Source organism: Nicotiana sylvestris, chromosome 1, assembly GCF_000393655.2.
Source record: "Nicotiana sylvestris chromosome 1, ASM39365v2, whole genome shotgun sequence".
NCBI lineage: Eukaryota > Viridiplantae > Streptophyta > Magnoliopsida > Solanales > Solanaceae > Nicotiana > Nicotiana sylvestris.
In genome coordinates this window covers 157,604,014-157,675,786 of record NC_091057.1, presented here as the reverse complement: position 1 = coordinate 157,675,786, position 71,773 = coordinate 157,604,014, and the positions used below count along the sequence as shown (strand labels likewise).

Sequence of the window (71,773 nt, the reverse complement as noted above, 5' to 3'; positions counted from 1 at the left end):
CAGCTTTCTTGGTCACTGATTTGAATGTCTTGGCCTCAACCCATTTGGTAAAATAATCAATAGCTACCAGAATGAATCTGTGTCCATTGGATGCTGCCGGTTCAATTGGTCCAATCACATCCATGCCCCAAGCAACGAAAGGCCATGGTGCCGACATTGTGTGCAACTCGGATGGTGGAGAATGAATCAAATCTCCGTGTATTTGGCATTGATGACACTTGCGCACAAAATTGATACAATCTCTCTCCATGGTAAGCCAATAGTAACCAGCTCGGAGGATTTTCTTTGCCAACACATATCCACTCATGTGGGGTCCGCAAACTCCTGAATGTACTTCAGACATGACAGTTGTAGCTTGTCTGGCATCTATGCATCTTAATAATCCAAGATCTGGTGTTCTTTTATACAAAACTCCTCCGCTTAAGAAGAATCCATTTGCCAATCGCCTAATGGTCCTCTTTTGATCTCCTGTGGCTTGTGCGGGATATATCCCCATCCTGATATACTCCTTGATGTCGTGGAACCATGGTTCACCATCAAATTCTTCTTCAACCATATTGCAATAAGCGTGCTGATCGTGGACTTGAATATGTATTGGATCTACATAAGCTTTGTCTGGATGGTGCAACATTGATGCTAGGGTAGCCAATGCATCGGCAACCTCATTATGGATTCTTGGAATATATTGGAATTCCACTGATTGAAACCGCTGACAAAGATCATGGAAACATTGCCGGTATGGGATGAGCTTCAAGTCTCGGGTTTCCCATTCTCCTTGAATTTGGTGTACCAAAAGATCCGAATCTCCCATGACTAAGATTTCTCGGATACCCATATCGGCGGCTAGCCTTAACCCCAAAATGCAAGCTTCATATTCAGCCATATTATTGGTGCAATAAAATCGTAGTTGAGCCGTAACAGGATAGTGATGCCCTGTTTCAGAAATGATTACAGCTCCTATTCCGACTCCTTTCATGTTAGCAGCTCCATCAAAGAAAAGTTTCCAGCCAGGTTTTTCAATTTGCTCCACCTCGTCGATATGCATTGTTTCCTCATCAGGAAAATAAGTCTTCAGCGGCTCATATTCCTCATCGACCGGGTTTTCGGCTAAATGATCGGCCAGTGCTTGAGCCTTCATTGCAGTTCTAGTCACATAGATGATGTCGAATTCCGTGAGCAATATCTGCCACTTTGCAAGTCTTCCCGTTGGCATAGGCTTTTGAAAAATGTATTTCAAGGGATCCAAACGAGAAATGAGGTAAGTAGTGTAGGATGACAAATAGTGTTTCAATTTTTGAGCTACCCATGTTAGGGCGCAACATGTCTTTTCCAGATGAGTATACTTAACCTCATAAGCTGTGAACTTCTTGCTAAGGTAGTAGATGGCCTGTTCTTTTCTGCCAGTGAGGTCATGTTGCCCCAATACACAACCAAATGAATTTTCCAAAACCGTTAAGTAAAGAATCAAAGGTCTTCCTGGCTCTGGCGGGACTAACACGGGTGGTTTCGACAAGTAACCTTTTATCTTATCGAACGCTTTCTGACACTCATCAGTCCATTTGACCGCAGCATCCTTTTTCAACAATTTGAAAATTGGCTCACAAGTTGTTGTGAGCTGAGCAATAAACCTGCTGATATAATTTAACCTTCCCAACAAACTCATTACTTCAGTTTTGTTTCTTGGGGGTGGTAGTTCTTGGATGGCTTTGATCTTTGATGGGTCTAGCTCGATGCCTCGTCGACTGACTATGAATCCCAATAACTTTCCAGATGGAACTCCAAATGCACACTTGGCAGGGTTAAGCTTGAGGTTGTACCTGCGAAGTCTTAAGAAGAACTTCCTCAAATCTCCAGCGTGGTTGGCCTGATGCTTTGATTTTATGATCACATCGTCCACGTATACCTCAATCTCCTTGTGTATCATATCATGAAACACTGTGGTCATTGCTCTCATATAGGTTGCTCCGGCGTTCTTTAAACCGAATGGCATTACCCGGTAGCAATAAGTTCCCCATGGTGTGATGAATGCCGTCTTTTCTGCATCTTCTTCATCCATTAGAATTTGATGATATCCGGCATAACAATCCACGAAAGACCCTATATCATGCTTGGCACAATTGTCGATCAAAATATGGATATTGGGTAATGGGAAATTATCCTTTGGACTTGCTTTGTTGAGATTGCGATAGTCGACGCATACTCTAATTTTGCCGTCTTTCTTTGGTACAGGAACGATATTAGCTAACCAAACAGGATATCGAGTGACTCGAATGACCTTTGCTTCCAATTGTTTGGTGATTTCTTCTTTAATTCTCACACTCATATCAGGCTTGAATTTTCTCAGCCTCTGCTTGACAGGAGGCACCATTGGATCGGTGGGCAATTTGTGGACCACTAAATCAGTGCTCAAGCCCGGCATATCGTCATACGACCATGCAAAAACATCTTTGAATTCTATGAGTGCTTTAATTAAATCCTCTCGGATTTTTGGCTCGAGATGGACACTTATTTTAGTTTCCCGGACATTACTCGTGTCCCCTATATTGACGTCCTCGGTATCATTCAAGTTAGGTTTGATTTTTTCCTCAAAGTGAATTAACTCTTTACTAATCTCTTCAAAAACCTCATCTTCATCATATTCTGATTCATAATCACAATATGTTTCTTGAATTAATATTTCGGAACCAGATTGATTTTTAAGACTGGGCTGAAGATTCCTCATGCATGCCATATCACTAGAGCCAGCGTAAAAAGAACTGTACAGAAAAGAAGAAAAAGAAAAGAAAGCTATTAGGAATGATAATAAAAAGGAAACTGCTTTTTATTGGATAATGAAAGATAACAAGGTTTTGCACGCTTCAAACCAACTGTAAGATAAATTTTGGGATTACAACCTTGAAATATCCCAAACAAACTGAAAGAAAATCAAAATAAACTACCAAGACTCCTTTCGAATTGGGAGAGGAGTGGCTTTCCAATTATTGAGCTTTGTTTTTGATCCAACGAATTGAACTTCTGCGTTGCTACACCCTTCTCCGCCTTCCAGCATATTTACATCACTAAACAATTTCTCGAACCTTTCAATTAATTCCTCCTCAGGATTGACCTGGGATTTAGGAATTGTTGTTATCGGGCGATTTTTAGCACCGGTCTTGACAAAAGACTTCGACAGCTGTGGTACTGGTTTTGGAAGAACCCATGCTTGGTGTTTCGACTTCCTGGCTCTTATCACGTCATTGGCGGTAGGTATGAACCCTAAACCGAATGTTCCCCAGTTCTCGGGGAGAGATACTGGTTGTATAATTCCTTGCAGAGATAAGCCCAGACCTTTGCCGGGTATAAAGCCATTCTTCAGCATTTCATAAGCTATCATGACTGATGCAGAGGATATCTTTGGATTCGAAAGGTATTTTCCTTCTGGAATTTTCTCTACCGACACCGTGTCGGACACTTGGTATACCCATGGTCCTTGGTCAATTTCTGTTCCCTCGACCGGTACAATGGTGCTGTTGTGAGCATTCAAACTTTCTTCTCCATGCACGACTATTTCTTGGTGATCCCATTCAAACTTGACAGCCTGATGTAGTGTTGACGGGACTGCTTTAGCAGCATGGATCCATGGTCGACCCAACAACAAGTTGTAAGAAACAGTCATGTCCAACACTTGGAATTCCATTGTGAATTCAACTGGCCCTATAGTTAGTTCCAACACTATGTCGCCAAATGAATCTCTGCTTCCACCGTCAAATCCTCGTACGCAGATACTATTCTTTTGGATCCTCTCCTCTTTAATTTTTAATTTGTTTAAAGTGGAAAGAGGGCATATGTTTGCACTGGACCCATTGTCGACCAATACCCGGGTTACTACGGAGTTTTCACATTTCACGGTGAGGTAAAGAGCTCTGTTGTGCTCGGTACCTTCCACAGGTAATTCATCATCAGCAAATGTAATCCTGTTTGTCTCAAAGATTCTGTTGGCTATTTTGCCCAAATGATTTACAGAGATCTTTTCAGGAACATGAGCTTCATTCAGGATTTTCATCAACGCCAGACGGTGTTCCTCTGAATGGATCAGTAATGACAACAATGAAATTTGAGCGGGGGTCTTCTTTAATTGATCCACAACAGAATAATCATGGAGCTTCATTTTTCTTAAAAACTCCTCCGCCTCTTCTTCCGTCACAGCTTTCTTTGTTGGTATTGGATTGTTTTTAGTTTTTCTCAGCTCTTCGGGAGTAAAACATCTTCCCGAACGAGTCAAGCCTTGTACCTCACACACTTCTTCCTTGATTTCTTTGCCTTTGTACATTACGGTCACCCGTTCATAGTTCCATGGGATGGTTTTGTTGTTGATGATTGGCAGCTGGATTACAGGTGCAATAATAACCCGATCTGTACGTGCTCCTTCCACGAATACAACGGGTTTGTTAGCAACCCCTGGTACTATCACTTTTGGCCTTTCTTGTTTTGCTGCAACTTTATTCGATGACCCCTCATCGACTATCATAGACGGTTCATCACCACTTTTGTTCTGTTTAAACACCTGCCTCTCTTCCATTAGCTGCTTATCTGGCTTGGTTTCATGAGACTTGATCATCATGACAGTTTGTGACGGCTTCTTTGTCTCCCCATCAGCTTGTATGATTTCTATCATATTAGCCTCTTGATGGGCTGGCATTGGATTTCTATTGATATTTGGAGCTTCGGGGGTTTGAACCTCGATTTTATTAGTATCAATCAGCTCTTGTATTGCATTTTTCAAATGCCAACATTTCTCCGTATCATGGCCTGGTGTACCGGAGCAATATTCACAGCTAATGGTGTAATCCAGATTCTTTGGTGGAGGATTGGGTAGCTTGGATTGTATTGGTCTCAACATGTCTAACTGTCTCAGCCTGTGGAACAGACTAGTGTAAGACTCTCCCAATGGAGTGTAAGTTTTCTTTTTCTGTTCCCTTTCTCCCCTGAATGCTGGCCTAGGCCTGAAACCTGGTCCGGGATAAGCTCGGGGGTAGGTATTTGGTGTGACAGGAGCACGCCAATTGGTGTGAACAGGTGGCTGATTGTATGCTTGAGCGTGGTTAATGGCGAAATGAGGCTCTGAAGGGTGATAGTAATGTTGGGATGAATCATGGTGGTAAGCTGATTGGCGAGGTCGTTGCTGATTATAGTAAAGCGGTGAACCCCTGGGTCCTGGCCAAATTCCTGAATCAACTACGGTTGCTTCCTCCCTTTTCTTTCTTCCGATTCCTCCTACCCCGCCTTGAATAGCTTGAGTAGTTGCCTTAATTGCTGAATAGCTCATAATTTTATTTGTCTTGAGGCCTTCTTCCACCATACCTCCCATCTTCACTACCTCGTTGAATGATTTTCCAACCGCTGAAACCAAGTGGGCGTAGTAAGTTGGTTCCAAGGCTTGGAGGAAGTAGTCTACCATTTCGCTCTCCTTCATAGGAGGATCCACTCTTGCTGCCTGTTCTCTCCACCGAAAACCATACTCTCTGAAACTTTCATTGTGTTTCTTCTCAAATTTGGTCAAAGATAATCGATCTGGGATGATTTCCAGATTGTATTGGAAATGGTATGCGAATGCCTGTGCCAGGTCATCCCAGGTGTACCATCTTCCATGGTCCTGGCGTGTATACCACTCCAAAGCTGATCCGCTTAGACTTTGACTGAAGTAAGCCATCAATAATTCATCCTTTCCCCCAGCTCCTCGCATCTTGCTACAGAAACCCCTTAAGTGGGCTACTGGGTCGCCGTGCCCGCTGTATAGGTCAAATTTGGGCATCTTGAAGCCAAATGGCAATTGTACATTAGGGAATAAGCATAAATCTTTGTATGCTACACTGACTTGCCCACCTAATCCCCGCATGTCTCGGAACGATTGTTCTAGACTTTTGACCTTCCTGAACATCTCTTCTTGTTCAGCATTTTTGGCTGGCTTGTCAATTTCGGTTGGGAGATCAAACCGAGGAGCAGGTGAATTGATTTCGGAGGCTTTGAAGGTGGGCTCCGGGGGTAATATTGGTTGTCTTGGGCCTGAAATGTAGGCTCACTAGGAGATTTGTGAAATGTAGCAGGGGGAGGTGCTACAAAAACAGGAGTCATAGGTGGAGGAAGGTACGGAACTGGTTTTGGAGGTGGAGACTGTGGTGTCTGAGAGGTGGTGCCTCGGTAGTGCTGATAAATGGGGAAACTTGGGGATAATTCAGTGGTGATATTATCCTGAGTTTGGATCATTGATGGAGCAGGGTTATTTGGGTAAGATGGGGGTAACTGTCCTGTAGACCAAGCTTGGTACATTTCAGCCATTTGCTGCTTGAGCTTAAGCATTTCTTCTTTCATTTTCCCGACATCCATCTCTTCTATCTCCATACCTGTGTCAACATCTGGGATAGACATACTTTCGGGTATTGGTCCTTTTGATCTTGTGTGATAGTGATAATATGCCAGTATACTCTTTAGAGAAACTAACTGCTTGAATTCTGAAAATGAACAAACTTGTTAGTTTTGAGAGTTTAACACATATATAATCACACGTTGAGATGCAATGCTCCTAGACAAATAATCCCTTTCTGTTATGCATTCGCTCGGTTGCTTGTGTCGTCCCAGCTTTCTTGAAATTGAAAAATTGTCATCGCTTTTATTTACTATATATATCTTTATCGTGGTGGTCGAATCTTAGAGATTGCCTACGTATCATGTCAAACATGAATCAGACCTTGCGTAGTTCGGACCAAAGTCAATCATGTTTATTTATTACACAAAGATGGAATTATATTTGAAAACTTTAAGAAAATAGCTTGAAACACACACACTTAAATCAAAATAAAAGATACAATTCATAACATCTCACAAAATGCCCCACTTTCCACTTTTGTTCTCTAATATTGGATTATCTGCTCAATGTGGGGCTTGACCTGGATGGCCTCCCAGCGTACGATACATCCTTTCCAACTCCATTGCTAGATGACGAGCAAAAGTGGGCGCATGCTCTGTAAACCTTTCATAATCCATTCCTTGGCAGTTTACATAACTTTGAGATGTGAAGACTGCCAAGTCGTGGATTTGTGCCCTGAAACCTTGGAGACGTTGGTCTTGGTCTTGCAATTGCTGCTGACGAGTGGTGGCTATGTCTCTGACACGGTTTTCACGATCTAAAGCTGATTCTAATAGAGCTCGGAGTCTGGCCTGCTCTAATCTTGCTTGCGATCTTTCCATGTCGAGGTCTGCTTGTTGGTATTCTCTGTTGCATCTTCTTGCCTCTTCTAGTTGTGCACGAAGCTGGTCTTCTGATTGCATCCAATAGTCTTTTTCCTTCTTGAATTGAGCCTTGTCTTTTTCGGATTGCCTATCTTGGCGTTCCTTGTTAGATCTGGCTTCTTCGTTTAATTGTTGGATCCTTTCTTTTGCTTTGCTCAATGCCCTTTCGTTTTCCGCAAGAATGGAATCATAATCTTGCATTTTTTCGAAGAGATTGGCGATGATTTTTTGATCCTTCCAGCTTCTCTTTGGCGTTTCAGAAACTCTTTTCATTTTTTGGAATCGAGCATGAAGATTTTCATTCTCACAAGCTAGACTCTTCTTCTCACCTTCGGCTTCTTGTGCTTGTAAATCTTTCTCCAAACTGAGGCTTCTCAGATTTTCTTTTAGGGCATGGATAGTTGCTTTGTACCCGTTTTCTTTTTCTCCCCAGATTAACCGCTCTTGGATTTTATCATTGAAATTTTGAACATGGGGTCTTTTTGTTGGCCTTTTTAGCTCAGGTTCCGGTACATCATCCACGCGAGACCGCTTTTCGAACCACCTTGCATATCCAGGATTTATCTCACCCTTGGTAGCGTCTAGGACTTGAGTATCACTTTTCAAGTATCGGCACCCATTCCACATCTGCTGAAGTAGAGCTTCGGGAATAGTGGCTTCTGGGTGTAATTCGATTACTTGCATACTCAAATCTTCCTCATCAGGAACTATTTGATATCTCCCTAGTTGCCTTAGGACTCTTAGTGGTGCATATGGCTGAATGCTTCTCAATCCCAATAGTAGTAGATAACTATTTGAGGTTGACATATGTATTACTTCTCTCATCGGGAGCCATCCCAGAGTCCATTCAATTTGATTTGCCGTTAAAGCCTTTAGACGAGATACCCATGCTTCTATCCCTTCTGGAGCTTGATAATTTTTTGTTCTTTCCTCAAAGCTCTCGATGCAATTAGCTTTGTTTGACCCATACTGTATGATCTTGGGCTGTTGTTGGAGATGTTCGATCACCCATATTTGCAACAAAATTTTGCATCCTTCGAAGACTTTCGCTCCTGATTTGCATAAAGTCAAAGCCCGATAAATATCTGATAAAATGATGGGGACAAGGGTGTGATTTTCTTTAGTGGTGAGGATTTGCACAACTTTTGCGGTGCGAATATCAATTGTTCGCTCTTTATTTGGGAAGACCATGACTCCTAGAAAAGCCACCATGAAAGCAAATCGACGGTGCATCTGCCAAGTGTCTTTGTTTTGCTTATTAGTAAGGCCTTTCTCATGAATTTCGAACCCATCTGACTTTCCAAACCTGGAATACAAAAAATTGAAGGAACAACATCCATTGATGACATTGCTTTTCCTGATTTGACTGCTGATGTTCAGAAGACCGAAGAATCGATGTATTGAAGGAGCCTTTGTGAATATCAAGCTTTGATTTCTTAAACTTCCGTCAAAACCAACATAGCCAGCTATCTCCTCTAATGTAGGAGTAAGCTCGAAGTCAGAGAAACGAAAAACATTGTGAACAGGATCCCAGAAAGTTACTAATGCCGTAATCAGATCATCCCGAGGCTCAACTTTCATAATGTCCGTGAGATTTCCCAAATGCTTGACGACCCATTTTTGACCGTCTTCGCCTAAATCATACCACCACATTTGAAGCTGACATAGAAATTCCTCCGTACTTGTGGATGAGGGGCTTTGTGTAGTGCTCATTTTGTATCTGAAATTTAATTTTAATAAAGTCAAAATTTATTTTGGAAAAATTTATACTAAAAATCATTTTCGAAATTTTTCTTTTATTTATTAAATATCCTATTTCAAAATTTAAAACTATATTTTTTTTTCGAAATTTTTAAAGCAATCCATTTTCTTCCTTTCTTCTTACCAAGCTTTTATTTAAGCTGGTCAACAAGCATGTTTGAGGCGAATAAATGCACAAATAACAAGTAGGATGCATCATGATGGTCTTTTAATTTTGGGTTCACCTGTCCTAGACAGACCCAACCCCTGTGTTGAGTCTCCAAGGCCAAATGCATATGATGCAAATATTCGTTCCTACTAGGGATCCGGTACATGGCTGAGTTATTCTAAGTGTAAAACCTTAGGTTGATTGTTCTAAACCTGGCTTACCCAAACGGACAGTTTGAGCCGAAGCGGGGGCAACGTACCGGGAGCACGAAAGTCTGCCCGGCCTAGTTACTTGTCCCAACTCCGTCTTATTTGGTATGACTTTAACAGAAAGGTGGGTCACGCGCACGTGTACACCATAAATTCAGAAGACTCAGAAAGAAGGGGGTTTCGTAGCAATTGTATATATTCACAATTCAAATAATATTAAAGCGGTAAAATTTTTTTTAGCATATTAGCATATAAACAGTTGAAAATCATATAGTAAATAAAGCCAATTAACACAGATATTCAAGGTCGAATTCTTTAAACCCTGAACCAATGGTTCTGGGTTACAATAACACTTTTGTTCCCCAGCAGAGTCGCCAGAGCTGTCGCACCTCCTTTTTGCCGCGCCCGCGAGGGCGCGTAGGGAGTTTTCTCCAATTAAAGGACAGTCGAAACGGGATTTGTTTATTTGTTTCAGAGTCGCCACCTGGGAATTTTGAGGCGTCCCAAGTCACCAATTATAATCCCTGAATCGAGGAGAATATGACTCTGTTTATTTTTCTGCGAACCAGAAATCCTGAGTAAGGAATTCTGTTAATCCGGAAGAAGGTGTTAGGCATTTCCGAATTCCGTGGTTCTAGCACGGTCGCTTAACTGTTTTTATTATTGGCTTAATCAACTTGATTTTATTAAATATTGATGTTATCTGATTTTACTACCGCTTATACTTGTTATGATTAAGGACCCTTCTTGGAATCGAATTACGCGTACATATATTCGTGTTACAAATTTAAAAATGCGGAATTGTGTCACGCGTACGTGTACACAATAATTTTTGATAATATATTAAGCAATCATTTTTACGTGATTATGTTGAATCAAGAATATTTATTTTTCTTGAATAGTGAACCGTACATCTCGGGTTTTTATGAAATTGATTTAACGCCTTTGGATAAATCCTTTTATTAAATATTTGTTCGAAATTGCGCGTACGCATAATCCGAATTTTTTGCTTTTAAAAATATAATCAAGGTACGCGAACGTATCCCTAATTGCGCAAAAATATTTGCAATGATATTAAGGATTTTTCCACAAATTATTCATACATTTTTATGTGAAAATCATGATAAATTCCCATTTAAGGTTTCAAAGAATTTACAATATTAAAAGCTGACCGTTGATTATATTTTCGAATATAAATAATTTATTCCAACTGTTCAAATTCAAAGGACATAATAAGAATATGATTAATACTATCTTAAAAAAAACGAATATGACATATATATATACATGCCAAAGAATAAATGACATATGAAACTGAAAATAAATGATTCATAAAGGAAAGGAAATATTTTCCGAGAATTTTCATTGTTTACTTAATGCAAATTCTATTTCTAATTATCAATGATGTAAAATGTGGCAATTTATGCTTGTACACTCACTTTTAGTCTAATAGGCCTAATTATTTGGTCACTTTGTTTTATGAAAGTAGATAAGTATCGAATTTGTGGACAAGGAATTATTATGCAAGTTAATTCAACAAAGTTACATTACATGCAACCCAACTATTTGGCGTAAACATTCATAACGTTCTATCATCATGACGAGCTATACCAACTTACTTTACTCTTATGATTATACCTGTCATCATACCATATAATAACTTATACCAATCTAAACAAAATCATACTTATTACAAGATATTCCACTAATGTAACTTCTTTATCTTTTCATTTAGCTAATGGTATTATGGAATGTAATCAATGGTCCATTTTTATGCCTTACTCTCTGTCTTGACAATTTATTAAACTAATGAGATAATGAACTAATATTATTACAAACCTTTATACAAACTTTCAAAGTAAGACAATTTAGCTCATAGCTATCAAATTGAATTTACTACTAATTAACTAACATGAAACAAAAATGAAATTTAAATTGATGAACTTGGACAAATAAAAATAGACTTTCAGTTCAAACTTCATTGACGAGTCATGTTGAATCTCTTTCCAACTTAAAATTTAAAAGACATATACCTGAAAATGGAGGTAGAAGAAGTAAGTTTCAGCAGTTACAGCAGTAACACACTCAGCCAAATATCAGTATTCCCACAGATTTGAACAATAATAAGACCCGAAGAAAATAGATGCACAGTATAGTATTTTGAAAGACACTTCAGATTTTAACTGAACAGTGGAATCACACAAAGTTGAACAGATTCAACACAAGAACAACATTTCAGATTTCAGCTTTTCTTCAGTTACAAATTCAGTTTGTTTCTGATTTTCTGTTTCTGCTGCTATATCTGTGTGTGAGTGTATATGTGAGTGTTCTATTTTCTGTTTCCTTTCTTTAAAATCTCAGCCCTCAAAATCTCTTAAAGATTCTCTCTTAAAAATTCTCTCTGCCTTTCTTTTTCTTCTTAAAATCTTCCCTCTGAAAAAATTCTGCCCTTAGAAATTCTCTCTGAAAATTCTGTTTTTTCTTCAAAATTCTGTTTTTCTCTCTTAAAATTCTGTCCTCTTTAACTGTCTGTCCAGCTCCTGTATTTATACAGGGCTGGTCCTAGGCAATTTAAGTGCTTCTTGGACCCCCTTCTTCTTTTTAAAAACAGAAAATCCCATTATGCAAAACCTTCTCCCTGATTTTCAGCAGCCCATTATCCCTTGTTCCCCATTAGTATCATTAACTAATAGCCACTAACATTACATTATAATATACTAGCACTTCCACCCTCTTTTTTACTGCTCATTCCCAGAAGTGCCCCTGAAATCTTGATGTTATTACTGAAAAATCAGAACCTATAGCAAAACAGATTCTAAAATCTGTACAAACTTAGTTATCTCCCTGATTTACAGCTAAAACCAATCCTATTAACCTCCTAACACAATTGCATTTGACCAACTTTTGCAAACTTGAATTCAAACTGGACATTACAGCAATATTATACTGAATTCAGAACTAACATCATAACAACATTACTGAAGTTATCATAACAATTCAGACTGGATTTAACATTGAACCAAAATCAGACACATACAGGATCATTGCCAATACTGACAATGCCCTTGACACTTTAATGTTCAGACAACATATATACAACACTTATTGACAGATTCATATAAACCAGGATGATTTAACTGATGATTATCTACAATATCTGTCAACAAACAGTACATAATGATAGAAAACAGGTTGTTTCAATCAGTATTATTATGAATGAAAATTCATAATATAACTAATCGACGAACTAAATCGAGTCGATTACACACATTGTAACTAAGCACAATCAATCAGAAACAATTCACATTTAAAATTAGGTAGACGAGTAGGAGACAGTATGATAATAACAGATTGAAAAATTATACAGACTAAAACAAACACAAAAATACATATATAATACACAATATAAATAGAAAAAATACCTTTGAATCTTCAATTTTATTCCGACTCGAACTCAACTTGGATTTCGGATTTTTGTTTGAAATCAAACTGACCTTAGTCGAAGTATTTTCCACTGAAAATACTTCGACTAAGGTCGATTAAACCTCAATCTTCATTTAATATGCACAGAATCCGGAAGTTTGGTATTTTTAGGGTTCTTAAAAACTCGATTTGGGATTTAACCATTTCTGGTCAGATTCGAGAAGAACCAAACATGACACAATGGTGAGGGTAGCCTAGGGGTTATTTGGTGTTAATTTGAAACGGATCTGAGTTCGTCCTTGTTTGGTCCGAATCTTCAAAAGAAGATTCGAGAAGCTCGGGACTGATTCGAGCCAAACAACCAACAGATCCATACTCAGGATGACTAGGGGAAGCTATGGTGTTAACTAGGTGTTATTTGGTTTAGGTCTGAACTTGGCTCGAATCTTCAAATGAAGATTCGAGAACCTTCAGGAGGATTCGAGCCCAACGGCTAACATATTTGGATAGAGGAGGCTCAGGGGATTCTATGGTGTTATTTTGGTGACCGGCGGCGTTGATGCCGCCGGGTTTCAGGCGGTGGAATCCTAGGGCGGCTAGGATTAGGAGTGGGGGTTTGGGACGATGATGAACAGTGTAGGAAGGGGGGGTGTTTGGTTAGGGGCCGAGGTAAGGTTTGGGATTTATATAGGGGTGGGGTGGACTGGTATCGTCCGTTGGATCAAGTAGAATGGATGGCTGAGATCTACTCACTTAACCAAACGGTGTCGTTTGGTTTAAGTTAGGGGGACGGGTTGAACCGGGTATCGGATCGGGTAAGGGTCTTGGGTTAGGGTGATGAGATCTTGGTCGTTGGTTGGATTTAATCCAACGGCCCTTGATGAGAGGTGACCAAACGACGTCGTTTGGTCTTAGCTTGGGACTGGGTCAGACTTGGCTGTTTGGATTGGGCTGACAGGGGGGGGGTAAATTGATTTGGGCCTGGATTTTAATCCAGGTCCAATCTTTACACTTGTATATTTTTATTTTCTGATTTTATTATTAATAAAAAAAATCCTAATAAAATTATAAAATAATTTTTAACCTTACATAAAAATATTAATTAATTCATAACAACTATTTAACACATAGTCAAAACATTAATCACACAGTTAAAAAAAAATAGAACGAATGCATATTTTTTTGTGATTTTATTTAAATTATCTCTTAAATGCATAATTAAATCCTATATGCATGCAATATGTATCTTATTTTATTTTTATTTTATTACGACAAAAATAAACATTTACGGACATAACACAAATATTTAACACCACGCAAATTCACAAATTACACAGTAAAAGAAATTTATTTTGATTTATTTTGGAGCAATTTTTCGTAAGGCAAAAATCACGTGCTCACAAGGACGACCCTCTGATCCTGGTCTACCGCGTTTCCACCGCGACCGTGGTAGAACCACGACAGACGCAAACGGGGTCCAGGTCAGATTTTTTTTAATTTTTTTTTAATTTTTTCTTTCCCTTTTACCCAAAATACCCCCCCACCTACCACTAACCCCCCATTCTTTTCTCATTCTCTTCTTCTCCATCTTCTCTCTTCCATTCTTATCCTCCCAAAAACCCATTATCACACTCCCTTGCCTCCACCTTCATCACCCACTTCCACCCAACCACACAAGTATTCTATTTTTCTCTCTCTATTTAATCTTCTATTTTTGTGTAATCTATAATACTTTTATTTAGTTTAAACCTAGGTGTGCTTAGTGTAATTTGTTGTCACTTTTTGCTTCGTTCATGATTTTCGTTATTGTATGATACTGTTGTGAACTTGATTGGTGTTAAGGTGGTTGGGCCTTCATGGTATCCGTGATGTTTTGGTCTAAAAATAAAATTTTTTGGGAATAGTTGTTGTTAGGCACCATGTGGGCCGAAATTTTGGAGTTGTTGTAATATTGAGGGGCGGGTTATACCCACCCCTAATTGTGGGATGTTGTACTTGATAATTGGGGGTGGTGTTTATATTTGGAAAGATATGTACAGGAGTAAGTGTGGGGCGGTGTTGGCAGAATGTGGTAAGTAGTTCTGTTGTGAGGCCTCTATGGAGGTTATGACCTTCTCCACCCCGCTTGTGCGGCTAGTTGTCAAGAAGAATTAAATGGGGGTATTGTTTTGGTGCCATAGGGTGACGAAGTCTGAGTACCCATATGACTGACACTAATTAGGATGAAGTTGATTTTTTTTCTTTTTCTTCTGACTCCCTGCATGTACTATGGCCCGTAAAAGGCAAAGGAGAGGGGCGGGCACATCCCAACAGCCGACATATGACGAGTCCAGGTTTGAATTGGAACGAGCTGAGGACGATTTTAATGCCAAGGCTGGAAAGAACTTTATTCACGAGATTCAAATTGCCCGGGCAGCCCTCCGCGTGGAACAGAAGGACATGTATGAAGAAATTTGGAGGAGGGAAATGGAATTCCTCTTTGATGCTCCTGGCCCGGTGAACCGGATGATTGTTAGGGAGTTCTACGCGAACTGCCCTGCACATATGCTGCGGGAGGTGATTGTGCGAGGCATAGTGGTAGATGCCTCTATTGTAACTGTCCAACAGGTATTGCAGCTGCCCCGGTTCACGAGCGACGTTGACTTCTACCATGACAGATCAGGTGTCACGTGGGAGATTATGACTGATGTGCTTTGTGTCGGGGGCACCCCACCTGGATCAAAGACCAAATCACCCTGAACTCCAACTCTTTCACGCATTTGGCTAAGTGTTGGTTGACTGTCATCTACAGCCGGTTCATGCCTTCCAGCAACACCACTGATGTGAACTTCAACAGAGCATTATTGACATGGTGCTTCATGACGAAGAAGTAGTTTGATGCAGCCCGGGTAATTAGTGACGAAATGGTCATGCGGGGACCACTGCTGTCAAAGGGGTTTTACTTCCCTTCCTTGGTGACTGCACTGTGCTTGCGGAGGAGGGTCCCCACTAGTCCTACCGATGGAGAGTTGGCACCTGAGGCACCATTCCGAGCTTCACGCATCAGAGTGGGCAGGGGTACACGTGCAACAATTGTGATAGATGATGAGGATGATGACCCATTTCCGAGTGCACCGTCCAGGAGATCTACTGACAGTGCCGGACCCTCTCGGCGCCCCCATACTGGGCAGGCTTTGCCAGATCTCAGTCTACCAGGCCTATGCTGCGTTCCATGGAGGAAGAGGTCGCGGATCTCCGCGCCTCAGTGGATAGCCTACACATGCGAATGGATTCCATGTCTCAGAGGCAGGCCCGGTCTGAGAACAGGTTCATGGCCCAGTTCCGTGCTTTGGGGAGAGCTTGCCATGTGGACCCCAGTACAGTCTCCGACTCTGATTGAGTCTCAGGAAAGTCTTCTTACCCTTCTGCTCTTTACTTTCTTGATATGACATGAGGACATGCCATTATTTAAGTGTGGGGTGGGAGACTTGCTCTAGTGATATGTGTACTGTACATAGATATTGTGTGTGTTGTAGCATGAAATTGATGTTGTTGTATATAAGTAACTGTTCTTATATTAGGAGTCTGACTTGACCCAATGACGGACACTTGTCGACGGGTCTCTTGAGGATCCAAGTCGGATATATATATATATATAAAAGAGGACTCTTCCTGAGGACGGACCACTTGGACAGTACTCTTGAGGGAAGTAGTCCATGAAAAATTTGTTATTTATTTATTTTTCTTTTTCTTTTTAGGTAGTGTAGTAAGTCCCCCTTGATTTTTCTTTTGGCCACGGTTCTTTTTCAAGGGTTTTACTTGAACCGGGTTAGGTAGATTTTCCTTTTGTAGTTAGAACTAAGATAGGTAAAGGCTAGAATGCTACCCTTGATGTACACACCTGCAAACAACTAAAACGAACTTGAGAATGTGACGTCTAGGCTCAGTTGTGGACTTGTAAATCTAGGCCTTAATTTTGCACATCTTGTTTTGCTTGAATGCTCATATGAGTGTGTTGATAAACTGATTCCGAATGAGTTACATGCAGTGTGTGTGTGAGGTTTGTTGTATTTTGTGCATTGCATTTGATGCCTAGAACTTGCCCTGTGTGTTTGCAAAGCGAAATAGTAGTTTTGTTCAGTCTTGGAAGTGATATAGGCATTTCTTTGTTGAGCCAGATATGTATATTTTACCCGCCTAATTGTTATGTATCGTAGTTAACCCCTTTGAGCTTGTAATCCTGTTTCTTTGGCAACCACATTACAAGCCTTACCCATTTGTTTGAATTAACCATTTTTTTGAACCTTTTCACCTCTCATGAGCACTTGAATTGTTATGAACTTTATAAAAGTTAAAGTGTGGGGTGGTTAGTTTGGCTTTTGAGTGGAACTAATGAAATAAGGAGAAATGGTGCATTGATTTGCAAAGCAAGAGCCACTTGAATTGAAAAAAAAAAGAATGAAAAAAAATATAGTTGTATTGTTGTGAAATATATATATATATATGTATGTATGTATTCTTTGATAGTGGTGACTCTTGATATAATTGTGCTTAAATAATTTGGGAGTTGATGTATATTGATGTAAATGTGGAGTTTGGCTTGACATAAGTATGAGGTTTGAATGTTAAAAGTATATGTATTAAAGTGCTTAGGGAGGTGTAGTCACTCTTATATCTAAATGTATCCTACCCGTCCCGTAGCCTACATTACAACCAATTAAAGTCCTAATTGATCCAAAATTGAATGAGCTCGATTAGTGGAGTAGTACACTACGGGCAAGCTTATGATGCATCTTTTGTGGCATATGAATATTATTTCTGAGAGTGAGTGAATTCTTGATATCTTCGGTTCCTTGTGTTTAAATTTTTTGCGTGTGGAACTGCTCTCGGATTTTTGATGTGAGGGAATGTGACTCAGGAAGAAAAAGTAAGTCTTCACCTCTGTTAGAGTAACTAGAGTGAGCGCAAGTGTGTCATGGCAGTAGAGTCTACAACTGGGGTATGACCGGCACATTTCTTAGGCTGTTCTGTCAAAATGGCAGGTGTGACATACTTGGGGTAATGCATCAAACGGTTAGGCCTAGAAGTGTGGTTTAGCTTGCTCGAGGACGAGCAAAGGTTTAAGTGTGAGATGTTGATAATAGGTGAATTTAACTATATTCAGACCCTAAATAACCGCCTTCTTGCATAGTTTTGATAATAAAAGTGATAACAAAATGCTCTTATTAGTGCTTTTCATGATTTGCAGGTTATATATGACTAAGGAAGGCTAGAGAGCACTTTTGGAGTAAAAAAATAAAGAAAGAGAGGCCAACCATGAAATATCCCAAGCGAACCACGCAAAACAGGCTGAAGAATCAGAAAACTGAGTCTACCGCGGTAGAACCGCGGTGAAGGATGTTCGCGGACAGAAAGAGATTCATAGGAAAAGTTCAGGGACCAAAGTGCAAATACGGGATTTTTAGCCCTAAAACCTATTTTTAAACACTAGACTTCGCCCAAGAGAGGCATGTATTGAATTTTAGAGCTTCTTAGCAAGAAAACCATTGTGAGAGATCACCCAAAACATCTTTCTTCTTTTCTTTGATTTTTCTTGCAAGTTTTTATGATGAATATTATTTTAGCTTGTTTACCCATAGTCATGAGTAGCTAAATCCCTTGTCTAAGGTTTTGATGGAACCTATTGGGGGATGAACTTCTTGTTTATGTGAATACAAATTGCTAGTTTCAATCTTTATTTATTCAACTATGTTCTTGTTGTAGTTAATTGACAGGATCCTCAATTAGCTGTGCCTATTTAGTGTGCATAACTCGGGAGAGAGTGCATATTTAGGTTATTGTTGAATAACACCACTCCTAAAGTATAAGAGGGATATATAACTGCGGGTTTAAAGGCGAGATTAGGGATAACGAAGCCTTGTGTGCAATCTTAAGTGAACTGTGTTAATTAAAGCCAGCTGGTGTATCTCAGGAGAGTGCAATAGTATATTACTGTGATTACTCGGGAGAGATTTACGGTAAGACGAGCGTTTATGATTGATAGAGGCATGTTGGTAAATTTGTATGAAGCATAAACAGAAGGGATTCCATCAATAGGGGAAATCTTTACCTTAGCTTTTTCTCATCATTGTTTACAACCTTAGCATTTTAGTTTACAACTGTTTAATTTACTTGCAATCTTAGTTACTAAAGAAACCATCTCTTGTGATTCAAACGTTTGGGAAACTGGTTCTGAAGTGTTTAGTGGGTCTAAAGATTGTGATTGATAGGTTAACTCTCTGTGGATTCGACCCTGGGCGTAATACTCGTGTTATATTTGCAACGTCCGCAGAGTCCTTTTTAGAGGGCATAGTTGGGCGTGATCATTTTCTACTCATAATCGCTACAATACCTTGGGTTTTGCTAGTGAATATGTTGGAAATAATTTAGTTTCAATAGGAGTAGCATAATAGATTTGAAAATTAGGATTTTAAGTTTAATTACTTGTTGACTCGTAACTATTTCATAATTCCAAGGTCCCGATTTTTTTTAATGCTTTATCATTTTTAAACGTAATATATAAATATATTTTTCACATTGTAAATTTATTCGGTACGGTTCGGTATCTTTTTGGGTTTATTTTTATAAAATAAAACCTACCCTAATTATCAGTACGGTTATATATTTATATTAAACCCTACGGTTTTATTAAAAGAAACCTAAAAATCATTTCGGTACGGTACGGTACGATTCGGTCGGTTTACTCGATTTTCAAATATCCATTGATACCTCTAATGGCAACACATCTTTTAAAGAGGGTATATATATATATATATATATATATTTTTTTTTTTTACAGCAAATGCATTTATTTTTTTACTAAGTATGAACATGAGTCCAAGTTTTTTTTTAACCGAGGGAAAGGGAATTTAAAATCAATTTAGCACACGAAAACAGCGAGTACTCACTGGATCACATTCAAAATATAGACTTAATCATCAATACTTTTTCTTTGCTCATTTTTCAGAGGTTATTAATTTGTTGTAAATATAACTTCTTCTTTTTTAATTTCAATCTTAGACTGTAAATCCAACTTTTGGAAAGAGGCCGAGAACGTGCAACCTGTTTCAGTTGATTAATGTTGCAATTTTACTTATGGAGATTACAGTTGAAGGCTCTGCAATAAAAATATATTCCCTATCTACACGATATTTATGCTTGTCTATTGTTGATGATTGGATATATATCCTGCATATGCTCTTGTTGTTGCTATGTCATAGTATGTAAATCAACAAATTTATTGTGAGGTTTGGATCACTGATTGCAACCTTAAATTAAATGGATTGGTGCCTGTAGATTGTTATGTCATAGTATATTGACATCGTCGCCCTTACAGTACATGAACACTCACATTTTCCACTTAATCTTTGACTTGAATTTCAAAATTAATTAGCTTCCTGTCCTCTTAAAATTTGTTCACATTTACTTTTCTTCTAACTTTACCAACTAAATAAAGGTAAATTTTCAGCGCCTAAGGAACCAAATAGTATTGGATACATAGATGATAAAATTTGCTACGTGACCAACAACCGACCTTAGCTCAGTTGGTAGAGCGGAGGACTGTAGTATGTCTGCTGAAATCCTTAGGTCACTGGTTCGAATCCGGTAGGTCGGATTTTTTTTTCCTTGTTTATTTTTCACGCCCAAAAGAGTTAATACCAATTTTGTTACGTGTAATTTGTAAATCTTTGAAACGTTTGTCCTACACCTACTTTCCCATCTTGCAAATCGTGTCCGTTTTTTTAAATATTTCCAACAAATATAATAAAGGATGTTTTTCAATTTAATTTTTTTTGTACAAAATTGATTGTCCACATTGTTTCCTTTATAACGAAAAATTTACAAAAATATCGATGCGCTTCAATCAAAGTTTTAAAGACCTGCTTTTATTTACTACTCCATTACTTTTACTTTCTTTTTTGGTCATATAATTAATACTAAGTAGCAAAAGCCAATTAGGCAGCATTCAAATTCATGCATGAAGTCCCTTTTTTGGAGAGTTTTAGCCACTGAGACATTATTGCTTTATTATAAAGGGGTATAAGTGTTATTTACCTACTTTAGTTTTAGTGTTTGGCCTCCCATTTTTCCCTATTTATATCTTTTTCACAATTTTTGTTTTTGTAATCTTCGCTTCGCTTGCAAATAAAACATATTTCTCAATTCATGTGACATTTTTTTTGTTGATTTTTGTACTTTCTTAAAAATATTAACACCATTCAACTTAGGGGCGAGTATCGGTTGGTTCGGCCCGGTTGTAAATATTATCGGTTCGGTATATCGGTTGTCGGTTTATAAAACTAATAACCAGACCGATAAAAAATCGGTTATCGGGTATCGATTTGTCGGTTATCGATCCTTATCGGTTTACCCGATAAGAATAAAAAATATTCAAAAAAAAATATGTTTATTGTAGAAATCGTGATCATACTTCTAAGAGAAAGGAACTGAATTTTAGCTCATAAGAAAAGATGGATTAAATTTCAACTAAAAAGGAAAACTTTCTTTATTTACATTTGAAAATCCCAATATGATCTCAAATTTCAAAGTTATAAGTTAGCAGGAGTAAGAAATAAAATATTCAATAATCTAATCTTACTAACTATCTCACTGCGGGCGGACATAATGAATAGAAAAAAAAATCGTAATCTTGTAAATACTAAAGAACCAATGCAACAAAAGAAACAAATAGAAAAACTAAAAATCTAAACAATTAATTCTTTAAAGTATAAAACTAAAAATCTTAACTGAAGAATTAAGATAGAGAAATTCAGAAAAGTTTAAAACTTATTCTAAGGATTAAGGTTTGAAGATGAAAAGTAACAGCCTAGAGAATTGAGAAAATGAAACCATAAAATGGCTTTATATACTTAGTGAGTAGAATAATAATTTTGTTAAAATTTATTGGGCTATCGGTTAAACCGTTAATAAAATTGGACAACCTGAGACCCGAATCGATAACCCAGTAGTCAAATAACATTAAACTGTTATCGAACCATTTACCCAATAGCCCGATATCGATAACTCAATAACATATTATCGGTTCGGGCTATCGGTTATACCCGATATATGACCGGCCTTAATTCAACTCATTAGACTATTCTATACAATTTTCACATCTTTTTAAAAAACATCATTTAACTATTTAAATTATAAGCATCATGATGAGATATTCCTCCAGAAAAACTAAACATTTAATACTCTTTTTCCAATGCAATTGAATTTAATACATAAGTCAAAATTAATATTTCTTAAATGTGTAATGTATAACATGAGACGGAAGAATGCATTTTTTTGGCAAATAAATGTAAATGCAAAGCCAAATAGGAAATATCCGCCAGCACGTTATTACCCCTCCGCTCCTTAATTACGTAATCAGATTCCCAAAGATTACAAAGATCTGGGCATTCTCGTAAATATCACTTTTTCTGAGGTCAAATAATGCCATTCTTCTAATACCTTAACCCAAGTTGTTGTGGAAAAAGACAATAAATATCTATACGTACACATAATTGCTCTATAGCCTACACATACAGTAGTAATCATAGAAAATACAGTAATAGAATAGTTTAAGTTCTATGCATGAGCTATAATAATATTTACACAATTAGATCAATTATGAGTTATATACATATAAATTTATAATAAATATAACTGCATAAAAATAATGACTAACATGTTATAACAAATTAAGCACTAGACTTTTTTTGAGTTTAAGTTTTGTACGCTAACGATGCTCGACATAAAAATATTTATACAATCAAATAAAATATAAAAATATATTAGCGGATATCTATAATAAATAAATAATTGCGAAGCTAATATAATTAATAAATAGCTTGCAATAAACATATTAAAATATAATAATAGCATAAAACATCTTTATATTAATATATGGATGAAACTTAAATACAAAACTTTTTACATTTGACATTGTATATAACATGAATCTATAAGAAACACATTACAAAAAGTGTTAGATTCAAATTAAGTTGAGTTGCTTGATATATTGTTTCTGCAAAAGATAAGTACCTTTTGACGAATGTGTTCAAACTATAATTTTCAAATTTTGCAAATACACAAAACCCCAACATCAAACGAACTATATTTTTGCAAAGACTTAGAGTTTTTTTTTTCTCTTTCCAAAACTCAATTTTACAAAAAAACTGAAACAAATGTGAAATGTCACCTAATTTTTGTCATTTTTATTTGGGACAAGGAGCAAAAGCCAAACAAATAAACAGGAAAAAGGAAAAATAAAATAAAATAAAAAAAGCAAAAAGGAGAACCCCACATAGAAATAACAGCTGGTTAGGGCTTGAACTGAAAATGCACACTGCGTGAAAATTCACACACACACCACAGACAGCATATATATAAATAATAGATAGAGAGAGATTCCGGCAAGTTCGGAGGATCGCCGGCAACTTTTCCGATCTTATCATTGGCCCACAGATTCGCGCCAAAAATCCATTCACCATTCACCTCTGCAAAATTCTCGCTTCCTTTTTTTAAAATCAAGAAAATAGGGAATTTATATACATACAGAAAAAAGCCAAAATTATATAGATAAGTACAGTTATGTGGGACACAGAGGTACAGAGCTAAACGGGGTAGGTGGGTGGTTGATTTGAACGTTGGGATCGGAAAGCGGGTTTTAGGAAACTACAGGAGTTTCCACTGAAATTAGTCTTTCTTTACTCATTTTCTTGATGATGGGGTTTTGGAAAAAAAATTAAGTTTTTTGGTCTTTTAATCAAGAAAATTTCAGGTGGGTTTCATCAATTTTGTGAGAAAATAGTTTTTTTCTTGTGTGAATCTGCATGCAATCAGGGGGTGGAGCTCAGCAAGGTGGTGGTGTCGCCGGACATGGGCGGAACACGGCGGCATCAGCCTCAGCTTCTCCTTCATCATCTTCTTCTGCCTCTCATATGGGGTTGGATCAGCAGCAGCAGCAGCAGCTGCATCAACATCAACAGCAGCAACAACGCCAGGTTAGGGCTAACAACCTTTTTTTCCAAAATTTATTGCATTTTTGTTTTTTTGAAGTGGGATTGATCCTTATTTGTCTATTTGGGACGTATATTCTGGAAATGACCTCAAGTTTGTTTATTGGAACTGGGTTTTGTTGAATTTCAGCACTTGGTTTGAAGTGACATGATTTGCTTGCTATGTGAAAGACATTCTTTTTCTTGTTTCAAGTAGCATTGAGGTGACAGCTACTTAAGCTTTGAAAACTTTGGCATGATGGAGAAAAATCTTTTGTGCTGTAAAATGTAGTAGCACATGTTGATTTTATAGTTATCAACTTCACTTTTTGAGGAATCAACCCTGTATATTTGGTCTGCGCTCAATGGCTAAACTGTTAACCTTGAAATGGCAAGTGGAGGTGTTGAGTTCCAGCTAGTGAATGTTGTTTGCCAGGTCTTTAAGATTTTAACCTTGAACTGTTCAAAAGATTTATTTATTCCAACAGTATTGGAAGTCCATGTGATTCTTACTGCAATGATGTTCTCAACTCCTACCAGATTAACTGTCATTGCTTAGATTATGGAATGTAATCTTCTATTTCGTCCATACATATGATACTTTTTGTCCTCATTTGTTACCTTAATGATAACTCTAAGGAGTAGTAGTTGTCCTCATGTCTAAAGCTTTGTTTGAATTCATTATCCTTAATAGGAAACAAATTTATTACAAAGTGAACTGAAGAAGACGAATTACAGCACAGGACGAAATAAGATGTAGCTTAACCAACCTAGAAGAATTTTGTCCATTATGTGCTTAGGATGCTGCAAATGTCCCTATAAACTCTTTCATGCTTCTGAGTGGCAGGATTGATCAGCTTTGTCAGTTATACCAGTTTTCTCGAATGTCTTGTTTGCTTTCTAGCTAAAATATTTTCCATGTATTTTGGTGCTTTATTTGCTTCCTATTTCTGATATCTGGAGGATTGGTTTTTCCTTCTTTATTTCTGGAATATTTTACTATGTGTGTTTTCAAATAAATTGTTAAGACTTGCTTTCTTGAATCATGATAGCTGCTCTTTTCAAGGATAAATTGTTAAGACTTGTTTATCTTATATTGTCAAGGATAAGATCACTAGAATTTAGGTCTTATTTGAATCACTTACCTTATTTTACAAAATAACTTTGGCGTATCATTTTTTGGATATTCATTTTGCAGTCATTGCAACAACAGTTCCTTAGAAGGCCTGAAGGAAATGAAGCTATTCTTGCCTTCCAGACTGGCAATGCCCATGGAATATTAGGTGGGGGTAATTTTGTTGGACCTTCTGGACCCATGCAGCTGCCTCAACAGTCGAGGAGGTATATTGATTTGGGCCAACAACATGGTTCTTCCACCATTCGAGAAGATGGCCAGAACAGGAGCCAGGGCTTTGAGCAACAGATGTTGAATCCTGTCCAACAGGCATACTTGCAGTATGCTTACCAGGCAGCCCAACAAAAGTCAGCTCTTGGGATGCAACATCAGCAGCAAATGAAAATGGGAATGTTTGGCCCTCCTGCAAAGGACCAAGATCCTAGAATTGCTAATATGAAAGAACTTGTTGCCATGCAGGCATCAAACCAGGCCCAGGCATCATCATCAAAGATATCCTCAGAACATTTCTCTCGTGGTGAGAAACAATCTGATCAGGGCCAGCAGTTGATGGCCGATCAGAGAACAGATCCGAAGCTTCCTTCCCAGCCAACATTGCTTGGCCAAGCAGTAGCTACGAAGCCCATGCCGGCTCCACCATCTCAGCAAAGCATGGCGAACATGACAAGTAACTCTCTTGCTATGGCTGCGCAGATGCAAGCAATGCAGGCTCTGGCACTTGAACGCAATGTTGATCTGTCACTACCTGCAAATGCGAATATTATGGCACAGCTAATTCCGCTCATGCAGTCCAGAATGATGATGGCCCAGCAGAAAGTGCCTGATGGCAATGTGCCTGTTCAATCTTCATCAGGTCATACGCCAAAGCAGCAAGTTTCATCACCTCAAATTGCAAACGAAAACTCGCCCCATGCTCATTCTTCAAGTGATGTGTCGGGCTCAAGTTCTGCTAAAACTAGGCAGACTGTTACAACTGGTCCTCTCGGCGCGACACATAACATCGCTTCAATTAATAACTCAAATAATATAGTCCAGCAGCAGTTTTCTGCTCAAGGCAGAGAGAACAATTTGCCTTCTAGACAACCAATTATGGCTAGCAGTGGATTGCCTCCCATGCAATACCCACAGTCATCTATAAACCCGAACCAGGGTGTGGATAGCACCTTGCCACCTAAACCTACCTCAACTGCCCAAGAAACCTTGCAGACGCAGTATGGCAGGCAATTGAGTCGACCTTCACCACATTCTGCAGCTTCTTCTCCAGATGGGAATTTGGGGAATTCCCTTGCATCTCAGGGTGGAAATGTCCGTCAGGTGCAAAAACAACATCTGGGGTTCAGTAAGCAGCAACTGCATGTTCTTAAAGCCCAGATACTTGCATTTAGACGTCTAAAGGTTTGTTCATTAGTGTACTCTGCTCGGTTTTACATACTTTGCTTCCTTGCTCAAAATACTCAAATCTGTTATTAAATATATCTTGCTCTGCTTTTTCTTGCTTGTAGAAAGGAGATGGGACATTACCGCGTGAGTTACTCCAAGCTATTATTCCGCCACCTCTGGACGTGCAAACGCAGCAAACGTTTCCTCCTGGTGGTACAGCGAATCAGGAGAAGTCATCGGGAAAAAGCTCAGAAGATAACTCAAGACGCCCGGAACCAAGCGAGAAGGGTCCCCAGCTTGTAGTACCATCGTCTGATGGACTGAATGGTTCAAAGGAGGAGGTCACAGGAGATGAGAGTACAGCTGCCTCAACCATAGTTGTGCCACGTAGCGCAACTGAGACAAAGGAGACTGCATCAGTGGTTCTTCCTGGAAAAGAAGAGCAGCCAATCATGGGACATGCTAGTAAATCTGACCCGGATGCTGAACATATTCAGAATACTCCTAGTAGAGGTGATATTGCACCGGATAGGGGTAAATCTGTTGCGTCACAAGCTACTGGTTCTGATGCAACTCAGGCGAAAAAACCTATGCAGTCTAGTGTCACTCAACAAAAAGATACAGGTCCAGCTCGCAAGTATCATGGACCATTATTCGATTTTCCTGTCTTCACTCGAAAGCATGATGCTTTTGGACCATCCATGATGATGAACAACAATAATAATTTAACATTGGCTTATGAAATCAAGGATCTTCTAGTGGAGGAAGGCTCAGAAATCCTCAAGAGAAAAAGGGAGGAAAGTATAAAGAAGATTGGTGATATCCTAGCTGTTAATTTAGAGAGGAAAAGGATTAGACCAGATCTTGTTCTAAGATTGCAAATAGAAGAAAAGAAACTCCGACTTGCTGATATACAGACACGCTTGAGGGATGAGATTGAGCAACAGCAGCAGGAAATAATGGCAATGCCTGATAGGCCATACCGAAAATTTGTAAGGCTATGCGAACGTCAGCGGCAGGACCTTGCTAGGCAAGTGCAGGCCTCCCAGAGAGCTATCCGAGAAAAACAATTAAAATCTATTTTTCAATGGCGTAAGAAGCTTCTTGAGGCTCATTGGGCAATACGTGATGCTCGAACTGCACGCAATAGGGGAGTGGCTAAGTACCATGAGAGAATGTTGAGGGAGTTCTCAAAGAAAAAGGATGATAATCGGAATGAAAGAATGGAGGCATTGAAGAATAATGATGTTGAGAGATACAGGGAGATGTTGCTAGAGCAGCAGACCAACATTCCCGGTGATGCTTCAGAGAGATATGCTGTTCTCTCATCATTTTTGAGTCAGACAGAAGAGTATCTTCATAAATTGGGAAGTAAAATTACAGCGACAAAAAATCAACAGGAGGTTGAGGAGTCTGCAAATGCTGCTGCAGCTGCTGCACGAGCACAGGTACTTCTCTTGCCCTGCCTTGTGCACACAATATCTTAAGTTGCTATGCATGAGTTACAAATTGCTAAATTTAGGGAAAATGTCGTTGGTGCAATTTTATGGTTAATCATAGGGCAGGGCAGAAGTGACCAGATGCCTTTTCCACTTTTGGTATCTCACATACATATTTATACATATTATGAGCAAAAAAAATCATACCAAAGTGTGTCTTGCAACTATGCCCTCTTAATTGGAACAAATGGACCTCCCATTGTACTGGATTTGTTTGATAAACTTTTTCCGTCCCTAGTTGGTGGTTATATTTTATTTGCGTTCTTTCATTTTTTTCCCGTGATAACAGGGCCTTTCTGAAGAAGAAGTAAGAGCTGCGGCAGCCTGTGCTCGGGAGGAAGTCATGATAAGGAATCGTTTCTCTGAAATGAATGCACCCAGAGATGGTTCATCAGTTAACAAGTAATTCATTTTCTTTCCTTATTACACCTTGGCATTTTGGGACATTTCTACACGTGAGAAGTTCTGTTCGGCAGTCAATGATTTCTTGCTGATAAGTTCAGTTTGCTCTTGAATATTAACCAAGCAGTTCTAACTCATGTGGAAGACATTTGGTTACCTGGTCCATCCAGATTGTCATCGACATTGTGGTTGTTTACATCTAGGACAGCTGTCACTTATCTTAACTGACTACACCTGTCTTTAGCATGTTATGCGGTGTCATTGTTTAGCTGCCATTAGGTTATCTCAACTCTGTACTCCTTTTCATGTCTTCAGGTATTACCATCTTGCCCATGCTGTGAATGAAAGGGTTATAAGGCAGCCTTCTATGTTAAGAGCTGGAACTTTACGAGACTATCAGCTGGTACATTGCAAACTTCAATACATGCAGAAATGATTGACTTCATACATTTTCATTTTCTTAATTTCAGTATCTCATTTTGTGCTTTTGCGTGAGATAAATTTTTTGTATTCAAATGTTACAGGTGGGATTGCAGTGGATGCTTTCTTTGTATAATAATAAGCTAAATGGTATTTTGGCTGATGAGATGGGTCTGGGGAAGACTGTGCAGGTGAATGTCTTTACTCTTTCATCCAATTTAGTGTCCTGCTTTACTCTGAATATGTTTTGAGTGGGATCTTTCTTATTATAAGTGGGTCAAAAGTGTGAATAAAAAGATGAATGTTATCAAACAGCGTGCTAAATTTAAAGCAGAGGGAATTCATATGATTTAAACATCTTCAGGGTACTACATTTTTTACCAGATGATCATAACTTGTGCTTTAGTGATATGCTTCTTATTTGTGTTCTCTTTCTGTCTCAACAGGTTATGGCATTAATTGCTTACTTGATGGAATTCAAACAAAACTATGGACCACATCTTATAATTGTGCCAAATGCAGTTCTAGTTAATTGGAAGGTTGGTAATCAATTGCTGTTGATAGTGTGAGTGTCTTTCTGGTTTCCCTTTGTACTTACTCATTTTATATTTCCAGAGTGAGTTTCTCAATTGGCTTCCATCTGCGTCCTGCATCTTCTATGTTGGTGGGAAGGATCAAAGATCCAAGTTATTTTCACAGGTATGGTGCATTCATGCTGAAATTTAACTGACTTATGTTGTTGAACTTGGTATTGAAGGTTCTATATGCTTCAACATCTTGTAGGAAGTTTGTGCGATGAAATTTAATGTTCTCGTCACTACGTACGAGTTCATCATGTATGATCGTTCTAAACTTTCAAAAGTCGATTGGAAGTATATAATAATTGATGAAGCACAACGTATGAAGGACAGAGAATCAGTTCTTGCTCGTGATCTTGACAGATATCGATGCCAAAGGCGCTTGCTTCTCACAGGGACACCATTGCAGGTGTGTTGTGTCTATCATTGCTTATGTTCAGATCTACATTACTCTGCTTATGTTTGAATCTGCGTTATTGCGATAAGCTTATTGCGTATGTCCTACCTTTAACTAGGCTTATGCTAGTGTAGGATGCTACAAACAAAACTATTCAAGACTGAGTGCAGTTGCTCAATTGTCTTAAAACTTGCACATATAGAATGATATCTTTTGAATTCAGTTGCATGCTGATCCATTGAAATTTAATTGGTTTTAACAAGGAAAATTGTGGTTCAGCAAGATATTTTTGCTTACAGTCACAATCCATCATTGTGAACTTTGTACAGCTAAAGGGAAAATCCCTGCATGAGGTTTTAAGTGTCTTGTATTAGTAGTGCCTAAGCAGAGTTACATAGACAATTAAAAAAAAGTTACATAGACAATAAAAATGAATCTTCGCATTTCTGTCCTTGGCTTGAGTTTTTTTGCCAAATGCTCTTAAGCGTGGCTCACTGGTTGCAACTGGGTGTTTATTTTTCTTTTAACCACATTAACTCTTTCTTACTTATCCATTCTTGTCTGAACTTCCTAAGCGCATGAATTAGCATAAGAGAATTTGTTTAAATGTGTTTGATGCAGAATGATTTGAAGGAACTATGGTCACTTCTAAATCTACTACTTCCAGAAGTATTTGATAATCGCAAAGCATTTCATGATTGGTTCTCCAAGCCCTTTCAAAAAGAAGGTCCGACACACAATGCTGAGGATGACTGGCTTGAGACTGAGAAGAAGGTCATTATTATCCATCGACTTCACCAAATTCTCGAGCCTTTCATGCTCAGGCGTCGTGTTGAAGATGTTGAAGGTTCACTTCCACCCAAGGTATAACTTCGTGGTTGTCCTTGGTTTCAAAACTGTGATGTAGAACCTCTCTAATGATAACTTCAACTGCAGGTCTCAGTTGTCTTAAGATGCAGGATGTCAGCTTTTCAGAGTGCTGTTTACGACTGGATCAAGTCTACTGGTTCACTTAGAGTTGACCCTGAAGATGAGGAGCGAAGGGCTGAAAAAAATCCAAATTACCAGCCTAAAACATATAAAGTTTTAAATAATAGATGTATGGAGCTTCGAAAAGCTTGCAACCATCCTTTGCTTAACTATCCATATCTCAATGTTACAAAGGACTTTCTTGTTAAATCATGTGGGAAATTGTGGATTCTTGATCGGATCTTAATTAAACTTCAAAGAACAGGGCACAGGGTGCTGCTTTTCAGTACCATGACAAAGCTGCTTGATATCTTGGAGGAGTATTTGCAGTGGCGACGACTCGTCTACAGAAGAATTGACGGGACAACGAGCTTAGAGGATCGTGAATCAGCTATTGTGGATTTTAATAGTCCAGATACTGATTGCTTTATCTTCTTGCTAAGCATTCGTGCTGCTGGGCGTGGATTGAATCTTCAGACTGCTGACACTGTTATCATCTATGATCCTGATCCAAACCCCAAAAATGAGGAACAGGCAGTTGCTAGAGCCCATCGTATAGGGCAGAAAAGAGAAGTGAAAGTCATATACATGGAGGCAGTTGTTGACAAAATTGCAAGTCATCAGAAAGAGGATGAATTCCGTGTTGGAGGCGCGGTTGATTCTGATGATGACCTTGCGGGCAAGGACCGGTATATGGGATCTATTGAGAGTCTCATTCGGAATAATATTCAACAGTATAAGATTGACATGGCTGATGAAGTTATAAATGCTGGGCGGTTTGACCAAAGGACTACTCATGAAGAGCGGCGTTTGACTTTAGAAACGCTATTACATGACGAAGAGAGATATCAAGAGACACTTCATGATGTTCCCTCTCTTCAGGAGGTAAATCGCATGATTGCTAGGAGTGAAGAAGAGGTAGAACAATTTGATCAAATGGATGAAGAATTTGATTGGGAAGAGGAGATGACTAGATATGACCAGGTTCCAAAGTGGCTTCGTGCTACCAGTAAGGAAGTTAATGGGGCCATTGCCAATTTAGCAAAAAAGCCCTCAAAGAATGTCTTATTTAGTAGTGGTACTGGCGTGGACTCCAGTGGAGCTCCTGAATCTGAGAAGAAAAGGGGGCGGCCCAAAAGTAAGAAGGTTCCTATTTACACAGAACTGGACGATGACTTCTCTGAAGCAAGCTCTGAGGAGAGGAACGGATATTCAGCCCATGAAGAAGGAGAAATTGGGGAATTCGAAGATGATGAATTTAGTGGTGCTGTTGGTGTTACACCAGTTAACAAAGACCAATCAGAAGAAGATGTTCCAAGTTATGCTGATAGATATGAATACCACCAAGGTCCACAAGGTGCTATAAAGACTCTTGTACCTGATCAAGTGGGTTCATCAGGATCATCTTCAGACAGCCAAAAACCGATACAAATAGTATCCTCGTCTGTGTCATCTCAGCAGAAGTTTGGATCCCTTTCAGCATTAGATGCCAGGCCCGGTTCTCGGGCCAAACGGATGGTGGGGAATTCATCCCCTTTGTTCCTTCTTTAAAGGTGTACCTCCAGTACTGTTAAGATTTAATGACTTCCATATTTCCATTTTTTAAATTTCAGGCAGATGAATTAGAGGAAGGAGAAATTGCAGTATCTGGAGACTCACATGTGGATCTCCAGCAGTCTGGTAGTTGGATCCAAGATCGTGATGAAGGCGAAGAAGAACAGGTGTTACAGCCCAAAATAAAAAGGAAACGCAGTTTGAGGGTTCGACCAAGGCATGCTGCAGAAAGGCCAGAAGAGACGCTCATTGAGAAGCCAGCTGTGCAGCGTGGAGATTCTTCTCAGATGGCACTTCAAGGGGATCGCAGATATGATCTTCAAGTGAGAAATGATCGTGGACACAAAGCGCATGCAGAGCCTAGTGCTTTAAAGCATGGTCAAGGTGATGCATCCTTGAAGAGTAAGCGAAGCATACCCTCGAGGAAATCTTCGAATTCAGTGAAGATTCATGGTTCAGGAAAACCTGGAAAAGTCAGTTGCTTGTCTCCTGATGATTCCTTTGAACCCACAAGAGAAAGTTGGGATAATAAGCCCAGCGGGACTTATAGTGGAGGGACTAAGATGTCTGAGGTCATTCAAAGAAAGGTAAAAACACTTGGAAAGTAGTATTCAACTGTTACTTAAATTGAAACTCCTTTTTATTGCATTAGTTTATTGATACTGCATCTCTACTGGAGTTTGGGAGAAGGAATCGGTTTTGTGTAGCAAATTTTGTTATAGGTTTTTTTTTTTTTTTACACCAGTACCTGGACTTAAATTCTCTTGTTCAAATGAGTATCTTGTATTAGAGCGGAACGGATACAGAAGATTCCTATAGCTGACTGCAGTTAGATTGGGATTGAGGCCTAATTGTCTTGTATTGTATGCTTTTCTAGTTTAAAGTTTATACTGTATTTATTATTTTGGTTTCCAGCTTTCATCAGAATGACCTCTCAATCTGTGATCAGTTTTCCTATGTTTTGTCTGAATATCTGCTACAGCTTTGGCTAATCTATGTTGATCAGGCTAGGACTATTTGATTTTAATCAGAAATTATGGTCCGGTGACTGCCTTTAATGTACTTGAACACAATCTGTCCAGCTGGTTCAGAGTAGTGTTACTACATATAGTCAACAACTACGCCTCAACCCCAAGCAAGACGGGTTTCATTTTGTATCTGTTCATAAAGAAGATACAATTACTCAGGGCTCTGTGTGTCAATCTTTCCCTCTCTTGATTGCAGATATTACTCCTGATCTTGTGCATGATTTTTCTTCTATTGCAGTGCAAGACTGTCACTATCAAGCTCCAAAAGAAAATAGAGAAGGGTGGCCATCAAATAATTCCACTACTACATGGTCTGTGGAACAGAATTGAAAGTTCTGGTTGCATAGGTGGGGCTGACGATAGTCCATTTGGTTTACAGACAATTGATATGCGTGTTGATGAGTCTGAGTACAGTGGAGTGCTCGAATTTGTGTCTGATGTGCAGCTGATGTTAAAACGTGCAGTGCAATACTTTGGTTTCTCACATGAGGTATGCTATGATTCTTAAGATCTGAACTGATTCAGCTTATTATACTCCTCAATATTGCCAAGCTTTCATACTGATCTCCAGAAAAGACATAGAACTGCCAGTCCTGTTTTGCTGATATTTATGTAACTCATCGAATAAGAATAATGTATAAATGAACTTGAGTCAACCAGTGAAGAAACCAGTATTGAGTGGTCTATTGGTCATCACGTCATGCTCATACCCAGCTCCCCCCATGTTCTTTTACTTCAATTTCTGAAATTTCGCTACCATTACAGGTGAGATCTGAAGCAAGGAAAGTGCATGATCTTTTCTTTGACATCTTGAAGATAGAATTTCCAGAGACCGACTTTCGAGAAGCAAGGAATTCTATCTCTTTTGCTGGACCTGCAGCTAGTACTACACCCGGCGCATCTTCAAGGCAGATGCCTGTAGGTCAGAACAAGAGACATAAACTGATAAATGAAATGGAACCTGACCCTAGCCCGCTACAGAAACCAAAGACACGTGGAGCACTCCATGCCGGTGAAGATGCCAAGGCTAAGAATCATATGGCTCAAAGAGAAACAAGATTTGGTGGTAGCAGCGGCCGGGAGCTTAGCCAACAGGATGATTCGCGCCCGTTCACTCATCCAGGGGAGCTTGTTATTTGCAAGAAGAAGAGAAAAGATAGAGAGAAGTTGGGTATGAAACCTGGGAGTAGTTCTGCTGGTCCTGTCTCACCACCTAGTGTTCCCCGCAGTATCAGAAGTCCAGGCTCGATCCCAACTGTGAAGGAGGGGGGAAGGTTAAACCAGCAGACACCACCCCAAAATCAGTTGAATGGCAGTGGTAGCAGCAGCTCTGTTGGCTGGGCAAACCCTGTGAAGAGACTGAGATCAGACTCTGCAAGAAGGCGGCAAAGTCATTTATGATTATAGTTGTTAAAGGTGTACAATGTAATGCTAATAGCTGATGATACTCTATTGAGGTGCTGTGAATAACCGGCCCTTCGGATTTTCATACCTCCTGAGCTGTGTACTTCCTCCATTCCATCCCCAGCCTCACTTGTATGATAAATATGCTATTGAAGATAGGCTTCTTACTGTCCGCCATTAGCAACTGCTTGTCTGAGATTTGTCTTTTTCTTCTTGTTCCTCCTCTTATCTTTTTCTATTTTTGTAGAAATGGTTGAGTGCCAGATTATGAAAAGCTGCCAAAGGGTGCTCGCCCTATTTACATGCAACCTCTTCCTTTTTTTTTTCTTTTTCAAAATCAATTCTCAATAAACTAAGCCGTATTCGTCTGCATTTTGTGTTTCTTCGCTAAATACCGTGCTCTCTTTGATATCGCTATGAAACAATCGCCGACAATTGTCCTTTTGCAATTGGCCACTGGCTGTTCTGATCTTCGGAATATTATTTGAATTTAGTAGTAGGCTGTTCTGATCTTCGGAATATTATTTGAATTTAGTTTACTACTATGAGATTGACGAGGATGTCACATACCGTATTGAGGTGGGATGGATGAAATGGAGGTTCACTTCCGGTGTTTTGTGTGATAAAAATGTGCCACCAAAACTTAAAGGTAAGTTCTATAGAGCGGTGGTCAGACCGACTACGCTATATGAGGCGGAGTGTTGGCCGGTCAAGACATCCCATATCCAGAAGATGAAGGTGGCGGAGATGAGGATGTTGAGGTGAATGTGAGGGCATACCAGGTTAGATAAAATAAGAAATGAAGTTATTCGGGACAAGGTGGGTGTGGCCCCTGTAGAGGACAAGATGCGGGATTTAGATGGTTGGGGCATGTGAAGAGGAGAGGCACTGATGCTCCGGTGAGGAAGTGTGAGGGGCTAGCATGGGAGGGCCAATGGAGAGGTAGAGGCAGGCCGAAGAAGTATTGGGGAGAGGTGATTAGGCAAGATATGATGTTGCTCCAGTTCACCGAGGACATAACCATGGATAGGAAGGTGTGGATGGTGAGAATTAAGGTAAAGGGTTAGGTAGTCGAATGTTGTCCTTGTTTGTAGCAGTAGCTTTGATACACCACTTAGTGCCTTCCGTATTTTTTTCGTACCCCTAATCTTCTATTACTACTTGTTGTCTTGTGTTTTGGTTTTCTGATTGCATTACCTTTTGCTAGTTTCGTATTTTTGGTTTAGTTGTCAGTTCGGTTTGCTTGTTATTGCCCTTCCCCTCTCCCCTTCCTGAGCCGAGGATCTCACGGAAACAATTTCTCTGCATTTTAAAGACAAGGGTAAGGTTTGCGTACACTCTATCCTCCCCAGACCCCACTTGTGAAACTATACTGGGTATGTTAGTTGTAATTTGCTACTATGAGATTTTCTTTTTTTGGTTTAGAAGTTAGGCTAACAGAAGTTTTATGAATTGGCGAGCACAGTTACAAGGCACTTATCCTAGCAAATGGCAACCAAACACCAGAAAATTAATTATACCATATATATTTGAAAAAGACTAAACTGATATTTTCTCCACAAGAAATGATCAAGTCTGAAATAAAAGGGGACATATAGTTTACTAGAGAAAATGACAAAAATGGTTCCTCATGTTCAAAATGATTGCTTAACTATATACTTTCTGATTAGTTATGGTCCTCTAAGCTTGTCAAAAAATAAGCATGAATCGCGGAATATTGATTTTCGTCAAATATTTAATAAACTATGATTATTATATTTAACAGGAATCGTGATTAGCAAAAACTTTTCTAATAATAAGAAAATACTAGTACTAGAATTAAACAAATAGAGACAAAAATTCAAGCGAATGGGATTCTGTCCGTACGAATAAACGAGGGTCGCATTTCACCGGCATCTGTTTCCCCATCTCTTGTGTTTGTTTATTTACCAATGAAAGAGTTGCCAGCTTCAGTGTTGCTTCTGAGCTTTGTCCCTGTCCAGGTTTTTCTTCTTTACACTGATTTTGTTGACTTGTAATTTGTGATACATAGTTATATGAAAATTTGCTATTGTTGCATTGACATTTCCAGAAGCTTTAGCTGCTTTTTTAAACTCAATAATCTCACGTTTAGTCCTTAGGCTACAATCAGTCACTTCGATGCCTCTGAGTCTGAGGGTCCTCTTACTTTACTCTTGAAATGCTTCTTAAGGTGTCAACTTCATGTTATAACTAAAACTCAATGGTTAAAAAATATTTATCGACTTCAAAAAGTCATGTACTTCGAACAGTGAATGATAAAGCAAGTCAAACGCAATCGCTTCTTTGGATGTGATTTTAGAAGTTGAAATGAAAAATAAAGAGGAGGTAACAGAGATCTATTTTCTGTTAATCCTCGAATTCTTTGTTTAAAAGTTGATTGTTAGGAAAATCAATATATGACATTTCCAACTACTGCCAAATATCAGTACAGTTCCTAAAGAAATTAAATAAGACGCTAATTTTGCATGTTAATTCTTTTGTATGGTTGATTTTTTGAAAATTGAAAATCAATTTCCTTTTGGAAATTTCTGTCCATGGACCTGTAAACAGTACATCTTAATGATATTAATTTGAATTGTTAGGATTACTTTGTCATTGTTGTTTATTTGATATTGAGATAAATGAAGTTAATCGTAATTTTGCTGTTATAAGTACTATCCGATTTGTCCTGTAAATTTTGTGTTTTCTGTAAATTGTGTGGTTTACTTCAAAGAAGTCTGCCCAGGAGGAGTGTTGCCTTTTTATTTTTCGCTTCTTACTTTTAAGAACACTGATTTTAATTCTCACTTTTTTGTTCTAGATGGTATTGAAATGGATGTTCTTCTAGGTTACCCTATTCATTATAAGGTTATTCTCAAAATATTGCTATCGAGGGAAAAACATATTTTTATGTACAAGATAAGTGTTTTACTTTTTGCATTCATTTGTAGGAGAAATCCCTAGAAGTCGTGCGAGCAAACAATAACAACAATAACAAACCTAGTGAAATCCTACAAGCGTGGAGGGTAGTGTGTACGCAGACCTTACTCCTACCCCGGGAAAGTAGAGAGATTGTTTCTAAAAGACCCTCGGCAAGAAGTCGTGCGAGCAATGGCAAAGAAAATGGCATGTATTGCAGCTCAATTGTTGCTAGAGGGATTACCTGAAGCCATGGTACTTGAGGTTCTGTTATGGCTGCCATTGAAGCCTCTATACCAATGCAAGTGCGTCTCCAAGGCCTGGTGCTCGACCATCTCTGACCCCGAATTCATGAAACTGCATCACGTTCGCAACTTGGGCATTGTCATCTCCACTGTGTCTTTGGGATCTTTGTGGTCGCGCTTGTTACAAGCAAGGCTCTGTCTTGAGGAGAAGTCCATTGGATGGGAAGGTGAATCTCCTTTCATCGAGCGGATTGATTATGAATGTGGAGAAGATAAACCAATTAAATTCACACAAGTCATTAATGGCCTGTTATGTTTCTGTACCCCATCTCTTGGCCTTTCTATCTGCAACTTGTACACTGGTGAAACAATTGAGCTCCCACTCCCTCAGTTTTACTGCAATAATGGATCAACTCGTTTCCATTTTGGCTTTGATCCCATCAGTGGCTCGTACAAGCTGCTCAGCCTTAGTTACTGCAATAACAGGTTACCTCTTGTTATAGCAGAGATTCTTACCATAGGAGCGGACATGACAAATAGCTCGTGGAATCGGGTGAGGAGTATTCAAGTAAATCTAGAGTTATTGCCCCCGCAAAGTGTTTGTATTGATGGAATTCTGTATTGGTATGTGTCTACACGCTTCCTAGGGAAAGAAATGGAAGTTTCTATATCTGCATTCTACCTGAATGAGATTAAGTTTGGTAACATCTTCCTAATAACTGTTGAACCAGTCAGATTGATGCAATTCAACGGATGTTTGGCTGTGGGATGTCTGGATTCGGACACTACCAAACCATGGAAACTGAGGGAGTTGAAACTATGGGAACTTAAAGATGTACAATGCAGTAGGTGGATCAACCATTCCATGACCTTACCTGAAGAACTGGTAAGATGTAATAGGGAAAGCTGGTGTAGTTTTGGTAACCTTCCAACAGGTGAGATACTGCTGGCTAATCCTAAAGCTAATAATTCTTATATCCCTATTTATTCTTATGATCAATCTGTTGGAAAGTTTCAGAGATTTGTTATTGGCAAGTCTCCTGGTATGGTTTCTCCTGAATGTTTTCAAATATCTTGTCTTGAAGTATACAACAATGACTCTCTTGAAGCTTTACTATGCAAACCTCCAACTGATGTTATACATCGTTTCAAACGCCGCCTGTTAACCCATGTTATTGTTATGGACTCAAGTATGGACCCTGCTATGAGCTCTGATGACCAACAGGATGTCAATGCAATTGAGCCTGGGGTGGTTGTGCTTAGAAGAAGCCGAAGACCAAAACAGCCCAATAAGAGGTTGTCAGATTTTGTGTGGTAACATGGCTATGGTAGGGCACATAACTGAAGGGGGTAATGGAACAAAGGAGTATCAGTTTGTTATCTGAGTTTGAGTTTCCTTTCTATGGTTGTAAATGGTTATTCCTTGTTGATATTGTAGCAGTTCATACTTGATACTAGTTACTTATATAGGATGAAAGGTACACTCTTGAAGACTGTACCAGAGACAACTATTCATTTAACTTTGTGGAAATATTTTTAGTGCACCTCTTGTATAGGCAAAATTTGTTTCTGAGAAAGATCCTCTAAGAATGGCCATAAATCAGCTTCCAGGAGAAAACCAAAAATAGAAAAGTTATATTAGATCCTATTTTACTATTTTCCACAGAAATTAAATACAAAAACTAAACTATAAGTTGAGTTATGCAGGAGTTATAAGGCTTTATTTTTAATTGAAGTAAATTGCTTATAGTCTTTCCTATAGCTTTCTGGTCCACCCGTGTATTTACAAGAAAGGCTTTTCCTTTCCGTTCATTTCCAAATTATTCCCCCCCCCCCCCCCGGAAGACCCAAAAAAGGGAAAAGAAGAACACAAATAACAGCAATATCAAGAACAAAGAAATTAAAAGGTGAAGTTATTTACATTGAAGCTAAAAACTAATAAACAAGGGGAACTTTGTTTTGCATCTTTCCCCAATGAATAGTCTTGAACTTTGTAGGTCAACTTGATTTTAAACAGAACTAAGAACATCATTTACAGATACAGAAAGTGAAATCAGCAGAGAGGCTCATGGATCAACAGGGCCAGCAACTGCATCGTCAGCTGAATCATATTCCGCTTCACTTAACTCCTCATCACTTGACTTCTCCTCAGGGGCAGCTCCTACATCTTCAGGCTTTGCATATTTCTGACAATATTCTGGATGCAAGCACGTAAACGCCATATTAATACTACATCTTGAACTCTTCGGAAAATGCAAAATACTTACCAATTTAATGTAAAGGTTCAACCTCCTAACATATTAATCACCACTTATACCTGTGGGACATGAGTATGAATGTAGAAAAGTTTCATCCATCATTAGAGAATATAGAAAATTTTCGTGCATCATTAGAGAACGTAGAAAATTTTCGTGCATCATTAGAGAACGCAACGCCTAGTTAGATATAACTTTCACGAAGATGCCAAATTTCTATTCAGCTAATCCACTTATCAAAGAATATCTATTCAAGCTAATCCTCTTAAGGGAGAATGACCTGTGATAATAACAGCATCAACTTCCATTTTTATGGGTAAAAGGTTCTTTTTCCTTCCTCCCGTTCTTTAGAGAACGGCTACAAGAAAATCAGGAGCGAGTGATGCTATCTGTTTAACAATTTTAAAAAAAGGTGAGATTGCTTCGATAATGCCCAAGGAGTATCTCATTTTCATCCCCTTCACCTTTATTTTTGAAAAAAAGAAAAGAAATAATCTCATGTCCTTCACTTTTGAAAGGAAAATTAAGTAGAAACTGTGGCATTAATTAGGACTTAGGGGTCATAACTTGCATCTTTTATATCAGAAAGCAAGGAATACTGCATTATGAAGTAATCACATATAAGGAGAAGGCAAAAGCAGATGTTTATGGGTAAGCTGGAGACATTCACCAGTAAACAAGCACGTCAAATTTTAGCATTATGGCATGTCACACGCCCATACCATAAACATTACTTAAATGCTAAAAATAATAAGCTTTCTCCACTCAAGGCATTATTAAAACAGCAAAATACATTAACCTTGCAACTTACGAGAATCTCTTCATGTTTCATAAATAGCCATGACAACACATACGAGATACACCAAGATGCATCCAGTCGCCCCATAAATTCTTACCAGTCAGAGGTGAGAGAAAGGGTGGAAACTAATAAGCAAATAAAAATCCGTATAAAACAAGCACATCAATTTTAGGAAGTTGCACTTCCATATTCCACTGTTTTCTCCACTTTCAAACGCAGGATAGTAAAGAAGAAGGGCATTTAGCCACTTGATCAAAAGAGAATATGCTCAACAAATAATGTCCAATTGGAATTGGAATAGCCTCTGTTTTTACACACCGAGATGGTTTTTCCTCACTAAAGAAAGTGAAGGCAGTTCTTAAGCCAATAGTTGGTGCATTTAACAACAACAACGACGACCCAATAAAATTCCACTAGTGGGTCTGGGGAGGGTAGTGTGTACGCAGACCTTACCCCTACCCCGAGGAGTAGAGAGGCTGTCTCCGAAAGACCCTCGGCCCAAGAGGACGAAAAAAGACAATATCAGTACCACCAACAGATACCATTAGAAAAAATAATAACATCATGAAAACCAGAAAATAGATGCAAAGCAAAAGTTGGTGCATTTCGAGATGTCATTTGAGATGCTTCCATCATTAGACACCACAGACAATAGATTTGAATGAGATTGTGCCTAAACAGCACACAGAATGGATGAATTTGTTTGCTTCTCCTAAACAGCACACAGAGTAAATCCTATTGTGAGAAGGTAGGAGATTTAACCAGGTTGAACATTATTCCTAGATTGAATAGAATATTGAATCAGAGTAAGAACGGACAAGGTTCCTAATACTATGTGCCCTGACTACAAGGCTAGCCTTTCTTTAAGCAGTTCGTGGGGACAAAATTTATTCATGGGCCGTTAACTTCCATCTGCTTGTAGTTCTCTGGCAATTGGCTCCTATATCCTTCCAGTGTAAACTACTATCATTAACTAGTTTCAAGGCAACAACAACTAACCTAAATTTCAATTCGAATATCAAATAGCTTCTACAGCTTAAATAAGCGGAGTTCCTAATATTTGACGCGTGTCGATTGAGACACCTCATCAGAACTTGCACTAAACATGAAAATGTGACAGACGTTACTTATAGAATACACTGTCTATAACAGAATGCTAGTGGTAAATTATAGAGCAAATAGATACTGAGGAAATTACTCAAATTTCCAGAAAATTGACCAAACCATTAAGATTGTGATTTTAAGCCTAATCTACTCCACCCCAAATACGTGACCATGCGTACACCTACAGACCGCCAAGAAATCTAATCCTCCCTTGGCCTTGCAATTGATTGAAGTAATATGAAAGCATTAGGAGTCAATACCTTTAACTCTTAGTTCATATGCAGCCCGGTCTCGCATCATTAGGGAAGCAGCCTCTCCATTCAATGGGTCTGATGGGTTTGGATACAAGAGAAGTTGGGGTAGAAACACCTCAAACACATTTACCAGATCTGCCAAGTTGTTTAATACCAGATAAGTTTCTCATAGTGATAATACTAGAAAAGCTAATAAGAATTATCAAGTAAGTAGTATCCAATTATGCTTGTAAGTGTTGTAATTTCAGATTACCAAACATGGGACTCCAAGTCTGATTGATAACATCTAAGCAAACTGAGCCAGACCTGAAAAAAGATAATTCATGAAATTTTAGACTTTCATTAAAGAAATGAGAACGATGAAATCTCCTATAATTATAGCAATGAAGCGCATTAGCACTGACATCTCATCAACATTTGGGTGGTAGATTTTGTTAATAAAACCAATGGATGGAGATTTATACGGGTAAGCATCAGGAAGTTCCACCCTTATTTTCCACACACCGCCATGATACGGACCTACAAAAATCACCTCAAGTATGAGCAAAAACTGAAGAAAACGCCACATCCAAAACAACTTTTGCAAAAAAGAAAATCAAATTGAATTCTACTAAATGCAAAGATGTAACTTGAAGACTCATTGGTGAAGAGCCAGTCAGCTGATATATGCAAAAATAGTAACTAGAGCTCCAAAAGATCACTCCTTTATATCTTTTCTAATTTAGGATCCAAAAAGCACAACTATTAACTAATTACAACATCAAAATCCTAATTCACTTTCACAAATAGAGGGCAAACAGAATCAAAAGATCAAACATCTGTGTGTACATTAATTACCCAAGTTAATGTCCACTTTCCCCCCCATACTTCTTAAATAATTTTGATCAAGAATCATAACCCCCACCAAAAGAAAACACCATCAGAAGAAAAGAACAGCAACCATAAATTTCAATCACTAATTAGAAACGACAAAGACCCTCCTAAGGAAAATGGCTTAAAAAGCTAAAAACTTTAATAAATAGGCAAAAAAGAAAGAAGATTGAGAAAAGGGTAGAGCAGAATTTACTTTCAGTAGGTCCAAGGAAATGCACATAAAACTCTTGCATGCCATCATTAATCATCTCTACTTTGTAATCGCTCATCATCCTAATTCAGACAAGTAAAATAAACAGAAAATTAAAAAAGAATCAAACAAATAGAACTCCAATTTTAACAACAACAAAAAAAGATTAGTTTTTTAATAAGAACTGATTAGAGATTCACAATTTCATTAAGTCCATCTCACGGCGTTTGCTTGGAGAAGACATGGTTGCTTTTTTTTCTCTTAGGATGATTCTAGAGAGAGAGAGAGAGGGAGAGAGAGGAAAAAAGAGTTGTTTGGACAAGTAGTAGTAAAAAGGTTCAGACAAGAGAGAGGGGAAGAAGGAAGTAGAGATAATAATGATACTGTGATTTGTCCTATAAAAAATTGTACAAGTATTAAATTTGGACATTTTAAATCATAATTAAGATTTCTGCAACTTTCAAGATTCTTCATCTGTCTGCTTTTGTCACCTACCATCTCCAATCCTATCCACATTTCCCCGTATTATTCAAGCTTGGAAAATTACATAACTTGTCACCCGATCTATGGCCCAAATTCCGTTTACATATTTTTTTGTGGACCATAATAACCTTATACACGTAACTTTTCTAAAGTATGCCTAGTATACAATTTCTTTGACCAAATCTAAATGTGTGTAATATAAATTGGACCAAGCGCGTGGACAGTATTTCAAGACAATTTTTATCTTTAATAAATGATCAAAAACACATTCCAACGACCCTTTTTAAAAGATTAAAAGGACATTAACCCATTTCTATCTATACTAGGACCCGATTTTCATCTTCTTCTTCCTCCTTGAAAGCTCTAAATTGAAGAAAATTTTATCTTCTTGAATCCAAAATTTATTCCTCTTCTTGAAGCTCGAAGCCAATATTACAATCTTCTTCTATTTCTTCCTTCTCTTTTTTGACAAAGGGTTAAATTTCTAGGGCTCAATTTTAAGGTTTGGGAAAATGCATAATCTGAGAAAATTTTGCTATTGTGGTGAAGAAGATGTGGTGATACAGTCATGGAATGTTGATAATCCGGGTCATCGATTTTACGGATGTCCATTTTATGAGGTAAATATGAATTGTACTTTTCTTATCGATTTTATATTCCGTAATAATTTTTTTTCTTCAATTTTTCAGAGGGACAATCGATCGGCATGTAATTTCTTTATGTGGTTTGACCCCCCAACTCCAGAGCACTTGAAAATGGTGATTTTGGGGCTGCTGAAGAAAAAGAGGGCATTTGATGCATTGTTGAAGGAAAATAGAAACCAAAGAAATTGGAGGAAATTGTGTGTGCTGATTTTAATTGCAATTGTGTTAAAGTTGATTGTGTTAGGTAGTTCTAAAGATTGTTATATAATGCAAGAAAATGAATGAAGTTTTTTGGTAGATTTTGTATCCCTTTTGTTAGAAATGAATGAAATCTTTTGGCAATTGTTAATGTTGTTTTGTTTGAGTTTGTTGCTGTGTGAGTTGAATGATTTTTTTGGAAAGTGTTAATGTTGTTTCGTTTGACTTTGTTGCTGTGTGAGTTGATAGTGCAGTTAAAACACACCTCAAATTATGACTGATAAAACACTAAAACACAGTCAAATAGTGGCTGATATACAACTCAAATGCTGAAATTTTCTAGAAATAACAGCATACAAAAATGACAGCACAAATGCTTAACAACATACCAAAATAACAGCATTCATACATCACTAAAGACACATAGAAATTATCAAACAACACTAAAAATATATTTCATCATAGAGTAAAGGTGTTCATTACAGTTACCTAATAGCAGCAGTCTGCCTTAACAAAAATATACGCTGCCCAATTTTACAGCATACCAAAATAACAGTAGGTTGCCTTAACAAAATAACAACACTAACAGCAAACCTAAATAGCAATTCCAAATTAACCTAACAGCAGTTCCAAAATAAATTACAGTTCTAAAGGGAAATTACAGCAGTTCCAAAATAAATTAACAGTGACAATAACAAAATTCAGTGGTTGTTCTTGGATGGCTGGGATGATGAACTTGCTTGACTTAAATTGGATTGAGATGCGGCAGTTCTGGAACGAGTTGCAGCACTTCTTTTAAGTTGTCTTCTAGTAATGGCTGGTCTACCATTCTATTTTACACCACTTCTTGGCTTGTATGCACATTCCAGAATATCTGCCAAGGACCTCTTTTCACCACCATGAGAGACCACTCTTGGCTTACCTCCACCAGACTGCCAAAAACAGAAAATATTCAGTAAAGTTATTAAAGCAAACAAGATATAAAATTAACTTTGAACTACTTACAGAAAAATTTGTGAACCCACTGCTTGATTGAAATAGTCCTAACCCAGAACTTCCCCTACCACTATCAGTTCCTCTTCCTCTACGAGCAGCAGCAGGGGCAAAAGTAGTTGGAGTTGAAGCTCTGGCAACAGTTCCTGTTCCTCTTGCTCTGCCTCTTCCTCTTCCTCTTTCTCCACATTTTTGTATATATGAAGCATTTGTTGGAGTAGAATCTGTAGGCCTTGCTTTCTTAGGGCAGCTCCTCTTGTTGTGTCCATATCTACCACAGTTTGAACATGTCATCTCTATACCCATTCTTGAAACCTTTCCAGAAGTAGGATGTTCAGTTTATTCTCTTCTTCTCTTCTTCTTTGGTCTGCCAGACATCTTTTTAATTGGTGGGGGTTCAATTGGTGGATTGGTAGATGTTGACCACATCTGCATGTTTGGCACAGGTTGGATGAATGTTGAATATGCCTTCAGATAGGTGGATTTGCGGTACCAGTGAGATATGTAGTTAATTGGGTCAAGGTTCTTGAAATGCATAGCAACAATGGCATGAGCACAAGGGATACCCTTCAGCATCCATGACCTGCATGTACAAGTTTGAGCTTGCATATTCACACAATGCTTCAGCACCACTCTTAATGAGGTATCCTCAACCTCGTAGCCATATTCACCATTCCACTTGATTGTACACCTTATAGATTGGGCAATATTATTCTGATACACCTTCATAGCAATTGGGGATATATCACATATCTATGTATATGCAAACTCCCTCAACTTTCCTATTCTCTCCATCATCTTCACTCAAATTTCCTCCAACATTGTGATAATTGTCTTGTGCCGAGCAGCAAGTATCCAAGCATTAAATGTCTCGCACATATTGTTGTCAATTATATCACATTTCCTATCACAGTTGAAGTATGCTCTGCACCAGGTTTCCTTGTTATACCTCAAGAGGCTCTCATATATCTCATTCCCAAGCATATTCAAACTGTCCAGGTGAAAAATTCAGTTCTGCCACACATGATGCTCTAGCAAACCTCCAGAAATTGTTTCTCCTCTCTAATCATATCCGATCTTTGGACCAGTTTGCTAATATATGTCTGGCACACCACCTATGTTCACTTTCAGGCAACACTTCTGATACAGCTTTAAGCAATCCCTTAAACATAAAAAGAATTGAATTAGTTGCCAACAAAAACAAAAATTAGAAAAAATAAATATTGACAGAAAACAGAAACAGAAGAATATATTCACCTTTTGCATATCAGACATGATAGTAAGATCCCTTCCATCTTGAAGCTCTAAGTCATGAGTCAAACACTTCAGAAACCATGTCCAAGTGAAACTGTTCTCAACCTCTACAATGGCCCAAGCTATAGGAAACATCTGATTATTTCCATCATTTGATACTGCTAAAAGAAGTTGACCCTTACAAATGCCTTTCAGAAAACAACCATCAAGACCAATTATCCTTCTGCAAACTTCAGACCATCTTTTTTTCATAGCATAGAAGCAAACATAAAATGAATTGAAGACAATCTTGCCTTCACCTTGATCTTCTACCTTCACAACAGAAGTTGTACCTGGATTTGTCTGTAACAGAATATCTCTATAATCATAGAGTCTTTTGAACTCAGCATGCACATCACCTATTATCTCCTTCAGAATTTTTGCTCTAGCTTTATGTACAGTAGACCTACCAACATACATGTCCAGTTCATCCTTAATGAGTTTCTTTAGCTCCCAAACTTTCATATTTGGTTGACACACAATCTTATCCCTGTAATGCTTTGCTAGGTGTCAGGAGTTGCAAAGCTTGTTTTTATTTGTTTTGTACACTTGTGGACAGGACAATACCTTTTTACCTTAAAATTGTTGGATTTGTCATCTTTGCTTGCAGCCAAGATCCATGAACATTTTGGATTCATGCATCTTACCCTCACCCTACCATGTTCATTAATATACTTTTTAATTTGAACTCCTTTCTGAATTGCATGTTTACTAACATCAAACCTAAATTGTTCAACACTCTAAAAAATCAGCCCCAACTCCTAGGTTATTTTCTTGACAGTTGGACCAAATATCAGAGCTTTCTTCCTTCTCTTGGCAGCTATTTTCTCCTTATGTTCTTCATCTAATTCATCTTCAGCATCTGAAGGAAAACTTTCAGCATCTGAAGACCCAAAGTAAGGCTCAACTGTCCCTACTAAGCCTGTGTACCTATCTTGCTTGCTACCAGTTCTTAATTCATCAAAACCAATATCAACTCCTGCATCACCTAGGTTAATATCACCTCTATCTTTTGGCCTTTCACTCATTTTCCTCCTATACTTCTTCAGTTCATCCCTATACTCTACAAATTCTTCATGAACATCAGATCCATAATCCTTGTCATCAGAAACATGTAAATCTACTCCATCACTCTTATCACTATCACTATTGTCAAAGTCTGAATCATTCTCATTGTCATCCTTACCTTCACTATTATCAAAGTCTGATTCACTATCTACTCCACTCTCTTGTTCTCTTGAAGGTGCAGGGGCAGGAGCAGCTTCAGGAGAAGGAGAAGGGCAAGGGGAAGGGGAAGGGGTAGGTTCATGAGCAGCGGCAGATTCAGATTCAGATTCATTATCTTCCTCTTCTTCTAAGACATTTGTGCTCTTAAAAGCTCCACTATTAGACCCACCAACCCCTTTACTAGCCTCATTTATGTTAACAACACATAAAGGGGCAGCATGAGTCACATAAATATCTAAGGTATCCCCATCTTCCAATTCATTACAAATGTCTAAAATATCCTTGCCTGTGAGAATATTTACCAATTTATCTATCCTATCCATTGGACAAATATACAACTCAGCCACATTTGAAAGTCATAGATCCTAGTGTAGTTCATCAGTTCAATAAGAGACAGTAAATCCACATCTACATCTAAAGTCAATGTTTGACTACCACCCACATAACGAGCAAAGTTACCAAGAACTAATACCACATCATGGTACCACCTGAGAGTAATAATTTTAAAAGACATTATCTGCAAATAAATGGACTTTCCACATGCAACAATTGAAAATAAAGAACTACAGATGAAATATAAAAGTGGAGACAAAGACAAGAACATATCACATTGTTCAAAGCAATGCTATTACAATAATCAGTTAAACCCTAACTTTACACACGGCGTGCAAATGCAAGACAAATCTTTTTTTATAAAAAAAACTATCTGTAAAGGCAACAAGACGACAACTTCACAGTGATATCGACGATGACAAAAGATTCCCATTTTAAAAGTCTGATAACCCTAAGCAAAATAGAAGAAATTTAAAAAAAAAACCTAGGTTCAACCCACCCACTACTAAAATAAACGGGTAATGCAATGAGAAGAAAATTACTAACCTATTAACCGCATAAATCCACGATGAAAGCGTAGCTTGAGATGGTCGCCGGAATCGCCTTTACAGTAGCTCCCTCTAGATGTATCAGATTTTGAGTACTGACTTGGGTAAGTTTGGTTTTAACGCTTTTTACCTTGTGGGTCTGGTAGGGTCAGTTAAGGTCGGGTAGGGTCGGGTTAGTTATTATAACGTAATGGGTTAAAATTAAGTAAAGTCAAACGCGTGACATACACGGATGTCTTATTGACAGGATTTGGTCAAAGGAGGTGGGTACTAGATACACTTTAGAAAGGTTTCTTGTGTAAGGTTATTATCGTCCACAGAAAGTGTGTAAGGAAGATTTGGGCCAAAGGTTGGTGGTAAACTATGTATTAAGCCTTCAAGCTTCATAATCTCATTCTTCTAAAATGCGTTGGACTAAAACAAACCAAAAATACTTTTAATATAGTTTGGTATTGTCTTATAAGTAGATTTTTTATTTTTATTTTTCATGTGCGACTTTATTCACACGCTATGAGCTAATTTGGAGATTAAGTGTATATTACCCATATGATCTTGAGTATTCACGGTCATCAAAATCCAAAAATTGTGTATGCGTCTCTAAAGCTACTAATAAAGGTCGTAAATTCCGTATACGGCCAAAGACACTAAGCCGGGCACCACACATCACTCCCTGCCATTTTCATAGTCCCGTCAAACCATTAGCTCTAATATCAACATCTTATTTACTTTTTATGTGGAACTGTGATCACACGCCCCTAACAATCTGGATAACTAGATTTCTCTAATAAATTTTTTCTTATCAACTTTAATCCATTATTGTGGTGTTTCAGGTAAATAAGATTAGTAATATCATTGAATGTTGAACAGAAATTCAGGAGTTGTCACTTTATTATGTCATTTCTATTTTATTTTTGTAACCTCTCTAATATTAAACTTCGAAATGTGGGGCAACAGTGTGGTTAGTGACAATCGTAATGCCTTCCACGGTAATATCATTAAAATTTATGTTAAACTTTGAGAGCATAAAATAATGGTCCACAACTGTGTCTATTTATGATAATTATTTTCTAAAATTAAATTGAGTCGTTACAACTTACAAGTGGACTGGAATCATGAAATATTGTTTCACAAAAAAAAAATTGATTTTTACTTGATCAGAATTAAAGTAATTCTTTCTGAATTAAGACGATCATATTGGAAGTATCTACGACTGATTATCTTAATGAAATAAAACTAAAGAAAAAGTAAAGCAGACAAGGTTAAGAATTTATATTTTCACAAAAATCTTTAAGGAATAATTCAATGAATCATAATTGATATGTTTGAAATAAAAGGAACTTAACATAAAGAAGTGCTTCAAGAGCTAACTGTTCTAAAAATCAAGAGGCAAGAAAATAATTACAAATGAGCTAGCAAAAAGTAGTACTTCCTCTAAAACGAGATAGTTTGACTCGACACGGAGTTTGAAAAAAAAGAATAAGACTTTTGAAATTTGTGATGTTAAAAGCTTAAGGGATAAAATGTTTGTGGGGTCATAACATTTGTGTGGCTATAAAACTTGTCATTAAGGGTAAATGGATAAAATAAAAGAGTTTAAAGTTGAATTATTTCCAAATTTAAAAATGTGTTATTTGTTTCGGAATAGACTAAAAAGAAAAGTACCTAATTTGACGATATGAAACGAAGGAAGTAGTAGATATATCGTACAAAGAATCCATGGCTACTGACCTATAAAAGTAAATCAATAAACAAGTTCAATGAATCACATGCCTAGGAATAGGGGTGTAGAGAAGAAACCGATAAATTGCATCAACCCAATAATTCGAGTCAAACCAAGAAAAAAAATCTGATTATGGTTCGTTTGATTTGGTTTGGTGTTGAAAAAAAAACCCGACTATAATTGGTTTGGTTTGGTTTTAACTAAAGAAAGTCAAACCGAAACCAAACTAACTCGAAACCAAACCAACCCGACATTACGTATATAAATTTTTTAGATATATTTAATATATGAATATATTTATTGTGATGTAATTTATAAATATTTTCTTAAAAAATTTCATAATTTTATTTTTTAAGGTATTATTTCAAGGTTGGACTTAGAATTTTTGAATGTTCCGGTAAGTCTTATAGCCATTAACATTAGTAAATTAAATAATTCTAACAAAAGTCCAAACCAAAATCAAATCAATACAATGCTAACAAAAGACATTCAATTCAATACTATGAACGAGAATGTATTGAATATCTATTTTTTGTTTTGCAATAATTTAGATAAAAATGCATAACCTATTTTTATTTTTTCTTTAGCATTTAGTCATGTAATTAATACTCACTTATTAGTCTACTTATTTTAGCATGACTTAGTACTTTTAGATTATGTTTGTTTTTATTATAGCTTTTTCATTAGCAATATTTATATAACATAATTTTATTGTATTTGTTGTTGAATATTTTAGGATAATACCATGACACATCTCATATTTTGTATTATTTTCATGGAAAATACTTTATGTAGTTGTATCTTACTAGGATTAAAGAAATATTTTGAGCACAATTTATATGTTTTGTTCTACGAAGATTTTACCGGAAAAAAACCCGAATAACCCGAAAATCCGAAAAAGACCGAGAGTAAAAAACTCGAGTTTTATTGGTTTAGTTTGGTCTTTAGATTTAATAATCCGACAAAATTGATTTGGTTTGGTAATTGTAAAATCCGAACCAACCCGACCTATGTACACCCCTACCTAAGAAGTAGAGGCCGAGCCACAATTTGAATTTTATGGGTTTTAAATTTCTAGAATAACGATATAAGGTATTAGTACCGTGTTTCGAATTTAATTTTCGTATATATGTAATAGATTTCTTAATCCAAATATAAAATTTAAATAAAAATTATTGAATTCGGTGGAAACCATACTTTAGTTTCGACCTCAGCCCTGCTTGGAAGTAAGTGTAAACCCTCACTACTTAATTTTTATTTTGTGGAATGTCGACATGTAGGGATTCCTTCGTAAATTAGGAAATTGTATTATGTGGCAACCATTACATACAATTAGGTAACACATTATCAAGCATTAAGCTAGCCTACTTTCATTTGTTACTTATTTAAAGTGAACCATAATTTCCTTTTCTCACTTCCAAGTTCCAATCAATGGAAAGGTCATTCAATTGATTGGGGGCAAAAGTAATAAAAGTAGGGAAAGCAAAAGAAAAAGAAGAATAGAAAGAAAAAAAAAACTCCTTCATTCAAAATTTTATATATAGAACCTTTAAGGGTTTATTTCCCGTATATATTTTTGAAAACACTCTCCTATAGTCCTATTGAATTTCTCCTTTATAGGAAAGCAGAAAATGTTGTTTAAAAACAAAATAATAAATTTAAAAAGTAAGAGTGAAGATTAGAATCGTAAGAAACGGTTATAAATCCACTTTCCTACTTAAAAAATGAGCTAAGAGTCATGTATACCGTTATAATTAAATTTTAGTATATTGTTTTGAAGAAATTAGAAATAATAATAATAAAATGAAATGAACATTAAAATAGAGTAGAAAGCAAGAGAAAAGAAAATTTGCAGTTTAATATAGTTGTAATTTCACCTCATCTTTCCTTTCATTTCTCTTCACTATTCACGAGCTACACCCACTCATAAAAATAAAAGTCGAAGGCGGTGCGACATTTTGTTTTTGATTGATGGAAAGGAAAATAAAAAAGGTTGGGAGTAAAGTGTGAGAGGATATTATTTGTCTTGATCAAAGTGTGAATTGCATTATTAGCCTCGAAACCCCCACACCTTCCTCTACATTCTTTTCATATATTGCATTATTAGCCTTTTCAATATACTTTTAAGTTTGATTTGGTTTAGTGTTGGAAAAAAAAATCCGACTATAATTGGTTTGCTTTGCTTTTAACTAAAGAAAGTTAAATTGAAACCAAACCAACCCGACATTACATATATAGAAATTTTAGATATATTTAATATATAAATATACTTATTGTGATGTAATTTATAAATATTTTTTAAACTTTTTTACAATTTTATCTTTTAAGGTATTATTTCAAGGTTGAACTTAGAACTTTTGAATGTTCCAATAAGTTTTATAGCCATTAATATTAGTAACTTAAATAATGCTAACAAAAGCCCAAACCACAATCAAATCAATATTAATGCTAATAAAAGACATTCAATTCAATACTATGAATGACAATGTATTGAATATCTATTTTTTGTTTTGCAATAATTTAGATAAAAATTCATAACCTGTTTTTATTTTTTCTTTAGCGTTTAGTCATGTAATTAATACTCCCTTAATAGTCTATTTATTTTAGCATGACTTAGTACTTTTAGATTATGGCATTTTAATTAGCAATATTTATATTACATAATTTTATTGTCCATATTGTTGAATATTTTAGGATAATACCATAGCAAATCTCATATTTTGTATTATTTTCTTGAAAAATACTGTATATAGTTGTATCTTACTAGGATTAAAGAAATATTTTGAGCACAAGTTATATGTTTTGTGCTACGAAGATTTACCGGGAAAAAAAATATGAAAAAATCCGAAAAACTTGAAAACCCGAGATTGAAAAACCCGAATTTTTATTGGTTTGGTTTGGTCGTTAGATTTAATAACCCGACACAATTGGTTTGGTTTGGTAATTACAAAATCCGAACTAACCCGACCTATGTACACCCCTACTTTTAGTATATGATCCATTTCGTAGGGGATTTTTCTGTCAAAATGTAGGAAATCGACAATAAAACTGTCACGACCCATTTTCTGAACAAGTCGAGACTGACACTCGATCACTAAACAAGACCGAGCGAACCATCTCTGCTTATCAAATCTATTATAACTCCAAACTTTATATACAACAAGGCAATACTCTAACCCAATACTTTTGATTAATTTAAATATTTAAATAAATCAACTCCAAAACTTTATTCATAGTAACTACTAAATTACTATTAAGTTATTATCAAAAACATCTGAATCTTAACCTAACGACTATGTCTATGAAGCCTCTACTGATAAACTGACGCATTGCTCAGGACATGAGATTTCTTAAACAGTTCTCTAAGTAAACAAAGAAATAACTAAATAAATATGACTCTAAGGAATACTCCATGAACAAAAGCGGAGCTCACCAATAGCACTGGAAGAGAAGGAAGTCCTAACCAGTAGCCTGATCGCCTGCAAAATCGGCTTCTGCGTTGTACCGCAGACCAACGTAGGTTCCCAAAAGAGAACGTCAGTACCATCCATTGTACTCAGTGAGTCTCAACAACAGGGGGCGAAATTTTAATAACATATACATTACGAGCAAAGGTTCTAAATGCATGTAAAGCATAAAGCATATAAGAATAATTCTAAATAATTGCATAATAGCAGTTTATGAATATTCTAAAAGAAATTCTTTTCTTTTTCTTTCTTATAAAAAAATACTTCACTTTATACTTTGGGAATTCCAACTATCCCCTACTTAATTCTATCTAAGTCACCGTGTAATCGGCACGAGTTCGATCCCAACCTGATCGAATAGGCCCAATCCACGAGGTGTCACTCACTTCATGGTTCTCAGCGCTCATGTATCATACCTTAGCGTGGCTAAGTAAATTCTCAACAACGAGACCCTCGGCTCGTGTGCTCCCTACTTTGGCACAAGTAGTTTCAGGAAGTCAACGCCTTTGTTAGGACCCTAGTCCTAGACGATGACCCCTTCTCAGAATAAAGGATACTCCCAAATTATTATTTTTTCTAAAACTTCTTCTTGTGACTTTTCAAGTCTAAATCTTTTATACATACTCATACTAGTATCCTTAAATGTAAGGCATGACATAAGAATGAAATAAACATTCAAAAATATTTATAAAGATTCTTGATTCTTCATGAATTTTCAACATGAAAACGCATATAAGAATAACACAAAAATCTGAAATTTATGCACATATATCAAAATAATCATCTAAACTTTAGCTAGAAAATAATCCTAAGCTAATAGGTACTTACTACTCCAATTAAGTATATATTAACTCTTTTATGCAATTCATCAAACACCTTGTATGCGTGCTTTTGTGAGTTAAACCACTTTAGTAAAGGATTATATCAACTCACCTCAAAACTCCTTGAGCCAATACGTGGGCCCCAGTCCAATTTATACCCGTCAAACAATTGATTCTACAACAACCAGTGCATTTTAATTAATTTCAAAGTTTTACACCTAAACATGAAATTTAATGTTGATACAGAGGAAGAAGGGAATTAACTATTAAATTCTTACCTACTACTACTTTAGGATAATTGACAATAGAAAATTTTATATACTTGGGTTCAAGAATTAGTGCTTTGTAAAGAATCCTAGGATTTTCGTTGCCTGCGTAAATCGTCTTGTTGCCTCTGTTTCTCGTTCTGTTCCTCTTTTTTTTTTGTATGCGGCTTGCGTGAGTTTAAGCTTCTATTTTGTTCCTATAAGACTTTTCAGCCTTCGGACTTAGTGTTTTGATTAAGGCTTTCAAGCTTTTTGCCCTAAAGACTACGTTTCCAGCCATTATATGGGCCCTCCTCTCTTTTTTTCTTTCCTTTTTAATTCTCTATTCAGTTTAAATTTCTATAGATTTGAGGAGTATTACAAAAATACATGAGATCCTTGTAGAATCGAGGAGTTTGGCAATGTGTAACCTATGATTATTTTACAGATTTCTCGTGCATTCACAACATATAGTGATCTCAAACCACATATATTACCCAAAAAGAAGAAATAAGGGAAACTGAAAACCTAAAAACCACTCTTTCCTAGCAAAACTCAACATTAGGAGAAATAACAGGAACACAATTTTATCTGAATACAACTATACATTCAGTAAATGTCTGTCACTTAATTGCAGCAACCAAAATGGGCTATAAAGATTGTGTCAATTTGGCATATTGCTGCAACCATTAATTGTGTTTGGCACAAATATACTCTTTTTGGCACATGGTTTTGCAAGTGGATTGTTCGAAGTGGATAAAATTTCTACTGCATATGCTTCACAGAATTATAGGATAACAAATCAGGAGTAAAGACCCTCCCTACGGTAGTCACAACACAAGATTTCCAATTTGCATAAGCTGTTATATGTTCATCTCTTAGCTCGCCCCAGAAAAGCTCCAATAAAGGGATGTTTTAACAAACAGAAGATAGAACAACAACAAAATATCCGGTGAGTTTCCACAAGTGAAGTCTGGGAAGGGCAGTGTGTACGCAGACCTTACACCTACCTGGGAGGGCAAAGAGGTTGTTTCCGATAGACTCTCGGCTAATAACATAAGACAGAGACTTCACAATATAAAAGAGACTAGCTTTGCTGGCATGATCTAACCAAATCAACTCTACTAGAAATCATCAAAATTCTTTATTTTTTATTATATTCTTTGCAACAAAAACTGGGAAAAGGAATGGTTATCTAAAAAGTTTACCTTTTCTTCCAAAAAATAAGAGCAAACTGTCAATTTGAATCATCACTTTTCCACTTAATCTTGAATAAAAGGACCATTTCAAAACCTCAGCACTTTCAGAGGTTCACAAAGAAATAAAAGCAAGATAATAGGTAAAAGAGAATCTCATCAAACAAAGAACAAAATGGTAACTTTAATTAAGAGCAGCATGTATATATATAAACTCAAAAGACTTTGCTGTTGGGGTGAAAAATGTGTGCTCCTAGCAGTCTTGTTTCTTTCTGATTCAAGCACTGCTAACTCTACAGGGAGTGTAAACTGTGTACATTGAGAAATGTAGATCAAAAATTGATATCCGTAAACCACCCTTAAACCCCCAATATCCACCAACCCATAAAATTACTGAAACAAAGAAAGAACAAGACTCCTCCAAATTTACATTTCTGAACAAGGCCATTAATGGTGATCAACCTTCGGTTACTATTTAGGATCTAGATGTGCTTTCTTCGGGGAACACAAGATGGAGAACTTATCCCGGCCAAAACAAATAGACCTAGGTCCACACCCTGATTCATCATCATCACTGTCAATGTCACTTGCATTCATCCTATTCTGCTGACCTCTTCGCCGTAGAAGGAAGACATTAAAATAGTAGCTCACCAAAGATTCCCTGCTTTTGTGAGGAAAGACCTTAAAAAGTTCAGGCCAGAAACTGAAACTCTCATCCTCAGACAAAGGGCTCAATTTCACTATATCGTGGAATTTCTGTTGGTCTTCTTCTGTCCAAGAGAGTGCAACCTTTTCACCAATGCAGGCAAATTTCCAGTGATAAAAAGCGGATCCTAGCTCATATTTAACCTTCCTTGTTTTCTCAAAAAGGTGAAACCTGATGCAGTCAAAAGAACCTGGATATTCACAGCCACATGTATCTTGCCTTCCTTTCCCAGCAGGATCTCTTTCGATTAGTAACATTCTGTTCTGTTCATTTTTATCCAGCGGCCAGATTCGGGTGCCCAACCATTTAGAGTCAGATTCATAGATGTCATTTTTCCATTCTGGAATATCCGCTTGAAACTCTGACCCAATCGATACTAGTTTCTTACGGCGACGGTTCCACCAAACTCCTGACTCGGCAGAAGAGTCAGTAGGTCCATCAATCAGAGTTTCATTGATATGAGAAGCTGATAATGATGTTGTTGATAAAAGCTGGGTCTTTTTCGAAGAATCTTTTGCAGATACGACCCTTTGACTGCACCTTACTCGCTCAGACCCACTATTATCATCATACATAGATGGATGCATTTTCTGTTTGTGCTACAATGCAAAGAAAAACTTGAATTAACCCAAGCCTGGATATGAGTAAATTAATGATCATCAACAGAGCATAAATATTTGTATTATCATGACTGGCTAAATGAGGTTGCCAGCTGGAGTAGGAAGAAAGGGTTAAAAGGTTCAAAAGAGACCAGACTCCGAGATTTCAACTCTGCACACTGTGAACTAATCACATTTCAAGGTTGATAAAAATGCCGAATAAACCAAGGAAGCTATCTTGGTTACTGAATTAGCAGTTTATCTAGCATAAGAGGCGGCACACTGCATGAAAAGGGTTCACGTTTGGAAGCACAGAACTCTCTCATGATATATAGGTTGTATTAAAATTAGGCATGGTGGAAGTCCATTGCTTATGAATTTAAAACATGCTACACAAAGGAAACTTGAAACACATACTAGCAGTTGCCTAACAGAAATTTAGATGAAGCATTTTAGATCTAGGAAAGAAACCCCAAAAAAGAAACAACAAAAAAAGGCTAAGCCATTTAAGGAGAACGCACTATATACTTGAGAGATATAATTTAACTGGGATACAAAGGTCTGCAATGACCCGACATGCATTACTTTTTGGGTTTACCAAGAGCATGAATCCCCTAAATATCAAATCTGGCATGGTCATTTTGGAATATGAGACACTAAAGAATCTGGAAAGCAAACTTCAACCATCCACATTATTGCCATTTTCTAAGAAATACATCAACCTAATACAGGAAAATATGACAAATCAATAAGAATTGAGAATATACCCCTTATTTTATGCCTTACTACTCATATTAAAAGGAAAAGCAAACAAACTAAGAGGGTGTTTTGGCTTAAGCTTATAAGCTGGTCAAACTGGCTTATAAGCATTTTTTGTCTTATCTACGCATTTGATAACACCAAAAGTATTTATAAGCTAGGTGCTTACAAGTCAAAATAAGCCATAAGTCATAAGTTGGTCAAGTTGCCCCCAGCTTATGGCTTTTTAACTTCACTTTTGCTTAGACCAATAATTTTGCTATTTTATCCTAATACACTGTGCAATTCTTAGTATATCTTTCTACAACAAAACCTCGCCCCCTCCATGATTCACTTCTTCACTTTCTTTCGAGACCTCTTCACCATTAATAACATTTTCCAGATTCTCCTTCAAATTAAATAGGGTCTCCCTTTATTCTGTTAAATCTCGTTCTTCTGGAAAAAAAATATTGTCAATGCAAAACCATCTTAATTATTTATTTTACCTAACCAGTGTATTACTAAATAATAAACAGTGTGCTAAACAACCAAAAGATATTTTTGCAATATTGGCAGAATTCGAAGATTCTAATTAAGACGAGATAACAAAAATTTTGCAAGAATGAAAACAAATGCAATTAACTACTATGTAAGACATAAATTCTTTAATTTAAATAAAAGTTCAAAAGAAGATAATATTAATCATAGAATACTCAAAAATTAGTAGGTGAATGCCATACACACGAAAGAATATCAAGAACAAGAAGAAAGTGGGAATCAAGTTTTTTATGTCTACTTGAAATAATTTTGTTCTTTCTTATTATTAGCGAAATATTAACTATTATATGTAAGTTTATCAAAATAAAAATTTAGATTAAAATAATTTTTATCTAATTAATTTAGAATAAAAGTAAGCTGAGACAACATAATTTTATTCGCTGAAAAGCCTTTACAACTATAAGGGCATTTGAGTCAATTTACCAAAAATAAGGGCTTATCGGCATTCTTTTACCAAATACTTCGGATGCTTATTTATCCGAACTTTTATCCGAACATGTAACTACTTATTTATAAAAGTAGTTTCAGCACTTAAAAGTGTTTTTCAACACTTGATGCTTATTGGCTACTTCAAATCATCTAAGCCAAACGGGCTCTAAATAATTTTTTTTGTAAGAAGACATACTAAAAGCTCCAATTGTATTAGAATTCTTAAAGTACCGCATATCACATGTTAAAGGTGCCTATTCATCAAATTTTACGCGACAGATTTCTGATTAAGGTACATCACAATATGTTTGACACATCATAAAGTATTCAATATACCATTTCCAAATTTCAAATGTTTCACATTTAATAAACTCAATTTTAATGATGTTATGATGCCAATCTATACAAATTTGCACCAATGCTCTTTTGAGTATAATTACCAAAAAGAAATGCCTGCACAAACTCCATGATCTCATACCTAGTCAAATATATTTAGACACCATGGATCTTTGAAAATTGTATGAGAATGTTTTCTTATAAGGAGAGTGTTTTTTTGGTGATAAGTAGATGGGTTAGAGAGTGAATGTGACAGGAAAATACATACAACTGGTATTTCATTAACTGTGTCTCCTTTACTAGAGTTAAGGTACTTCTACTAAAATGCCGATTTTTGCAGCCACCAGGATTATTATAACTTTTCAAGTCAGCATCCAAGTATTTAAAATTTCTTGAATCTGTTCAAGTTGTAGAATATTCCAAGAAATCTCTCCTTGATATTACTAAATCTTACACTTAAAGCAGCAAACATAAGCAAAAAGTCAATGCCATTACTGAAGAGAACAGAAGATCAAGAATTATCAACATCTATCTCCCTCTTCCCAACGCCTCCCAGAAAAAGGAAAGGTGAACGGGACATAAGAACAAATAAACTTATAAAATTAATTTCAAAAACTTTCAAAATTTCTTATTCCTCATAATCTCAACATGACAAATTGGATACAAACTAAACGTGAGTTTTTCAAATGCTTCAAATAGTCTTTTCCACCATAGAAATACACAATCCTCATCCTAAAACATTTACTATTTTCCCCTATTAGTAATTGAGCAGACACAAACATAAATACATGCGCATTTGGAAATTATAAATCATCCATTAATCTATAATATACTCCTGTACTGAAATACTTGTCATACTTTCCTTTTTGAGCTGTATCACAACTTTGTCCATTTACAATGAGAAGTATCACTACATTTTAAATAACACAAAAAGTTCACCATCCCAGTTTTCTCTTCTTAACAAAACTTTATCATCTATTCTACTATTCTACAACACAAAAGTGAAAATATTACACATGTTTCTCAACAAATACTGAACAGTTTACACCTTCAACTCTTCTTATCAGACATGTACAAGTGACTTGGTAAAGACAGAATAGTAAGTCATACTTTGCTATTTTGCCATTTAATCATATGAAACCACAATTTCTCATAACAGCATTTATGAAAGGCCAAATTGACTATGAAAGTCAAAGGGGAATATTCATAAAAGGAGTTCATATGAACCTTAATTTGTGTAAATAGTACCTTCTGTCTCCAAGCTATTATTAGACCTCTAAAATAATATCTGATAAAATAATGCATTGCACCTGTAAAGTTAAATTTGTCTAGAACAAGCTAAAGTAGTCCTTGCATCACCAGTTAAAGATGAATTTAAGAGTCATGGGTTTATCGCTGTCCTCTACCCTTCTATATCCATCTTCCTTGAAAATCTAGAAATCCTTACTCAGACCTAACAATGTTCTTGAACCACTGCATACCCCAAAAGAAAGCATTTGAAAATGTCTTCTGATAATTTAGCAGAAATACTGAGCAAAATGCTACAGTATGGATGAAAATAAGTTATATAGTGCATGCAGATCAAGCAGATATGCCCCCTGTAGACTACAACATTAAGCCATTAACTAATAAAAATGCAGTTGACATTCCACCGGAGCTACAGAAATGAAATAGGTTTATCTAGTAAATAAAAAATAAAAAAACTGTTGATAGCAAAAAAGTTTACTTCATAAGCAAGTTGGAATTTCAATATACAGGAGAAATGAAGTACCTGCCATATGGAGTACTGAGTACTTGTATCCACATTCCTTTCCAAAACCATTTCCTTTCTTAACAAAAGAACCTTCTTCCAAACAACGTCATTCCCATAAGACTTCCACTTAGATCTTTCCGGCAGATGTCCAATGGCAGGATCACAAGGATCCTTTGCAAGTTCAGTAACCCACTTGAGCATGCCCAAGTTAGACTCTCGCTTCCTCTTCCTAGTACTGCCATCTTCCTCATCCCCACTAGACTTTCTCAGCCCAATATCATCTCCGCCACACTGAACATCTCCGTTTTCATTCACAAAATTCAATTGTTCATCATCATAATAGACGCTCATCTTTTCATCACTATACTTCCTCTTCCTAGTAATGCCATCTTCCTCATCCTCACTAGACTTTGTTAGCCCGATGTCATCTGTATCACGTTGAATGTCTCCATTTCTTTTCACAAACTTCGAGTCTTCTTCATCATAGACAACACTCATTCTTTCATCCATGCCCTTTACATCACAATCATTGTGGTCCAAACTTTGCTTTCCAACGAAATTCTCAGAACATCTAACCAAACCAACAAAATCCTGAACCTCAACACCATTGCTCAAGTCAATATTTGCATACACCTTATCTTTCTTCTTTTCATCAGAAATTTTCATCAAAACCTCCTTCAAATCCAGCTCAAGGTCCATCTGAACGCCACTAAAACCCGAGGCACCACTCTTCCTAACCTCACTCTTTTCATTATTATCAGGTTGCTCAAGACTCAGCATTGCTCTGTCCAATGCAGCTAAATACTTAACATATACCAACTTCAAAGCCAAACCGGAAGTCGAATCAAAACCACACTCTTTAGCTACAACACCCCAAGACCGACTATTACAAACCCTATCGTACCCACCTTTCTCCCTCACAACTAAGTACAGCTTCCACAAATCAACTGTCTTCCCATCACCAAGCATTGGAGGAAATGGCCTAAAACACAAACACCCATTAACCTCTTTTAACAGTTTAGTCTTAAAATCTTCAGTATTAACAAGAAGCTGCTTATCAAGTATTGTAACAATTTCAGGTTCCCTGTAACTTTCTAGACCTGACCCATCAACTCTCTTCGACCACCCTGCCATTTTGTAAAGTCCAAAACCTATAAAAATGTCACTTTTTCACACACAGAAAAAAACATAAAAATCATACAAGTAATTGAGGTTTAAAAGGTGTTACCATTGAAAGAAATGGAAGCAGGTGGTGTACATGGGTGTCGATTGGTTTTTGCTTTAGGCGGGAAGATATTTATGACCCAAAAAAAGAGTAGCCAAATTTTGGGACCCCAAGACTAAATTTCACAAGGAGAGCGGGATTGCGAGGTGGGGGAGGGGGTGGGGGTCAAGCGTGGGGTGGATTTTTTTTCTAATTCTTGAATATGAAGAGTAGAGACCCTTCTGTACAAAAATTGTATTGGATAATAATATTTGGGGATATTGGGGGAAAATACAGAGAGACGTACCAGTAAAATGTCTAATTGGAAGTTGAGGGGGTTGACCTCTTCTTTTGACTTGTTTTCTTTTCTTGGCCCTTTGGTTTCTAACCCTCTTTTTTATTTTCTACAAAGCCTTTTGTTGTAACACTTAGATTTGTGGTAGCCGTAGATCTAAGATTTGTGCACTAAAAAGTAGAGATAGAGGGATGGGGTGGGGGAATGATTTGTATATTAGGGTTTTCCAAAGACACTAAAACCTATTAGAATTGTGTTTTACAGGTGTCAAAATGGGTTGGAGATTCTAAATATAACTTTTGCGGGCTTTAGACTTTAACGGGCTAGGATCGGCTAGGCGTTTTTCCTGAAGGATTCTCAGAATCAGTGGCAGAGTTAGAGATTCCACTAAGAGGATTCAATTTCATTGAGAGGATTCAACTTTTATAAAAATCAGTTATATCAAACTTCTATTTCAAGACCATATGAACCCCACTGCTTCAATGTGGCTCTGTCACTTTTCAATTTCTTGACCGGATAAAGCGAACTAATATTTCAACTACAAACTTTAATTTACTTATATTAAGACTTGATAACATACATAAGTCAATATTTAACAATTCAATACCTAGGGTGAAGCCTTGGCTTATCTATTCCATTCCAACATATTCATTTGCTCGTAAACGTTATTACTAACCATTTATGATTATCTAACAATCACATTTATATCAAACTCATCATTTTCATCAACTACAATTAATACGCATCATTAAAGTCTTTATCAATTCAACAACCAACACCTAACAACCACAAAAAATGCTCTTTCTATATCATAAAAATAACAAATTATCATGTTAAAATAGAGATTTTACCTTTGAAGTTCATGATCTTAGATCTCTACACTTTAGGGTTCTTAGTGATTTTCTTAAAAACCAATAAAGGATTTTGATTAGAATAACTTAAACAAACCTTCAAATACTTAGGATTCTTTTTATTTTTTTCTTGTTCTTTCTATTTGTCCACATACAACATTAGGGCTCTACGGCCCAAAGCTATTGTGCGCTTTCTTGGCCTAGTCATTCCAGGCTTCCTCATGGCATGAGGTCATTTAGGCTTTTTCATGACATGTGGTCATTTCGCAGACTAAAGTCTCTTTTAGGTCCCTTTTGTGTATTGGCCTCGCGATGGGACCCGATAGAATGCCTTGTCATTTTTTCATATGAGCAAAGGCCTAGACTTTCGCACGACTTGAGATCACCTCGAGGTCTGGTGGCCTTCCCGGTCACTCTTGCACGATCTTTGTGCAATAGGTAAGATTGTGTTGCACGTTCGCTTGACCTAGTGTAGGCTTCTCGTAATGCATGATCGGCACGAGAGGTCCTTGCAACTCATTTTTCTTCTTCAACTTTTTCTAATTTCATTTTCAAAACTCAACCCCCATTCAACTTATTAGCGGAAAAATATGAAAATCCCGATACTTTCTAATGTTATGATATTCTATTTATACGCACCATTCACAAAATATTTTCTAGGTATTCATATAATAATTTATAATAGTGGACATGCGAAAAGAGAATATGGGTTGCTGACTTGGAGAGCTGGTAAAAGAATAAAACTTTCAAGAGACTAGGGATACGTTGATTTACAATCTTTATTTGCTTCACATATAACCTGAAATGGTTATTCCAACCGTTATTTTATCATAATTTATCAACCTATTCAATATTATTCCTTTCATAGTTATTTAATTAAGTTTAAAAAGGAGTGTTTTTGGAAAAGAATTTGTCTATTGACTATGAAAGAAAGAAAGAAAAAAGAAAAATAAATATTTTAGGAGTTGAAAGGTTCATGGCAGGCATAAGGCGTGACATATTACATATTAATTAAAAATCAAACATGTCTCATGTATATGCTCTTAATGAGTTGATAATTCGAAAATATTACACCTAACGTGTAAAATTTATTTAATCGAGTAGTGAAATTATTACACACTTAACATGATAAGATAAACCAAACATGATAATAAGACACAAAATAAATATAAATTAGTGGGATAAAATGATATACATGTTTGAGATATGTCAGAATGTATATGAATTAGGTCTTTCTCTCTATTATCATCTATGAAATGGCTGTTAGAAAAATTACAGGAGATCAAAAGAGAAGTATAGATTTGAGGCGTAAAAGATCACTATCTTTCAAGAAATATTGCCTGTATATATATTCTTTAGGGAATTACAAGCAATTCTCCGTCAGGATACAACAAAGCCAGAATTATACTTGCAAATTGAATATCATTGCTCCTGGGGTCTCCTTGTATTTATAGAATTCAAGAGAAGACTTTTCAGAAAAGTCACACTCATATACAAACAATTATGTCTGTTCTATTTAAAATTTAAATTTAAATTTTAAATAATAAGAAAATGTTCCAAAAATAAATACGAAAATAAAACCTTTATTTAAAGGTTTGACCCGGCCCGCGCTCAAACCCCAAGTACAAGTCCAAGTTTACACATACTATAGAAGTATGTCAAATACCCATTCTCTATGACCTAGTGAGCTTAGTCTTTCAAGGCCACAAAAGTAGCTTAAAGCCACCGATGTGTGAACCCCACATATATAAAATATGTCTAATAATCCCCCCCTAGTTTGTATATGTATCATAATATCGTGTATAATGTAAGTCTCTTGTGTAGATTTGAACTTTTCACTAGTGTAAATACCTTAAAGTTCGACGAAGTTATTGGTATCCTAAGATTTGAACCATAACTCCTTTTGTCAAACCAAAAGTATCACACACATAATATTATTAAGCAGCAAAATAATCCAGTATAGAGCTTTAGCACTTTTATGGCCATGTGCTACTCCTTATGTCAAGAATATAAGGCCAACCTTTTAAGTCTTATTTGAAGCGACGCCACTTCATATTCATATAGGTGGAATTTAGACTTTATGTCCCTGTTCCTCAGACATTTGCTAATTCCATTAAGAATTAATTCAACATTTTCAAAGTAACAGTTTGCACTTTCGACTTTGTCATTGTACCCTTGTTATTACAGGCACTTAACAACTCTGTAGCTCCTCATATAACAGTAAATAGTACATTAGAATTAAGGCTCCTAAGAGAAGACCAGTTCTTAAACAACACAAATAACTTGTTATTACCCTTTGAAATTATATTGTTAGAGTGTATACTAACTCAAAGTTGGGTTCCCATCACTTGTATTTTTAATTTAAGAGTTTCAGCCTCATTCCTTCACTAGTATGTTGTACAGCTTCTTTTGGCAATGCTTTAGTAAGTGGACCAACCAAATTTTTATTTGATCTCACATATATTAAAGGTATAGTTCCAGTGGTAATTAACTCTCTTATATAAGCATGTCTGAGGCTTATATGTCTTGATTTCCTATTATACATTTTATTATGAGCTACACATATTGTAGTCTCACTATCACAGAATATAGAAACGGTTGTCATAGGTTGTGGCCACAACTTAATGTCTAGTAACATTTTCTTCATCCATTCTGCTTCTTTTCCAGCAGCTACTAATGCAATAAATTCAGATTCCATTGTAGAGTGAGAAATACAAGTTTGTTTCTTGGATGCCCAACTAATGACACCACCTCCTAAAGTGAATATCCAACCTGAAATAGCCTTGCTATCATTAACATTCGTAATCCAGTTCGCATCAGAATATCCACCCAATACGGTAGGAAAACCACTATAGCAAATACCCAAGTGCTTTGTTCTTTTTAAATACCCACGTACTCTTATTATCACTTTTCAATGATCATTACTTGGATTACTAGTAAACCTTGAAAGTTTCAGATCTATTGCAATGCATTGCATACATCATACTGCCTATAGCACTTGCACACTCTATTTGAACCTTTATTCTTCCCAAATTTTCAATTAATATGACATTTGAGTCATACGGAGTGTTAGACTTTTTTATGCTCAAATGATTAAACCTGCAAAGTATCTTATCAATGTAATAGACCTGTGATAAAGTCACTTTATTATATGTGGTTCTTTTAACCTTGATACCTAAGATAGTATCAACTTCATTCAAGTCTTTCATCTTAAAAATAGAAGTTAAATACTTCGTAGTTTCAAAAATACCAAGCATATTCGTACTAAATATCAACATATCATCAACATAGAGACAAATGATAACTCCATATTCTTTTACAAATTTGGAGTAAATACACATGTCAGCATGATTATGTACGAATCCATTAGATAGTATTATACTATCAAATATTTCATGTCACTGCTTTGATGTTTGTTTCAATCCATAAAGGGACTTTATCAACTTACAAACTTTATGTTCATTTCCAGGAAGAACAAATCCTTCAGGTTGTTTCATATAAATCTCTTCACTCAAGTTTCCATTTAAGAATGCAGTTTTAACATCCATTTGATGTACATACAAATCATATATAGATGCCAAAGATAAAAGCACTCTAATAGATGTTATTCTAGCTACGGAACCATATGTATCAAAGTAGTCAATGCCTTATTTTTTGCGTGAAGCCTTTTGCAGCTAGTCTTGCTTTAAAAGTTTGAATAGAACCATCCGTATTATATTTTCTCCTAAATACCCACTTACAACCTATAGGTTTAGACCCAAGAGTCAAATCAACTAAAATCTATCTGTTATTGGACATTATTGAGTCCATTTCATCATTGATGGCCTCTTTCCAAAAAGCAGCATCCCTCGAAGCCATAGCTTCTTGGAATGTTGTTGGGTCATCTTCAACATTAAACAAGATGGACATTTTATAACTTACAGATGTTCTATCTCCTTCCACAAAAAAAAACTATGGAATCTGAAGAAACAAAATCAGAATCGAGGTGTTTTTCTTTTCTAATTCTTTGGCTTCTTCTAGGTTCTAATTGAGTATTGTCACTTTTCTCATTGCTAACAATTTCTGAGTATAACCTCTTACTCACACCAACATCACTTTGATTTGGTTCAACTAAATGCCCATCTGTAGTATATTTTATAAATTTATTTTCTACAAATTCAACCTAAATAGATTCAACGATAGTATTAGATTCCAAATCTAAAAGTCTATATGCTTTTGAATGTTGTGCATATTCTACAAAAATACTTTTAATTCCTCTAGGCCCCAATTTTGTTCTATGATGATCAGGAACCTTATTGTCACGAACCCTGATTTGCCCTCCGTGAACCATCGTGACGGCACCTAGTCTCCTACAACAAGGTAAGCCTAATATTGCGGAAGAACAAACCAATTTGCAGAAGAAAATAATTTTTTAAACAGAAATAGAGTAATAAAACATCGTTTAAAAGTGTCACTCGGCATACAACAACAATATCTCTCAAAAACTAATACATATTCCCAAAACCCGGAAACCCATGAATCACAAGCTACGAATATAATAAAATGCTCTAACTCCGGAATGTCTACATCAAAAGAAAAGATAGAAGGTTTGTCGCTACAAGATAGAATGGAAAGGGAACCCTCGGTCTGCGGATGCATCAGATGTACCTCAAAGTCTCCGGATCAGTCGCCTCGCCTCAAGGGTGATAGGACTGAGTCGCAGTACATGGATCTGCATATGAAAAACATGCGCAGAAAGAGCATGAGTACACCACAACGGTACTCAGTAAGTGCCAAGCCTAACCTCGGTCGGGTAGTGACGAGGAAGGTCAGGGCCCTACTGAGATAAAATAAAAATATAAGATATGACAGTACAAGATAAGCAGTACAGTTGAAAACAAACAATAAGAATTTAATACGGGAAAACAAGGAATTCAATAACCAAAACAGAGGCAAAAAATCACAAGGAAATAACCGGGATCCCTCAGTATCCTGAGTATCTCTTAGTACCCTCAATATATATGCCAGGGATCTCTTGATATCCCGAGGATCTCTCGGTATCCTCAATATATGCCAGGGATCTCTTGGTATCCCGAGGATCTCTCGGTATACTCAATATATGCTAGGGATATCTTGGTATCCCGAGGATCTCTTGATATCCTCAATATATGTGCTAGGGATCTCTCGGTATCCCGCACCTCAGCTCAAATCATAAATACTTGCAGGGGATCTCCCTGGATGCCGTCCCGTAGTCCCAAAGTAAAACGCGCAGCAACAACATAAGGAATATTCATTAAAGCTCAATTCTGTACCAAGTAAACAGGTAATTCTAACCTAACATGCTTCATATAATACAATTAAGACAATTTAAGCAAGTAAGCAATTAAGTCAGTTAAACATGCTTTTCTAGGCTAACAACAGGCTTAAATTGCAAGTATTATAAGACAGGAAAAAGGAATACAATTAAAATTTCCTAAAGAAAAATCGGATTTCCAACAATTAGCTCAAGTACACACTCGTCACCTCACGTACAAGGCATTTCAATTATCAAATATACCAAATCCCAAGGGGAAGGTCCCCCACACAAGGTTATGCAAGCCACTTACCTCGAACCGGCTCAAATCAATCTGAAACCACGCTCTTGCCACGAGTACTCGACTCCAAATGGCCCAAATCTATTCAACTCAATTTCATAATATAAATAACACTTCAAGTAACTGATTCTACAAAGAAATTCTAAGCTAATACGCGAAATTAGGTAAAATGACCAAAACACCTATCGGGCTCACGTCTTAGAATCGGGTAAAATTTACATTTCCAGAATCCTCACACTTTCACGAGTTCAGTCATACCAAAAGTACCAAAATCAAACCTCAAATGGTCTCTCAAATCATCACTCAAAGATCTCTAATTAGTCAAGCCCTAACCCACAAATTACCGCTTATTTTCCTTAATTTTTCATGCTTAAATTGATAAAAATTATTCCAATAACGAGTTTAGGGACCAAGGACCTTACCCCCAATGAACTCCTCTGAAAATTCCTCTTGAAAAGTGCTCCCCAAGCTTCTTCCCGTTTGAAAAAAGGTGAAAACAGCTAAAATTCGTGAAGGCAAGTTTTTATATGTTCTGCCTAGTTAAACCACATCTGCGGCCCTGGGACTGCACCTCCGGGCCCGCTTCTGCGGAGCCATTGTCGTATCTGCGACTTCTCATTAATTCCCCTTTTCCGTTTCTGCGATAGACCTTCCGCACATGCGGTCTAGCAAGTGTGATACCCTTATCGCACCTGCGGCTCCTGCTGGACCTCCCCAATTCCGCTTCTACGATTTATCCGCCCCTTCTACGGCTCTGCACCTACGAGACCCAACCGCAAGTGTGGTTATGACAGATATCAGCAGCTTCAGCTGCTTCAAACCACTTCCAATTCTTCTGACAACCATCCGAAATCATCCTGAGGCCCCCGGGACCTCAACAAAAGGCACCAACAAGTCTAATACCACTGCCCAAACTTATACCAATCCTTAAAACACCTAAAACAACATCGAAACGATGAATCAACCATGGATTCAAGCCTAAAAATCCCAAAACTCTAAAAATACGCTTTCAATCAAAAAGTCCATCAAACCTCGTCCGATTGACCTAAAATTTTGCACACACGTCACATTCAACACTATGGAGCTACTCCAACTTTCGGAATTCCATTCCGAACCTCGAATCAAAATCTCACTATCTAACTGGAAACTTCAAAATTTGACCTTTCAGCATTTCAAGCCTAAATTAGCTACAGACCTCCAAAACAAAATCTGATCATACCCCTAAGCCCGAAATCACCCAATGGAGCCAGTGGAACCATCAAATTTCCATTTCGAGGTCGTATTAACACTGTTCCGACTATGGTCAACTTTTAAAAATTTAAGCTCTCATTTAGGGACTAAGTGTCCCAAAACTCTCCGAAACTCAAAACCGAAAATCCCGACAAATTAAAGTAGCAGAAATAAATACGGTGAAAGCAGTTAATAGGTGATCGGGGCATTAATTATTAAGACGGTCGGCCGGGTCGTCACATCCTCCTACACTTAAACATTCGTCCGTACTCGAACGAGCATAGAGACATACCTGAAGTAGTGAAAAGATGAGGGTAATGGCTGCGTATATCCTGCTCGGTCTCCCAGGTCGCCTCCTCGACCTGCTGACCCCGCCGCTAAACCTTTACTGATGCAATATTCTTCGACCTCAGCTTTCTAACCTGCATGTCTAATATTGCCACTAGCTCCTCAACATAAGACAGATCCCTGTCCAACTGGACTGAACTGAAATCCAACACGTGCGATGGAACACAGTGATACCTCCGGAGCATCGAAACATGAAATACCGGATGAACTCCTACCAAGATGGGAGGTAAGCCAAGCTCATAAGCAACCTCCCCAACACACCTCAATATCTCAAAAGGTCTAATAAACCTCGGATTCAACTTTCCCTTCTTCCCAAATCTCATAACGCCCTTCATAGGCGAAACTTGAAGCAGAACCCGCTCTCCAACCATATAGGAAACATCACGAACGTTCTAGTCTGCATAACTCTTCTGTCTGGATTGGGCTGTGCGAAATCTATCCTGAATCACCTTAACCTTCTCCAAAGCATCCTGAACCAAGTTTGTGCCCAATAATCTAGCCTCACCTCGCTCAAACCAACCCACCAAGGATCTACATCGCCTATCATATAAGGCCTCATACGGTGCCATCTGAATGTTGGACTGATAGATGTTGTTGTAGGCAAACTCTGCCAATGGCAAGAACTGATCCCAATACCCTCCAAATTCAATCACACGCGCACAAAGCATATTCTCAAAAATATGAATAGTGCGCTCGGACTATCCGTCCGTCTGAGGGTGAAATATTGTACTCTACTCCACCCGAGTACCCAACTCATGCTGAACAGC

The 71,773-nt window shown here is 37.2% G+C and overlaps 6 protein-coding genes and 1 non-coding gene across 7 annotated transcripts; 3 read left to right on the top strand and 4 right to left on the bottom strand.

Annotated features, from left to right (window-relative positions):
* The first annotated feature begins 20,354 nt into the window (after window positions 1–20,354).
* On the top strand, window positions 20,355–20,440 carry TRNAY-GUA (transfer RNA tyrosine (anticodon GUA)). The gene is given in 2 exon segments: window positions 20,355–20,391; window positions 20,405–20,440. It is a non-coding gene; the product is annotated as a tRNA-Tyr (tRNA).
* Window positions 20,441–23,148: 2,708 nt separating this feature from the next.
* On the top strand, window positions 23,149–34,793 carry LOC104238854 (ATP-dependent helicase BRM). The gene is made up of 14 exons (XM_009793338.2): window positions 23,149–23,819; window positions 25,012–26,343; window positions 26,451–27,776; window positions 28,117–28,229; window positions 28,545–28,632; window positions 28,754–28,840; window positions 29,096–29,188; window positions 29,265–29,348; window positions 29,433–29,636; window positions 30,246–30,488; window positions 30,561–32,111; window positions 32,207–32,734; window positions 33,414–33,665; window positions 33,941–34,793. Exons 1-14 carry the CDS (start codon window positions 23,649–23,651, stop codon window positions 34,574–34,576), a joined length of 6,708 nt encoding a protein of 2,235 aa, XP_009791640.1. The 5' UTR covers window positions 23,149–23,648; the 3' UTR covers window positions 34,577–34,793.
* A 1,736-nt stretch (window positions 34,794–36,529) lies between these two features.
* Window positions 36,530–39,318, top strand: LOC104238853 (putative F-box protein At4g38870). The gene is made up of 2 exons (XM_009793336.2): window positions 36,530–36,561; window positions 37,531–39,318. The coding sequence occupies exon 2, from the start codon at window positions 37,691–37,693 to the stop codon at window positions 39,059–39,061; it is 1,371 nt and encodes a 456-aa protein (XP_009791638.1). The 5' UTR covers window positions 36,530–36,561; window positions 37,531–37,690; the 3' UTR covers window positions 39,062–39,318.
* A 310-nt stretch (window positions 39,319–39,628) lies between these two features.
* LOC104238852 (ubiquitin-conjugating enzyme E2-23 kDa) lies at window positions 39,629–43,617 on the bottom strand. The gene is made up of 6 exons (XM_009793335.2): window positions 43,419–43,617; window positions 43,222–43,301; window positions 42,560–42,674; window positions 42,409–42,461; window positions 42,162–42,290; window positions 39,629–39,940 (listed from the first exon to the last, which is right to left on the bottom strand). Exons 1-6 carry the CDS (start codon window positions 43,460–43,462, stop codon window positions 39,810–39,812), a joined length of 552 nt encoding a protein of 183 aa, XP_009791637.1. The 5' UTR covers window positions 43,463–43,617; the 3' UTR covers window positions 39,629–39,809.
* Window positions 43,618–46,340: 2,723 nt separating this feature from the next.
* LOC138876486 (uncharacterized) lies at window positions 46,341–47,294 on the bottom strand. Its single transcript, XM_070155514.1, has 3 exons — window positions 46,794–47,294; window positions 46,622–46,698; window positions 46,341–46,527 (listed from the first exon to the last, which is right to left on the bottom strand). Exons 1-3 carry the CDS (start codon window positions 47,292–47,294, stop codon window positions 46,341–46,343), a joined length of 765 nt encoding a protein of 254 aa, XP_070011615.1.
* A 296-nt stretch (window positions 47,295–47,590) lies between these two features.
* On the bottom strand, window positions 47,591–48,379 carry LOC138876485 (suppressor protein SRP40-like). Its single transcript, XM_070155511.1, has one exon. It carries the CDS (start codon window positions 48,377–48,379, stop codon window positions 47,591–47,593), a length of 789 nt encoding a protein of 262 aa, XP_070011612.1.
* Window positions 48,380–56,565: 8,186 nt separating this feature from the next.
* On the bottom strand, window positions 56,566–67,403 carry LOC104238855 (AT-rich interactive domain-containing protein 1). The gene is made up of 5 exons (XM_070155507.1): window positions 67,304–67,403; window positions 66,452–66,627; window positions 63,017–63,113; window positions 61,524–62,632; window positions 56,566–57,691 (listed from the first exon to the last, which is right to left on the bottom strand). Exons 1-5 carry the CDS (start codon window positions 67,401–67,403, stop codon window positions 56,858–56,860), a joined length of 2,316 nt encoding a protein of 771 aa, XP_070011608.1. The 3' UTR covers window positions 56,566–56,857.
* Between the last annotated feature and the right edge of the window lie 4,370 nt (window positions 67,404–71,773).

Coding starts and splice junctions, on each gene's coding strand:
- LOC104238855 (XM_070155507.1), bottom strand. CDS start 67,403: ATGGATGTTAAAACTGCATTCTTAAATGGAAACTTGAGTGAAGAGATT. Junction 66,628..67,303: donor TGGAAATGAACATAAAGTTT/GTAAGTTGATAA, acceptor AGGCTATTTCAG/GTTGGATATTCACTTTAGGA. Junction 63,114..66,451: donor GGCCACAACCTATGACAACC/GTTTCTATATTC, acceptor AAGGCTTTGTAG/AAAATAAAAAAGAGGGTTAG.
- LOC104238854 (XM_009793338.2), top strand. CDS start 23,649: ATGCAATCAGGGGGTGGAGCTCAGCAAGGTGGTGGTGTCGCCGGACAT. Junction 29,637..30,245: donor TCACAGGGACACCATTGCAG/GTGTGTTGTGTC, acceptor TGTTTGATGCAG/AATGATTTGAAGGAACTATG. Junction 33,666..33,940: donor ACTTTGGTTTCTCACATGAG/GTATGCTATGAT, acceptor CTACCATTACAG/GTGAGATCTGAAGCAAGGAA.
- LOC138876485 (XM_070155511.1), bottom strand. CDS start 48,379: ATGGATAGGATAGATAAATTGGTAAATATTCTCACAGGCAAGGATATT.
- LOC138876486 (XM_070155514.1), bottom strand. CDS start 47,294: ATGAAAGTTTGGGAGCTAAAGAAACTCATTAAGGATGAACTGGACATG. Junction 46,699..46,793: donor TCATGTCTGATATGCAAAAG/GTGAATATATTC, acceptor TTTATGTTTAAG/GGATTGCTTAAAGCTGTATC. Junction 46,528..46,621: donor AGACATATATTAGCAAACTG/GTCCAAAGATCG, acceptor TCACCTGGACAG/TTTGAATATGCTTGGGAATG.
- LOC104238853 (XM_009793336.2), top strand. CDS start 37,691: ATGGCAAAGAAAATGGCATGTATTGCAGCTCAATTGTTGCTAGAGGGA.
- LOC104238852 (XM_009793335.2), bottom strand. CDS start 43,462: ATGTCTTCTCCAAGCAAACGCCGTGAGATGGACTTAATGAAATT. Junction 42,291..42,408: donor GACTTGGAGTCCCATGTTTG/GTAATCTGAAAT, acceptor ACAACTTGGCAG/ATCTGGTAAATGTGTTTGAG. Junction 39,941..42,161: donor ATATGAACTAAGAGTTAAAG/GTATTGACTCCT, acceptor GCTTGCATCCAG/AATATTGTCAGAAATATGCA.